Source organism: Echiichthys vipera (genome assembly GCF_963691815.1).
Source record: "Echiichthys vipera genome assembly, chromosome: 7".
Classification (NCBI taxonomy): domain Eukaryota; kingdom Metazoa; phylum Chordata; class Actinopteri; order Perciformes; family Trachinidae; genus Echiichthys; species Echiichthys vipera.
The window spans coordinates 30,959,552-31,031,640 of record NC_139832.1 but is presented as its reverse complement, the minus strand read 5'-3'; the positions used below and the strand labels follow the sequence as shown (position 1 = coordinate 31,031,640).

Sequence of the window (72,089 nt, the reverse complement as noted above, 5' to 3'; positions counted from 1 at the left end):
TAAAAAGAATAAAAACTGAGGGAATAAAAACAGTCAAAACTGTAAAATAAGATTAAAACATAAAAACTGAGGGAATAAAAACAGTCAAAACAGTAAAATAAGATTAAAACATAAAAACTGAGGGAATGAAAACAGTCAAAACAGTAAAATAAAAGTAAAAGAATAAAAACTGAGGGAGTCAAAACAGTAAAATAAGATAAAAAGAATAAAAACCGAGGGAATAAAAACAGTCAAAACAGTAAAATAAGATAAAAAAGAATAATAACTGAGGGAGTCAAAACAGTCAAAACAGTAAAATAAGATAAAAAGGATAAAAACTGAGGGAATAAAAAAAGTCAAAACAGTAAAATAAGATAAAACGAATAAAATCTGAGGGAATAAAAAGAGTCAAAACTTTCAAATAAGATTAAAACATAAAAACTGAGGGAGTCAAAACAGTCAAAACAGTAAAATAAGATTAAAACATAAAAACTGAGGGAATGAAAACAGTCAAAATAGTTAAATAAAATAAAAAGGATAAAAACTGAGGGAATAAAAACAGTCAAAACAGTAAAATAAGATAAAAAGAATAAAATCTGAGGTAGTAAAAACTGTCAAAACAGTAAAATAAAATAAAAGGATAAAAACTGAGGGAGTCAAAACAGTCAAAACAGTAAAATAAAATAAAAAGAATAAAAACTGAGGGAATAAAAACAGTCAAAACAGTAAAATAAGATAAAAAGAATAAAATCTGAGGGAATAAAAACAGTCAAAAACAGTAAAATAAGATTAAAACATAAAAACTGAGGGAATGAAAACAGTCAAAACAGTAAAATAAAATAAAAAGAATAAAAACTGAGGGAGTCAAAACAGTCAAAACAGTAAAATAAGATAAAAAGAATAAAAACTGAGGGAATAAAAACAGTCAAAACAGTAAAATAAGATTAAAACATAAAAACTGAGGGAATAAAAACAGTCAAAACCGTAAAATAAAATAAAAAGAATAAAAACTGAGGGAGTCAAAATAGTAAAATAAGATAAAAAGAATAAAAACCGAGGGAGTAAAAACAGTCAAAACAGTAAAATAAGATAAAAAGGATAAAAACTCTCCGGGAACCATCACCTTATCGTGGTGGAGAGGTTTGTGTGTCCCTGTGAACCTGAGGGCTGTGTTGTCTGGAGCTTAATGCTCCTGGTAGGGTCTCCCATGGCAAAGTGGTCTCAGGCGAGGGGCCGGACTAAGAATGGTTCACAAAGACTCAATGGACAAACAACAAAGAGGAAGAGAGACCCTGCCCGGAGGAAGCCCGGGGCCCCCGTCAGGAGCCAGGCCCAGACGGAGGGCTCGCCGGCGAGCGCCTGGTGGCCGGGTTTGCCACGGAGCCCGGCCGGGCACAGCCCGAAAAAGTGACGTGGCACCTCCCTCCTCTCCATCCTGTGGGCCCACCACTCGCAGGAGGAACCATTTGGGTCGGGTGCGCTGCTGCACGGGTGGCAGTGAAGGTGAGGGGCCTCGACGGACCAGACACGGGCAGCAGGAACTGGCTCTTGGGACGTGGAATGGCACCTCTCTGTCGGGGAAGGAGCTGGAGCTTGTGCGGGAGGTGGAGCGCTACCAGTTAGATCTGGTGGGGCTTACCTCCACACACAGTCTCGATTCTGGAACCGTTCTCCTGGATAGGGGTTGGACACTATTCTTCTCTGGAGTTGCCCAGGGTGAGAGGCGCCGGGCGGGTGTGGGGATACTCACAAACCCCCGGCTGAGCGCCGCGGTGTTGGAGTTCACCCCGGTTGACGAGAGGGTCGCCTCCTTACGCCTGCGGGTGGTAGGGGGGAAAACTCTGACTGTTGTTTGTGCATATGCACCAAACAGCAGTTCAGAGTATTCGGCCTTCTTGGAGACCCTGAATGGAGTCCTGCATGGGGCTTCAGTAGGGGACTCCATAGTTCTGCTGGGAGACTTCAACGCCCACGTGGGCAATGATGGAGACACCTGGAGAGGCGTGATTGGGAGGAACGGCCTCCCTGATCTAAATCCGAGTGGTCGTCAGTTATTAGACTTCTGTGCTAGTCACGGATTATCTATAACTAACACCATGTTCGAACATAAGGATGCTCATAAGTGTACGTGGTACCAGAGCACCCTAGGCCAAAGGTCGATGATCGATTTTGTATCATTTGATCTGAGGCCGCATGTTTTGGACACTCGGGTGAAGAGAGGGGCAGAGCTGTCAACTGATCACCATCTGGTGATGAGTTGGATCAGAGGATGGGGGAAGATTCTGGACAGACCAGGTAAACCCAAACGAGTAGTGCGGGTGAACTGGGAACGTCTGGAGGAGGCCCCTGTCCGAGAGATCTTCAACTCACACCTCCGGCGGAGCTTTTCTGGCATCCCTGTGGAGGTTGGGGGCATTGAACCGGAGTGGGCAATGTTCAAAGCTTCCATTGCTGAAGCTGCAGCGGTGAGCTGTGGCCTCAAGGTCTTAGGTGCCTCAAGGGGCGGTAACCCTCGAACACCGTGGTGGACACCGGTGGTCAGGGAAGCTGTCCGACTGAAGAAGGAGGCCTTCCGGGATATGCTATCCCAGAAGACTCCGGAGGCAGTTGCAAGGTACCGACAGGCCAGAAGGGCTGCAGCCTCTGCTGTGTCAGAGGCAAAGCAGCGGGTGTGGGAGGAGTTCGGAGAAGCCATGGAGAAGGACTTTCGGGCGGCACCAAGGTGCTTCTGGAAAACCATTCGACATCTCAGGAGGGGGAAACGGGGAACCGTCCAAGCTGTTTACAGTAAAGACGGGACGCTGGTGACCTCAGCCGATGAGGTAATCGGGCGGTGGAAGGAACACTTTGAGGAACTCCTTAATCCGACTAATACGCCCCCTTTTGTAGAGGCAGAGCTGGAGGCTGATGGGGAATCATTGTCAATATCCCTGGCGGAAGTCACTGAGGTAGTCAAGCAACTCCACAGTGGCAAAGCCCCAGGGGTTGATGAGATTCATCCAGAAATGCTGAAAACTCTGGGTTGGGAGGGGCTGTCTTGGTTGACACGCCTCTTCAACATTGCGTGGAAGTCTGGGACAGTGCCAAGGGAGTGGCAGACCGGGGTGGTGGTTCCTCTTTTTAAAAAGGGGGACCAGAGGGTGTGTGCCAATTACAGGGGTATCACACTACTCAGCCTCCCTGGTAAAGTCTACTCCAAGGTGCTGGAAAGGAGGGTTCGTCCTATAGTCGAACCTCAGATTGAAGAGGAACAATGTGGATTCCGTCCTGGACGTGGAACAACGGACCAGCTCTTCATTCTCGCAAGGATCCTGGAGGGGGCCTGGGAGTATGCTCATCCAGTCTACATGTGTTTTGTGGATCTGGAGAAGGCATATGACCGGGTTCCTAGGGAGATACTGTGGGAGGTGCTGCGGGAGTATGGGGTGAGGGGGTCACTTCTGTGGGCCATCCAATCTCTGTACACCCAAAGTGAGAGCTGTGTCCGGATCCTCGGGAGTAAGTCGGATTCGTTTCCGGTGGGGGTTGGCCTCCGCCAGGGGTGCGCTTTGTCACCAATCCTGTTGGTGATTTTCATGGACAGGATTTCAAGGCGTAGTCGTGGTGGGGAGGGGTTGCAGTTCGGTGGGCTGAGGATCTCGTCTCTGCTTTACGCAGATGATGTGGTCCTGATGGCATCGTCGGTCAGTGACCTTCAGCACTCACTGGATCGGTTTGCAGCCGAGTGTGAAATGGCTGGGATGAGGATCAGCATCTCTAAATCTGAGGCCATGGCTCTTAGCAGGAAACCGGTGGATTGCTTACTCCAGGTAGGGAATGAGTCCTTACCCCAAGTGAAGGAGTTCAAGTACCTCTGGATCATGTTCACGAGTGAGGGGACGATGGAGCGTGAGTTTGGCCGGAGAATCGGAGCAGCGGGGGCGGTGTTGCAGTCGCTCTACCGCACCGTTGTGACGAAAGGAGAGCTGAGCCGGAAGGCAAAGCTCTCGATCTACCGGTCAATCTTTGTTCCTACCCTCACCTATGGTCATGAAAGTTGGGTCATGACCGAAAGAACGAGGTCGCGAGTACAAGCGGCCGAAATGGGTTTTCTCAGGAGGGTGGCTGGAGTCTCCCTTAGAGAGAGGGGGAGAAGTTCAGCCATCCGTGAGGAACTCGGAGTAGAGCCGCTGCTCCTTAGCGTTGAAAGGAGCCAGTTGAGGTGGTTCGGGCATCTAGTAAGGATGCCCCCTGGGCGCCTCCCTAGGGTGCCTCGGGGAAGACCCAGGACTAGGTGGAGAGATTATATCTCCACACTGGCCTGGGAACGCCTCGGGATCCCCCAGTTAGAGCTGGTTAATGTGGCCCGGGAAAGGGAAGTTTGGGGTCCCCTGCTAAAGCTGCTGCCCCCGCGACCCGACCCCGGATAAGCGGATGAAGATGATGGATAAAAACTGAGGGAGTCAAAATAGTAAAATAAGTTAAAAATAATAAAAACTGAGGGAGTCAAAACAGTGAAATAAAATAAAAAGAATAAAAACTGAGGGAATAAAAACAGTCAAAACTGTAAAATAAGATTAAAACATAAAAACTGAGGGAATAAAAACAGTCAAAACAGTAAAATAAGATTAAAACATAAAAACTGAGGGAATGAAAACAGTCAAAACAGTAAAATAAAAGTAAAAGAATAAAAACTGAGGGAGTCAAAACAGTAAAATAAGATAAAAAGAATAAAAACCGAGGGAATAAAAACAGTCAAAACAGTAAAATAAGATAAAAAAGAATAATAACTGAGGGAGTCAAAACAGTCAAAACAGTAAAATAAGATAAAAAGGATAAAAACTGAGGGAATAAAAAAAGTCAAAACAGTAAAATAAGATAAAACGAATAAAATCTGAGGGAATAAAAAGAGTCAAAACTTTCAAATAAGATTAAAACATAAAAACTGAGGGAGTCAAAACAGTCAAAACAGTAAAATAAGATTAAAACATAAAAACTGAGGGAATGAAAACAGTCAAAATAGTTAAATAAAATAAAAAGAATAAAAACTGAGGGAATAAAAAGAGTCAAAACTTTAAAATAAGATTAAAACATAAAAACTGAGGGAGTCAAAACAGTCAAAACAGTAAAATAAGATTAAAACATAAAAACTGAGGGAATGAAAACAGTCAAAATAGTTAAATAAAATAAAAAGAATACAAACTGAGGGAGTCAAAACAGTAAAATAAGATAAAAAGAATAAAAACCGAGGGAATAAAAACAGTCAAAACAGTAAAATAAGATAAAACGAATAAAATCTGAGGGAATAAAAAGAGTCAAAACTTTAAAATAAGATTAAAACATAAAAACTGAGCGAATAAAAACAGTCAAAACAGTAAAATAAGATAAAAAGAATAAAATCTGAGGTAGTAAAAACAGTCAAAACAGTAAAATAAGATTAAAACATAAAAACTGAGGGAATAAAAACAGTCAAAACAGTAAAATAAGATTAAAACATAAAAACTGAGGGAATGAAAACAGTCAAAACAGTAAAATAAAAGTAAAAGAATAAAAACTGAGGGAGTCAAAACAGTAAAATAAGATAAAAAGAATAAAAACCGAGGGAATAAAAACAGTCAAAACAGTAAAATAAGATAAAACGAATAAAATCTGAGGGAATAAAAAGAGTCAAAACTTTAAAATAAGATTAAAACATAAAAACTGAGGGAATAAAAACAGTCAAAACAGTAAAATAAGATTAAAACATAAAAACTGAGGGAATGAAAACAGTCAAAATAGTTAAATAAAATAAAAAGAATACAAACTGAGGGAGTCAAAACAGTAAAATAAGATAAAAAGAATAAAAACCGAGGGCATAAAAACAGTCAAAACAGTAAAATAAGATAAAACGAATAAAATCTGAGGGAATAAAAAGAGTCAAAACTTTAAAATAAGATTAAAACATAAAAACTAAGCGAATAAAAACAGTCAAAACAGTAAAATAAGATAAAAAGAATAAAATCTGAGGTAGTAAAAACAGTCAAAACAGTAAAATAAAATAAAAAGAATAAAAACTGAGGGAATAAAAACAGTCAAAACTGTAAAATAAGATTAAAACATAAAAACTGAGGGAATAAAAACAGTCAAAACAGTAAAATAAGATTAAAACATAAAAACTGAGGGATTGAAAACAGTCAAAACAGTAAAATAAAAGTAAAAGAATAAAAACTGAGGGAGTCAAAACAGTAAAATAAGATAAAAAGAATAAAAACCGAGGGAATAAAAACAGTCAAAACAGTAAAATAAGATAAAAAAGAATAAAAACTGAGAGAGTCAAAACAGTCAAAACAGTAAAATGAGATAAAAAGGATAAAAACTGAGGGAATAAAAAAAGTCAAAACAGTAAAATAAGATAAAACGAATAAAATCTGAGGGAATAAAAAGAGTCAAAACTTTAAAATGAGATTAAAACAAAAAAAATGAGGGAATAAAAACAGTCAAAACAGTAAAATAAGATTAAAACATAAAAACTGAGGGAATGAAAACAGTCAAAATAGTTAAATAAAATAAAAAGAATAAAAACTGAGGGAGTCAAAACAGTAAAATAAGATAAAAAGAATAAAAACCGAGGGAATAAAAACAGTCAAAACAGTAAAATAAGATAAAACGAATAAAATCTGAGGGAATAAAAAGAGTCAAAACTTTAAAATAAGATTAAAACATAAAAACTGAGCGAATAAAAACAGTCAAAACAGTAAAATAAGATAAAAAGAATAAAATCTGAGGTAGTAAAAACAGTCAAAACAGTAAAATAAAATAAAAAGAATAAAAACTGAGGGAGTCAAAACAGTCAAAACAGTAAAATAAGATAAAAAGAATAAAAACTGAGGGAGTCAAAACAGTCAAAACAGTAAAATAAGATTAAAACATAAAAACTGAGGGAATAAAAACAGGCAAAATAGTAAAATAAGATTAAAAGAATAAAAACTGAGGGAGTCAAAACAGTCAAAACAGTAAAATAAGATACAAAGTATAAAATCTGAGGGAATAAAAACAGTCAAAACTTTAAAATAAGATAAAAAGAATAAAAACTGAGGGAATAAAAACAGTCAAAACAGTAAAATAAGATAAAAAGAATAAAAACCAAGGAGTGAAAACAGTCAAAACAGTAAAATGAGATTAAAACATAAAAACTGAGGGAATAAAAACAGGCAAAATAGTAAAATAAGATAAAAAGAATAAAAACTGAGGGAGTCAAAACAGCCAAAACAGTAAAATATGATAAAAAGAATAAAATCTGAGGGAATAAAAACAGTCAAAACTTTAAAATAAGATTAAAACATAAAAACTGAGGGAATAAAAACAGTCAAAACAGTAAAATAAGATAAAAAGAATAAAAACCAAGGAGTGAAAACAGTCAAAACAGTAAAATGAGATTAAAACATAAAAACTGAGGGAATAAAAACAGGCAAAATAGTAAAATAAGATAAAAAGAATAAAAACTGAGGGAGTCAAAACAGCCAAAACAGTAAAATATGATAAAAAGAATAAAATCTGAGGGAATAAAAACGGTCAAAACTTTAAAATAAGATTAAAACATAAAAACTGAGGGAATAAAAACAGTCAAAACAGTAAAATAAGATAAAAAGAATAAAAACTGAGGGAGTCAAAACAGTAAAATAAAATAAAAAGAATAAAAACTGAGGGAATAAAAACAGTCAAAACTGTAAAATAAGATTAAAACATAAAAACTGAGGGAATAAAAACAGTCAAAACAGTAAAATAAGATAAAAAGAATAAAATCTGAGGGAATAAAAAAAGTAAAATAACATAAAAAGAATAAAATCTGAGGTAGTAAAAACAGTCAAAACAGGAAATAAGATTAAAACATAAAATCTGAGGGAATAAAAACAGTCAAAACTTTAAAATAAGATTAAAACATAAAAACTGAGGGAATAAAAACAGTCAAAACAGTAAAATAAAATAAGAAGAATAAAAACTGAGTGAGTCAAAACAGTAAATTAAAATAAAAAGAATAAAAACTGAGGGAATAAAAACAGTCAAAACTGTAAAATAAGATAAAAAGAATAAAAACCAAGGAGTGAAAACAGTCAAAACAGTAAAATGCGATAAAAAGAATAAAAACTGAGGGAGTCAAAACAGTCAAAACAGTATAATAAGATTAAAACATAAAAACTGAGGGAATAAAAACAGGCAAAATAGTAAAATAAGATAAAAAGAATAAAAACTGAGGGAGTCAAAACAGTCAAAAAAGTAAAATATGATAAAAAGAATAAAATCTGAGGGAATAAAAACTGTCAAAACTGTAAAATAAGATTAAAACATAAAAACTGAGGGAATAAAAACAGTCAAAACAGTAAAATAAGATAAAAAGAATAAAATCTGAGGGAATAAAAAAAGTAAAATAACATAAAAAGAATAAAATCTGAGGGAGTCAAAACAGTCAAAACTTTAAAATAAGATTAAAACATAAAAACTGAGGGAATAAAAACAGTCAAAACAGTAAAATAAGATAAAAAGAATAAAAACTGAGTGAGTCAAAACAGTAAATTAAAATAAAAAGAATAAAAACTGAGGGAATAAAAACAGTCAAAACTGTAAAATAAGATTAAAACATAAAAACTGATGTAGTAAAAACAGTCAAAACAGGAAATAAGATAAAAAGAATAAAAATTGAGGGAGTCAAAACAGTAAAATAAAATAAAAGGATAAAAACTGAGGGAATAAAAACAGTCAAAACTGTAAAATAAGATTAAAACATAAAAACTGAGGGAATAAAAACAGTCAAAACAGTAAAATAAGATAAAAAGAATAAAAACTGAGGGAATCAAAACAGTCAAAACAGTAAAATAAGATAAAAAAGAATAAAAACAGAGGGAATAACAACAGTCAAAACAGTAAAGTAAGATTAAAAAAAAGAATAAAAACTGAGGGAATAAAAACAGTCAAAACAGTAAAATAAGATAAAAAAGAATAAAAACAGTAAAATAAGATAAAAAGAATAAAAACTGAGGGAATGAAAAAATTCAAAACAGTAAATAAGATAAAAAAGAATATTAACTGAGGGAATAAAAACAGTCAAAATAGTAAAATAAGATAAAAAGAATAAAAACCGAGGGAATCAAAACAGTCAAAACAGTAAAATAAGATAAAAAGAATAAAAACTGAGGGAATAAAAACAGTCAAAACTTTAAAATAAGATTAAAACATAAAAACTGAGGGAATAAAAACAGTCAAAACAGTAAAATAAAATAAAAAGAATAAAAACTGAGGGAATAAAAACAGTCAAAACTGTAAAATAAGATAAAAAGAATAAAATCTGAGGGAATAAAAAAAGTAAAATAACATAAAAAGAATAAAATCTGAGGGAATAAAAACAGTCAAAACAGGAAAAAAGATAAAAAGAATAAAAACTGAGGGAGTCAAAAAAGTCAAAACAGTAAAATAAAATAAAAAGAATAATAACTGAGGGAATAAAAACAGTCAAAACAGTAAAATAAGATAAAAAGAATAAAAACAGAGGGAGTAAAAAAAGTCAAAACGGTAAAATAAGATAAAAGGATAAAAACTGAGGGAATAAAAACAGTCAAAACAGTAAAATAAGATTAAAACATAAAAACTGAGGGAATAAAAACAGTCAAAAAAGTAAAATAAGATAAAAAGAATAAAAACTGAGGGAGTCAAAAAAGTCAAAACAGTAAAATAAAATAAAAAGAATAATAACTGAGGGAGTAAAAACAGTCAAAACTGTAAAATAAGATAAAACGAATAAAATCTGAGTGAATAAAAACAGTCAAAACTGTAAAATAAGATTAAAACATGAAAACTGATGGAATAAAAACAGTCAAAAAAGTAAAATAAGATAAAAAGAATAAAAACTGAGGGAGTCAAAAAAGTCAAAACAGTAAAAAAGAATAAAAACTGAGGGAGTCAAAACAGTAAAATAAGATAAAAAGAATAAAAACCGAGGGAATAAAAACAGTCAAAACAGTAAAATAAGATTAAAACATAAAAACTGAGGGAGTCAAAACAGTCAAAACAGTAAAATAAGATAAAAAGAATGAAATCTGAGGGAATAAAAAATGTAAAATAACATAAAAAGAATAAAATCTGAGGGAACAAAAACAGTCAAAACTGTAAAATCAGATTAAAACATAAAAACTGAGGGAATAAAAACAGTCAAAACAGTAAAATAAAATAAAAAGAATAATAACTGAGGGAATAAAAACAGTCAAAACTGTAAAATAAGATAAAACGAATAAAATCTGAGGGAATAAAAACAGTCAAAACCGTAAAATAAGATAAAAAGAATAAAAACTGAGGGAATAAAAACAGTCAAAACAGTAAAATAAAATAAAAGGATAAAAACTGAGGGAGTCAAAACAGTAAAATAAGATAAAAAGAATAAAAACCGAGGGAATAAAAACAGTCAAAACAGTAAAATAAGATTAAAAGAATAAAAACTGAGGGAGTCAAAACAGTCAAAACAGTAAAATAAGATAAAAAGAATAAAATCTGAGGGAATAAAAAAAGTAAAATAACATAAAAAGAATAAAATCTGAGGGAATAAAAACAGTCAAAACAGTAAAATAAGATAAAAAGAATAAAAACCGAGGGAATAAAAACAGTCAAAACAGTAAAATAAGATTAAAAGAATAAAAACTGAGGGAGTCAAAACAGTCAAAACTGTAAAATAAGATAAAAAGAATAAAATCTGAGGGAATAAAAACAGTAAAATAAGATAAAAAGAATAAAAACTGAGGGAATGAAAACAGTCAAAACAGTAAAATAAGATAAAAAGAATAAAAACTGAGGGAATAAAAACAGTCAAAACAGTAAAATAAGATAAAAAAAATAAAATCTGAGGGAATAAAAACAGTCAAAACAGTAAAATAAAATAAAAGGATAAAAACTGAGGGAGTCAAAACAGTCAAAACAGTAAAATAAAATAAAAAGAATAAAAACTGAGGGAATAAAAACAGTCAAAACAGTAAAATAAGATAAAAAGAATAAAATCTGAGGGAATAAAAACAGTCAAAAACAGTAAAATAAGATTAAAACATAAAAACTGAGGGAATGAAAACAGTCAAAACAGTAAAATAAGATAAAAAGAATAAAATCTGAGGGAGTAAAAACAGTCGAAACAGTAAAATAAGATAAAAAGAATAAAAACAGAGGGAGTAAAAACAGTCAAAACAGTAAAATAAGATAAAAAGAATAAAAACTGAGGGAATGAAAACAGTCAAAACAGTAAAATAAGATTAAAGAATAAAAACCGAGGGAGTAAAAACAGTCAAAACAGTAAAATAAGATAAAAAGAATAAAAACTGAGGGAATGAAAACAGTCAAAATAGTAAAATAAGATAAAAAGAATAAAAACTGAGGGAATAAAAACTGTCAAAAACAGTAAAATAAAATAAAAAGAATAAAATCTGAGGGAATAAAAACAGTCAAAACTTTAAAATAAGATTAAAACATAAAAACTGAGAGAATAAAAACAGTCAAAACAGTAAAATAAAATAAAAAGAATAATAACTGAGGGAGTCAAAACAGTAAAATAAAATAAAAAGAATAAAATCTGAGGGAATAAAAACAGTCAAAACAGTAAAATAAGATAAAAAAAATAAAATCTGAGGGAATAAAAACGGTAAAATAAGATAAAAAGGATAAAAACTGAGGGAATAAAAAAAAGTCAAAACAGTAAATTAAAATAAAAAGAATAAAAACTGAGGGAGTCAAAACAGTAAAATAAGATAAAAAGAATAAAAACCGAGGGAGTAAAAACAGTCAAAACTGTAAAATAAGATAAAAAGAATAAAAACTGAGGGAATAAAAACAGTCAAAATAGTAAAATAAGTTAAAAATAATAAAAACTGAGGGAGTCAAAACAGTGAAATAAAATAAAAAGAATAAAAACTGAGGGAATAAAAACAGTCAAAACTGTAAAATAAGATTAAAACATAAAAACTGAGGGAATAAAAACAGTCAAAATAGTAAAATAAGATTAAAACATAAAAACTGAGGGAATAAAAACAGTCAAAACAGTAAAATAAGATTAAAACATAAAAACTGAGGGAATGAAAACAGTCAAAACAGTAAAATAAAATAAAAAGAATAAAAACTGAGGGAGTCAAAACAGTAAAATAAGATAAAACGAATAAAATCTGAGGGAATAAAAACAGTCAAAACTGTAAAATAAGATTAAAACATAAAAACTGAGGGAATAAAAACAGTCAAAACAGTAAAATAAAATAAAAAGAATAAAAACTGAGGGAGTCAAAACAGTAAAATGAGATAAAAAGAATAAAAACTGAGGGAATGAAAACAGTCAAAACAGTAAAATAAAATAAAAGGATAAAAACTGAGGGAGTCAAAACAGTCAAAACAGTAAAATAAAATAAAAAGAATATAATCTGAGGGAATAAAAACAGTCAAAAACAGTAAAATAAGATTAAAACATAAAAACTGAGGGAGTCAAAACAGTCAAAACAGTAAAATAAGATAAAAAAAATAAAAACTGAGGGAATAAAAACAGTCAAAACAGTAAAATAAGATAAAAAGAATAAAAACTGAGGGAATCAAAACAGTCAAAACAGTAAAATAAGATAAAAAAAGAATAAAAACAGAGGGAATAAAAACAGTCAAAACAGTAAATAAGATAAAAAAAATAATAACTGAGGGAATAAAAACAGTAAAATAAGATAAAAAGAATAAAAATTGAGGGAATAAAAACAGTCAAAACAGTAAAATAAGATAAAAAGAATAAAAACTGAGGGAATCAAAACAGTAAAATAAGATAAAAAAAGAATAAAAACAGAGGGAATAAAAACAGTCAAAACCGTAAAATAAGAGAAAAAGAATAAAAACTGAGGGAATAAAAACAGTCAAAACTGTAAAATAAGATAAAAAGAATAAAAACTGAGGGAGTCAAAACAGTCAAAACAGTAAAATAAGATAAAAAGAATAAAAACTGAGGGAATGAAAACAGTCAAAACAGTAAAATAAGATAAAAAGAATAAAAACTGAGGGAATAAAAACAGTCAAAACAGTAAAATAAGATTAAAACATAAAAACTGAGGGAATAAAAACAGTCAAAATAGTAAAATAAGATAAAAAGAATAAAAACTGAGGGAGTCAAAACAGTAAAATAAAATAAAAAGAATAAAAACTGAGGGAATAAAAACAGTCAAAACAGTAAAATAAGATAAAACGAATAAAATCTGAGGGAATAAAAACAGTCAAAACTGTAAAATAAGATTAAAACATAAAAACTGAGGGAATAAAAACAGTCAAAACAGTAAAATAAAATAAAAAGAATAAAAACTGAGGGAGTCAAAACAGTAAAATAAGATAAAAAGAATAAAAACCGAGGGAATAAAAACAGTCAAAACAGTAAAATAAGATAAAAAAGAATAAAATCTGAGGGAATAAAAAAAGTAAAATAAGATAAAAAGAATAACATCTGAGGGAGTAAAAACATCAAAACAGCAAAATAAGATAAAAAGAATAAAAATTGAGGGAGTTAAAACAGTCAAAACAGTAAAATGAAATAAAAAGAATAAAAACTGAGGGAATAAAAACAGTCAAAACAGTAAAATAAGATAAAAAGAATAAAAACTGAGGGAATCAAAACAGTAAAATAAGATAAAAAGAATAACATCTGAGGGAGTAAAAACAGTCAAAACAGTAAAATAAGATAAAAAGAACAAAAATTGAGGGAATAAAAACAGTCAAAACAGTAAAATAAGATAAAAAGAATAAAAACTGAGGGAATCAAAACAGTAAAATAAGATAAAAAAGAATAAAAACAGAGGGAATAAAAACAGTCAAAACAGTAAAATAAGATAAAAAGAATAAAAACTGAGGGAGTCAAAACAGTAAAATAAGATAAAAAGAATAAAAACAGAGGGAATAAAAACAGTCAAAACAGTAAAATAAGATAAAAAGAATAAAAACTGAGGGAATAAAAACAGTCAAAACTGTAAAATAAGATAAAAAGAATAAAAACTGAGGGAGTCAAAACAGTAAAATAAGATAAAAAGAATAAAAACTGAGGGAATAAAAACAGTCAAAAGAGTAAAATAAAATAAAAAGAATAAAAACTGAGGGAATGAAAACAGTCAAAACAGTAAAATAAGATAAAAAGAAAAAAAACTGAGGAAGTCAAAACAGTCAAAACAGTAAAATAAGATAAAAAGTTATTAGAGGTTAACCCCCAAGAGTCTGTTAACCCTGAAATGAGGGAAACTCTGAGTTTTCCATTTCACAAAGGGAGGTAACTCAAACCAGAGAAAGAGGGGTAACTCTAGCCTGTTTCACAAAGAGAGGTAACTTAACCTCTCGGTCAGTTACCATGGTAACATGCTCTCTGAACCTAACCTGGTCGGGACCAGGGGCCTGTTTCACAAAGCAGGTTTAGTGAAAACTCTGAGTCTGTTAACCCTGAAATGAGGGAAACTCTGAGTTTTCCGTTTCACGAAGGGAGGTAACTCAAACCAGAGAGAGAGGGGTAACTCTAGCCTGTTTCACAAAGAGAGGTAACTCAGTTACCATGGTAACATGCTCTCTGAAACTAACCTGGTCCCGACCAGGCTTTTCTTAGAAAACCTTGAGTTTCTCTCTGTCTCCGCCCTCTTTCAGCCACACACGGTGTTTGATTTCCTCATTAATTCAGTCAGCACGCGAGTTTTGGCGTGGTATAGTTCTGTCTGTTTTTTCAGAAAATCACTGCAATCATCAGACATTTGAAGTTATATTAGGTGGCGACTATTTCACTACCATGGCGTGTCCTTTTGATAATGATCCCGTGGATGAAAGTGCAGAATTACTGCACAGAGAATTAAATATTTGTCGGGAGATGATTATCAGACTATTGATTATAGATGTTCATGCATTTCCAGGCAATTCTCTTTTTGAGTGGTACCGTTTCATATCACAGCAGATATTGTGTGTTGCGCTGCGTTTTTTTGCAAATGGGAGTTTTTTTTGCAACATATAAAACAGCCACTCACAGTAATATTTACTTTACAATGTAAAACATGCTCAAAATGAGGCGTCACCATGAGACAGTGCTGAGGTTTTACCTGTTTGAACTATGTTTTTATGTTTCATCTTAAGCTGCTGCCAAGTGAGCTTCTCCCCCGTGTGAATGCACCTAAATGAAATAAACTAATTGGCTCCCACTCAAGCAGTTCCCCCTGTGATATTACTGTGATTGCAAAGGACTACATTTAAACTTACGCACTGACCCGAGCCGCAATGTTCTCCCGCACCGTCTCCCTCTCTTTTGCTGCTGCAGCTGTGTAAACCTGCTCAAACTCACCGTATGAGCGCATTAATATCCATCCAATTCCAGTTGTAGCGTAGCGCTCCGCTTCCCCGTTGCCATGGTGACTCGTTGAATCAGGGCTCCATTGATGCTGTTCTTTTTTTACTTGTGGTGCATGCGCTTAACTCCAGGTCAAACTACTCTGAGTTGATCAACCTAACGCAAATCTGCTGTTCTGGAACTGAAAACTCAGAGTTTCCTATCTCAGAGTAGATCAACTCAGAGTTCAGGGTTAGACTCAGAGTTTGTTGAACCTGCTTTGTGAAACGGACCCCAGGAACTGAAAACTCAGAGTTTCCTAACTCAGAGTTCAGGGTTTGACTCAGAGTTTGTTGAACCTGCTTTGTGAAACGGACCTCTGGTGCTGGTTTACTGTTGGTTCAACTTGGGAACCTTCTCAGAACCTGTGCCCAGAGCCACATCATTACGTCATTGTATATGTCTGAGGTTTCCCCAGAAATGCTAACACCCACTTCAAGCACAACAACAACAACAACAACAACAACAACAACAACAAGAATGGTGGACTACGACACACTTGTATATACATGTTTATGTTTGCTTTCTGAGTGGTTTATAGTTCTTTGATTTTCTGAAAGGTACTGTGTATAATTATTGTGTTTAACTGTGAATAAACATTTTTAAAAAACTTAACTTATCTGTTAATTCAAGTCAATTCAATTTTCAATTCAGTTTTATTTAAAGTGCCAAATCATAACAAAAGTTATCTCAGGACACTTTACAGAGTAGGTAAAGACCACACTCTATGACTTATTTATGATTTACAGAGACCCAACAATTCCAGGGTCCTGCTCTGTGGAGGACGGACATCTGTCTGCACCGGAGGGAGGAAGAAAAGGAAAGAGAAAAGACGGACAGATGGACAGAGAGAGACAAAGACAGACACAAAGACAGAGACAGACAAACTTCCAGTAACTATAATAATATCTATAGTAATGTGAATATGACTAATATGTTATTTTAGTTAATACAGCAGAACAAGCACAGCTAAGGTGATAGAATATGACAATGATAATAATTATGGTGGTAAACATGGAGTTGAATTATTAACATGCATTAATGAGACATGAATGATACAAACAGAGAGGAGAGAAGCTCAGAGTATCTGGAAAAGCATTATCCCCCGGCAGACTAGGCCTATAGCAGCATCATTAAGCAGAACAAAATCAGCCAACCTTTAGTTTGCTTATATGGGACGGGGTGTTACGGCTGTAAGGTTTTTTTTATTTTTTTTTATTGTTGTTCTCTTTGTGCTCCCCGGCTGTAGGTCCCGCCTTTTCCCCACCTGACATCTATTCCGGCCAATCAGCGTGACCTTAAAAGGAGGAGGGGATCTGCTCTCTCTCTTTCTCTGAGCCTCTCAGCCTCACCGTTCCCTGAGCAGCGGCTTCGGTGGCAGAAGCTGTGTGTTCCTCTGGCAGCCGTTGGGGCTGTGTGTGTGTGTGTGTGTGTGTGTTTCTACCGCTCTGTGAAGCTGTGTGTCATTTGTTATTATTTAATACACCAAAGGTGAATAAAAACCTAATTTAAACAACTGGACCTCGACCAGTTATAGGACCCCGGGTGATTATTATTTTTGATGTAATCTTATTTTGTGTTTGCCCCTGTTCCCCTAGACACTAATCAGGACGTAACATATCTGTGATCTGTTGATTAAACATACTGAAGAAGACATATCTCTTTAGAAAAGTAGCCGATTTTGAACAAAAAAACAACAATAATAAAATACACAAATTCTAAAATCAAAACATTTTTTAAAGCAAGAATGACTTTGTGGTGCTGGTTGAAGAGCAGTTTTCCTGGCTGGAGTGGTTCTTTGGCTCTGGAAACAGGAAGACTGCATGGCACTTCTTGCTGCTATTATCACTACTAGTCTTATAAATTATAAAATTTGTAGCCATAAATAACACCATCAGTGGTATGTCTCTCTATATCGTAGCTGCTATTGCCGCTACTCATCATTGATCATGTTTGTCATAATTATGATCATTGTCATATTCTATCACCTCAGCTGTGGTTGTTTCCTACTGTTCTGCTGTATTAACTGCCATAACATATAAGTCACATTACTATAGATATTATTATAGTTACTGTTACTTTTGTGGTTGCTTGCATCTCTGGGTCTGTGTCTTTGTGTCTGTCTTTTATCTCTCTCTGTCCATCTGTCCGTCTTTTCTCTCTTTCTCTCTCCTTCTCTTCCTCCCCAACCGGTGCAGACAGGTGGCCGTCCTCCACAGAGCTGGGTCTGTCTGACTTTCCTGTTAAAGGGAAGGTTTTCGTCGCCACTGTGTGTATAAGATTGCTGGATAAACTATAATAATTATAACAATTTTCATTAAAGATAATGGGGGAATTGTTGGGTCTATGTAAATAATAAATAAGTCATAGTGTGTCCTGAGATAACTTTTGTTATGATTTGGCACTGTAAATAAAAGTGAATTGAATTGAAGATCCATCCATCCATCTTCAACCTCTTGTCCCTATCAGGGTCGCAGAGCTGGAGCCGATCCTAGCTGACATTGGGCGTGTGGCGGGGTACATAGAGACAAACAGAGACAGACAACCATTCACACCTACGGGCAATTTAGAGTCATCAATGAACCGAACACCTGCATGTCTTTGGACTGTGGGAGGAAACCGGAGAACCCAGAGAGAACCCACGCAGACACGGGGAGAACATGCAAACTCCATACAGAAGGGCCCCCGCCAGGATTTGAACCAGGAACCCTCTTGCTGTGAGGTCACAGTGTTAACCACCACCACTGTGCCGCCCTGCACTTGAAGATAATAATGTTAAAGTCCTCTAATGAAAATCAAGTGTTTTTCATATCTGTATGGTTTTTCTTATATGCTACAAAAAGTATCATAATTGAAATGAAGCAGTCAGCATAACTGCGGAGCCTTGCCTTGAAACCTCAGTAAGCCAGTTGCAGTTGTCTCTAAATTCCAGATGCAGCAGCCAGGGTCTCTCACATCACAACCTTCATTCGATGAGTCAATCCCATCGAAGGAAGGTTCTAGCTGCCACGGTGTGCACAACATTACTGGATTAATACTGTATAAAATAATAATTATTATTAGAATTTAAGATAGTGTGACTTGCTGTTGCTCATGGGGGAATTGTTGGGTCTTTGTGAATAAGTCAGAGTGTGGTCTTGAGATAACTTTTGAGATAACTTTTGTTCTGATTTGATACTATAAAGTTGCATTGAACTGACTTGACGTCTGGGCAATCCATATTGTAACTATTGTTGAAGCCAGATACATCATTTTTCAACGAGACAGAAGAGAAGTTTTCAGAGTGTTTTACATTTTATTTTATTTTTAGTGGGAGAACCATTTAAAATAAAAAATAACTTATAGCAGAGTATTTTAACACATTTTATAACATGTCTGTAGGAACTTTATCAGCATTGGTAAGCATTTCTCTAACTAGCCGATTGAAGGCTTTATATTGCTGGTTACACTTAATTTTATTTATTTTACAATAGTCTTGATGTATTCAGTCTGAGCATTTTGCCACTTTAGGGGCTCCGTAAGAGTTACACCATGGGCTGGAACTGTCTGACAGTCCCATGTACATTTAAATCTATAGGCTGGTGTATTGTAATAAAGGCTATATGATAGTAATGATAAGACTGTGACCTTTCATTTGATCTCCGTATCTACAGGCTGTCATCTTTTTAAGCTCCTTTACAGGCATAGTTTTTCAATTAGATTTATTGCATGACACATCTTTTGTGAGCAGTGTTAATAGAGTGTGGGTTATATCAAAACACACTGTTTATATTCTGTTTCAGTCAGTGTGCTGAGAATAGAGGAGAATCTTTACAAGGCCAAAGCCTGCTGAGGGAGTTATCGTGGTGTGTTTAAAGTTACGCATTCTCTTGTGTGTGTTTTTGTACGGTATAGGGATGATCCCTTCAGTCTGGCAAACAGCAGTTTGGACTTAAACTGTGGTTATCATTATTTAAGCATGGCCCTTAAAACTATTTTTGTCCCAAACCCAAACTAATGTCCTGATTGGGGTCCTGGAGACTCTGGGCCTCCTCCACCTGTTAAAGAAGCATACTTAATGTTATTTGTATCACATTGATACTTCATGACTTGTATATGAACTGATTTTGAAGTGGTATGTGATGGTGTTTTCAAAAGTCAGCGGTAAGAAACAAGAAACCCCAGCTGTAAAACATGGTTCAATTCACTGGAATTTAATAGACTCTATGTCCTATGCTTTGTGGTGACATCACAACCTAAATATTTCGATAAAACAACTTAGTATAACTTTTAATAAAGTAAAGTAATATAACGTTAGTGGCAGCCTCTCTCCCACAAAATATGTTGAGCTTGCTAGCAATTACATAAGGTAGACCAGATACATTATATTGTCCACGCTATGTGCTGCTTTACATCTGCAAATACATTCATCACATAAGCCATCGAGAATTTTTTTTCCTTCTATTAGCGGAGAAATCCCGGAGAGTCGCTAATAGTCCCTAACAGCCGGATCTGGCTAACAGTGATTAGCTCGGGGCAGTACAGTGCAGACATTCAAACGTCTTTTTTAACCACTAATACTGCTGAAAATAACACCAAACCTCTGCAGCAGCATGAGAAGAGTCACTACACATAAAACAAAGCACCAATGGGCTCCTTCCTTTGGGATTGACTTTGGTAATCCACTCGAATGGACTTTACTATGAGAGGTGCTGGTACAGGGGCCAGTAGGTAAGTCTTTAAAACACTCTTTCAATAAACTCTGGGTTCCCTAACTACGCTGTTGCTGCTTTGTTTTCTGTGTAGGGACTCTTCTCATGCTGCTGCAGAGGTTTGGTTTCATTTTGAGCAATACTAGTGGTTAAAAAAGAGGTTTGAATGCCTTCGCCGTACTGCCCCAAGCTAATCAGTGTTAGCCACATTCAGCTGTTAGTGGCTGTTAGCAACTCTCTGGGATTTCCGATAATAGTTGTTACACAAAAAATTGTCTCGATGGCTTATTTTATGAGTGTATTTGCTGAAAAAGACCCTGGGATTATTAACATGTTGTTTACCTTGGTGTTACTGGTTGAGGTTGTGTATCTGAGCTGATAATAAACCTACAGTGGCATGGATTTTCATCGGCAATAAAAACTACAACTCCCATTATCCCGCTATTGTAAAACAGGGAAAAACGCAGCTGATATGGTCAAATGGTGGTTAACTTTGTGAACCATTTACTATTTAAAACTTTGAACTAATTCAGTAGGCTACCATACCAATAATGGCCTGTTAAAGGTTGTAGACACAACAGATGCCAAAAGGAATTCAATCCTGGCGAACAGAAACTTAGTATTGTACTTCCTGATACTGGATATGAAGGGATTTAAAGGAGGGGCCCTGTAGGTGTATCCTACACACGTATACCTTCATGCAAATGTGTGTGGTCTGTGTTGTGTATGGATCGCACAAGCCTCTGCCTTCGCTGATTTAAGTCAGCATTTTGTCAGGGTTAGGGTAGGGGGTAGTGTTAGGGTAGGGGGTATGTTAGGGTCTACATAGGCATATTTGCCTGGGAATTCGGCACTATTTGTGGAAAAAATAACATACCAGGGGACATAGGACCTTTTCTGTGAAAAGCGGGGAACATCAGACCTTTTTTCAAAATAAGGGTCCAAGATCATAGGTACACTCCCCTGTGTTTCAGGCAGATCACAGGGTCTATAGTTACTAAAACAACATGAATCATCTGCTTTACACCAAAGTATAACTTTGGCAAATTTGAATTCCTCAGGCACAATGCCAGTTTTCAAAGACAGAGAAAATATGTAAACAAGTGGTTGTAAAATTGACTCTTACACCTGTTTGACAAGGGATACAGAAATATTGTCATGACCAGCTGAGGATGATTTTAATTCCTCAATTATGTCACTTATTTCTTGGATATCAGGAGGCTTGAAATGTGAGATAACAGTCCAAAGTAGGACAGGCAGGTATTTTGTTAGACAATTCATAACCAATATTAACAAAACAATAATTACATTTTTGAGCTATATCACGAGTTGTTAAGAGAGTTTCCATCATCCAAAAAGACTGAAGGAAACTTGGGGATAGTCTTTTCTCTTTGCAGCAATGTATTTATTACTTTCCAAGTTGTTTTAATATCCTTGGGACATCTCAGGAATATTTCTTTTTTGCAGATCTGATGGAATGTGTATATTTATGTGTAAGATTTATAAACACTATGGGTAAGAGGAGAAGGATTTGAGACATATTTTCTATACAATTTATTCTTTTTCCTCAGCAGCTTCAGTAAATCCAGTGTAAACCGAGGCTGATTGAAGTCTTGACTGTTTTCTTTGGAAGAACCGCCAACTGGAAAACATTCACTGAAACTAGAATTGATAACTTTCATAAACTTGTGATATGCAGAATTGACATTCTTTTCTTTAGATAAATCATCCCATGAAATACTAAATTTGCAAATATTTGTCTCTAATATTACATTCATATTTCTTTTAAGCATTATTTCCTTGGAATGTTTTACTTTAATTAAAGAATAGTGGAATATAGGAAAACGATCTGACAAATCCGAGAACAACACCGCAGATTTTATTCCTTCGGTCAAAGAACTTGTTAAAATGTTATCAATTAAAGTTGCTCAAATTTCATTAACTCGTGTAGACTTATAAATGAGAGGGGGAAAAAAACTTGAATAAAGAATATTGAGAAAATCCCCTTAAAATAAATGTGATTTATATTGAAATCTCCTAAAATATAACAAAGCTTTTCCTCCTTATTGATCAAGTCAAGAGAACTGGACAGACCGTCCATAGGTGACTTTGCTGGAAACCGGAGGGTTGACGGTTTGAGTCCCTGTGTGGACCATGAATGGAGCGTGGACTGGTGGCTAGAGAGGTGCCAGTTCATCTCCTGGGCACTACTGAGGTGCTGTTGAGCAAGGCGCCAAACCCCCAACTGCTCGGGTCGCTGGTCACTGGCAGCCCCCTCGCTCTAACATCTCTCCATTAATTGCAAGTATATAGGTCCTGTCTGTGCATGTGTGTGTATTTCGGGCCTGTGTGTGTGTAACATGAATAAGAGAGAAAACAATCAAATTTCCCTGTTGCGATAAATAACAGGGCGATAAAAAACACCAACAGTAACATTCCTTCCACCAGAGACACCAGAGAGCTCAACAAACCTTTTCAGACCCCAGAGAAAGATCAGTCATACTTTTACATTCATAATCATCATGAATAAACAGACACACTCCATCTCCGCTTCTATTCTCTCTGACAGCATTGTATTTGGGTAATTTAAAGATTTCACTAGAGGCCTGTGTAAGCCATGTTTTTTATAAAGCAGTAACAGAAATGTAATGTTTGAGTGAGGCTGAATAATGAATGAAATCATTATTGTTTCTTGAAAGACTCCTTATATTCAGGTGGAATGTTTAAAATTAATTAGGAGGCAAAGAAATCCCTAAATCATTAAACTGAGTTTCATTATAATAGCAACAGGGGTCAGAGGTGTCAAGTGATGAAAAGAAATGCTGGTCTGGGTCAACATCTAAATTGTAGGAGTCAGTTTATCCTTAAAAATCCGATGTGTTGTTAGCCATGGTGTGTGTAAGTGATAATGTGCTGTAGATGGGAGATAACGTAGTCAAGGTACATACTGTACATGCTTAGTGATGGAGACTAATGAGCCACATTCTGAGCATTGGCCTTCCTCTGATGTGGTGGGTTTTGGGAAGGAGGATGGACAATAAGTCTGTCATATTTTAAATATATGAGCGAGCTGCTTTCATTGCAGGGAGTAGTTCTTTCCTTATTTGCCGAACAGCTTCAGGAAAATCTTCATTAATGTTGATGCCTGTGCCCTTCAATTTTTTGCTTATCCAAAACAGCAAGTTTGTCCTTCATCCGTAGAAATCTGACCATGATGGGTCCCAGTCCTATGAACCTACTCCAACATATGGTCCAGTTGTAAATAGACTTGGACTTGTAAATGGACTTGTATACAGCCCCTTTCTAGTCTTCTGACTACTCAAGGCGCTTTCACAGTGTTTGTCACATTCACCCATTCACACAGACATTCACACTGATGGCAGTGGACATCTACAGACCATCTAATCTAATCTAACCATACAAACCACATTCACACACCCATGCGCAGCACAGGGAACAATTCGGGGTTCAGTTCGACACTTCGATATGTGAACGGGGGAAGCTGGGGATCGAACCACCGATCTCTCAAAAGGAGGACGACCCACTCCTTCACTGAGCCACAGCCACCCACTTGTAGTTTTCCACTGAATACGTTTCTCACTTTTTCTTCAGATTCTGACAACTTTTCTCTCTCAGATTCTTCGATGCCATCTACAACAATATTGTGTCGTCTTGACTGGCCCTCAAGATGTTCCGTCTTGTCAGAGATTGAGATCAAGCTTTTGCAAAACTGTGTCCAAATCTGTTCTTGTGTCACTACAGTGTCATCAAATTCCTTTTGATGCGTTTCAAGACTCACCTTGAAATCATAAACTTGCTTTGAAAGATCATCAATCCTCCTGTTTGAAGAGTCAACAATGATTTGCACACAAGTTTTGAAGCTTTTTTCCTGTTGCTCTAGCAACGTTTTGTAGAAATCCTTTTGTTAGTCCAACAATTCACGTACTTGAGCCATGGAGGCATATTCCTCTGCGGTGTTGTTCTAAGCTTTAGGAGGCATTGTTTGGTCCTCAAGGCCTAGTAGGACCGGAATTTAGTAGAACGATGCCTAAAAACCTCTAAAGATACTAGTGGTATCCACAATTTTTCAGAAAAAAGTTGGCAATAATCTTCTAGATGTGATTTTTAAGTTTCAGGTAGGATTCTTAAGATTTTTGTTGGATCAGGCCACAGGTGCAGAGAAAACCGTAACCCTTCAACAGTGCAGCTCTGCCAGTTTGCTACTGCTACTTCATGTTCTCACCACAAGTCCAGTGAAAGCTGCTTTCCATCTGTCTGCTCGGAATACAAGAATAACACAAGTGGTTATGTCTGCATTTTGTCATTCATCTAATGTGCAAGCAGTTAGTGGCAAAGGGAAGAGTTCCCTTAACACTTCAATATTTTAAACATCTTGGGTTTGAAGGTCAGAAGAAAACATGTTTGAAGGACTTTCCCTACATCAGCAAACTTGCAGCTGAGGCCAGTGCCTAACCTGACAGGATAACTGAGGTAGGATCTGGAAAGCTGACATGTGGAGCACACGGCCACAGTACGAGGTCTTAACAGTAAAAAAACACAAAGGTATCTTAGCGATTAAAACCGAACAGGAGAGGTTATTGTGAGTCCCCATGGCATTAGCTTTTATTGTGAACTGTGGTCCCAAATGTATCCATATGGCTCATTTCCACAAGTTTAGCCCCAGAGAATAAAACGCTCAAAGCTGACAGCAGAGGGATGTGGTTGAAATATCAGCCACTCGATCTCCATCATTCATTGCTACTTCCTCCATATTTTAAAACAGCCGCTCTGGACGTTATCACTCCAATGGCTGTAGTCAATGGTTATCAGCCTCATAGATATGGGTTAGAAGGTACCTGCTATACCTACCAGTAGGCTGAATCATCTATTCACATAACAGTTGCCATTAGGACCCCTTAGCATCACTTTTTAAACGGTCTGGGAGTCGTGTTGTGAATTTAAACAAAACAGACAACAACAAAGGCATTAAAAAACTACATGGTTAGGTTAAGACAATAAAACTACATGGTTAGGTTTAGAAAATAAAACTACATGGTTAGGATTAAATGTTAAAACTACATGGTTAGGGTTAGTCAATAAAACAACATGGTTAGGTTTAGTCAATAAAACTACATGGTTAGGGTTAGTCAATAAAACTACATTGTTAGGGTTAGTCAATAAAACTACATGGTTATGATTAGTCAATAAAACTACATGGTTAGGGTTAGTCAATAAAACTACATGGTTAGGTTTAGTCAATAAAACTACATGGTTATGATTAGTCAATAAAACTACATGGCTAGGGTTAGTCAATAAAACTACATGATCATGTTAGGTCAATAAAACTACATGGTTAGGTTAAGACAATAAAACTACATGGTTAGGGTTAGTCAATAAAACTACATGGTTAGGTTTAGTCAATAAAACTACATGGTTAGGGTTAGTCAATAAAACTACATGGTTAGGTTAAGACAATAAAACTACAAGGTTAGGTTTAGTCAATAAAACTACATGGTTATGTTAAGACAATAAAACTACATGGTTAGGTTTAGTCAATAAAACTACATGGTTATGTTAAGACAATAAAACTACATGGTTAGGTTTAGTCAATAAAACTACATGGTTCTGATTAGTCAATAAAACTATTTGGTTAGGTTTAGGAAAATATCCTGGTTTGGGTTAAAATACTGAAGAATGAAATGTAAGAAGGTTAACCTAAAAATCAACTGTTGCATATGTGACCCAAACTCATGTCTCCTGTGTGAGAGTCCCGTGTGCGTCTGGCACATCCACCACCCCAGCCTTGCTCCTTACGTAGAATGTTCGGCCTTTTGTCACACATCATCATACATCGCCTTGGTTATGCATTTTAGAGCAATGCTGATGGATGAGTCAGCTTGCCATTAAAATAGATGATAATAGCCCACTAAGGCAACTGGGATGTATATTAGGGCCATATTGCCTCATATCTACGGTAGTGAAAAGCAACTTATAACGCCCATTCAATCATCTGACAATGGTCAAAACAGCTGCTTTAGAAAGGACTGAAGCACTGTTACATAGTTTCACTTTTTTCCCCCAGGATTATACCTTTTTTGTCAGGACTGTGTGGGTGTGCCATCAACAACTCCCTGACTCTCCTGTTTGGTTTGTTTCACCTGTCAGGGCAGGACAACCTTTAGCTCAGAGAAACTCTCTTGAACCAGAGCAGAGGTCTAATGAGCCGGAAAAAGTGAACACATCTGTCTGGTTGTGAAGGGCTTGACAGATGCCAAAAGGAATTCAATCCTGGCAAACAGAAACATAGTATTGTACTTCCTGATACTGGATATGAAGGGGTATTAAAGGAGGGGCCCTGTAGGTGTAGGGATCCTACACACATGTATGTTAAATGGTTATACAAGGAGCGCTATGCCTTCATGCAAATGTGTGTGGTCTATGTTTCAGGGAGATCACATTCATCCTGATCCTGCTAAGTAGATACATGGACGTGTAGGTCAAACTGTTGTGTTATCTTGTATTTCTACAACAACACTCTCATTATAAAGTAATGAGTATGATTGATTTGTCCAGGGAAAACTGATTTCATACATTAACCCATCCTTAAACAACCAACATATTTCTGAGATTGTCACCGGCATGAATGACTAAAAGTCCCATTGTCCCACAAGCTCTACTTCAGGACGGCATCATGTTTTTTTTTGTTATTTACAGATTATTTTTTGGCAGTTTTCAAGGCTTTTATTATACAGGACAGCCAGGAAATGGGGTGAGAGAGAGAGGGGCAGACATGCAGCAAAGGGCCGCAGGTCAGAGTTGAACCTGCGGTCGCTGCGTCAAGGACCTTCAGCCTCTTTACATGGGGCAACTGCTCTAACCACTGTGTCATCAGCCGCCCCAAGATCATGTCTTGAATTAGAGACCCCCAGCAGTGGTTTTCCATCGTGGGTCCTGGTGCAGGAGATGGGTCCCAGGGGAGGAGGGGGCCCAAGCCTGGAGCTCTGCAGCAGGACACTATTGTGTTTGCATTGCTGCTGTTGGAGTTTTAATAATAATAATAATAATTATAATATCAATAACAACAATAATAATAATAAACTTTATTTAGAGAGCATTTTTCATAACATAAAATGCAGCTCAAAGTTTTTTAACAAAAAAGACAGGTATTAAAACTCATAGGTCAAATTGTTGTGTTATTTTGTTTTTCTTTCAACCATTTTTTTTACGAACCTCTTAGTTTGACATTTACACAATCATACTATCCCTTATTATATCTGTTTATAATTACTTTTCAGAGACATGTACACTCATGTACCAACACATACCAGAAGCAGCATTAGCCTATAAGCAACATGCTTCTCACAAACCTGGCTCTCATTATGCAAATGCATGTGACTTGTGTTTCAGGCAATGTGACAATGTGCCAACACTAACCATGTGTGCGTCCAGAGATTATTCCTCCATTTTTTTTGCATTGGGAAAAAAAAAGGAGTCGTGCCAATCATATGCAGGACTGCTTCAGCCAAAAAATTGAATCTGGGATTCCTTGTAGGCCAGGCAGTTGAGGCCTTTGCATGCAAAGCGTACAGCTACTGCACAACGAGTTTGGCAGTAACTATATTTGACTCTGGGTGACAGGAAGAGCAGACAAATATTTTTGTCTTCCTGTGAATTTTTAACATTGAACACTATATTGCATTTCTAAAACAAGTGATTTCACATTTAATCGTTTAAGATCTATATCTTGGCACACGTATGACACCCCTAAACAGTTCATCATACAGGATTCATAATAGATGACAAGGAACGCTCATTCCAAATCACCTATTTTTTTAAATCCTTTTTTATGAGCATTATAATGTTATTTCAAATAAACAGGTTTCAATAGGTTTATTAAAAAGATCAAAACACTAATAGCAGAAATCATACACACAAATGGTTACTTGGCCTGGCGTATATTTACATTAGCATTGATGACTCATGTGATGCCTTTTCCTCGATTTTATCTCCAAACAATCTGTCAGATGTGCTATATCAAAAATAGAAGTCTTCGAGGCCTGTGGGCACAGGATATGAATGTGCCTTCTTCCACTTCTGAACAGAAAATGGGGAAATACTGCTGCCAATTATAGTCTTGTGGTTTTTACACACTTAATGAGGCCGCTCAGATCCAAAACCCTGTCTGTGCCACTGTTTCCCTGTTTTTCTGAGTCAGACTCTGTTCTTAATCGTCTTTCTTGTTCTGAGTCATACAACCCTGTAGTTATGGTTAAAAAGACATAGACAATGCTGTTTGTGCTGCACTCGTGCTTTGATCACTGCTCATAGACCATCATTTAATAACCGGATTCCCTAATCACATAATTACATTAATCCACAGTAAAGGCTAGGACTTGAGGCTGGCTACAGCAGGCTTGTAAGTGGAAATACATGATGTTATGTACTGTGACACAGAGTTTGTTAAAGCTTTCTGAGCCAAAGAAACAACCTCCTTTTGCGTGTCATAATGAGTGTCATCTCTTCTCTGTCATGCCACTCATTTTGGCCTTTGGCACATGCTGTCGTTTAAGACCAGGCTCAACTGTCACAGGCAAAGTGTAAGAGGTGTAAAATCAACAAAATGGGATTTTTATTTTATTTAACTGCTTAAGAAGGTAGCCACTGCATCTGGTCAAGTGAAAGTTTTTGTACAGATTTTTTTAGATATAACATGTTACCTGGTGACATTTAGAGGTGCTTGGCTGCCTTTGGTAAGAGCCAGGCTAACTGGTCCCCCCTTCTTTCCAATCTTTATGCCATGCCAGGCTTACCAGATACTTGTAGTATCTGTGCATTGAGCAGGGTGTCCACACCCAAAAAATGACTTTATAGGTCTGTGCAAGCAGCCTATAGAGTGGTACACGGATGACGTATTTCTGTAGGCCGGCTTCAAAGTTAGCATGGTTCCCTCAATGAAAGCCAATGGGATTTTTCTATTGGATTTTAGATTATTGCAAAAAATAAGCTCTGCTGCAAACAAACATTTATGATAATCATAGATTTTGTTCAGCGAGATAATCTTAACAAATGAACACCATTTTTATGATTCTGGAAGCATAAATGCAATCTCCAGAAGTAAAAAGCTAATCATTAATCATCACTATCATAAGTTAATCGTTATGTCCTTGACATCATTAAGTTTACCTAATTTCAAGCAAATTTGAGATCTTTTTCTAACCCTGACCAAGTTTTTTGTTGCCTAAATCTAACCACATAGTTTTGTTGCCTAAACGTGAGTAGTTCTGATTCACAAAATTATTGAATGGAACATCATGTGATCACAGTGGCCATGAGTTTCAAACTGCCATGTGCAACCGTTGGAGTCATTGGTAATCGCCATATTCTGCCCTCACATTCTGTATACTGGGTCCATAAACAGTCTTGAATGTCATAAGCTGGGGGTGCACATACTTCAAAATCAGAATCAGAATCAGAATCAGCTTTATTCACCATGTATGATCAAAAATTCAAGGAATTTGAGGACTTTTTCACTCCTCTGTGTAAAATACACAAAAATACATAAAAAGCACAGAAAAATACAAAATAAAAAGTAAAGTATTTACCATAGAAGACAAGATGAAAGATATAAATACAGTATATGTACATGTTTAGTGCTAATGGGCATGCAATGGCAGGGGGATTATGGGGGGATCAGGGAGATGCCCTGGGGAAAGAAACACTTTTTGTGTCTGGTGGTCTTGGCATACAGAGCTCTGTAACGGCCACCAGAGGGAAGAAGTTCAGACAGTTTGTGTGCAGTGATCCTTCCTGCCTGTTTCTTCACTCTGGACTGGTATCGGTCTTGAATGGAGGGCAGGATCGGCCTTGATGATTTTTTCTGCAGACCTGATTGTCCGTTGCAGTCTTTTCCTGTCCTGTTAGGTGTCCGATCCAAACCAAACAGTTATTGATGTGCAAAGGACAGACTGGATGATGGAGGTGTAAAAGATGATGAGCAGCTCCTGAGGCAGGTTGAACTTCTTCAGCTGTCGCAGGAAGTACAACCTCTGCTGGGCCTATTTCCTGACTGAGTTGATGTGGGACTTCCACTTGAGATCCCGGGCGATTGTGGTTCCCAGGATCTTAAAGGAGTCCACAGTAGACACAGTGCTATGGACTCCTTTACTCCATGACACCCCTGCATAAGTCAGTGCCCCACTTGGGCCACCCCAGTCAAAAAAGTCTGGATACGCCACTGGCTACAATAGGAACATTTAAATGACTAACATATAACAATATTGGATAATATATACATTTTCAGACAAACAATACAGTATTCTGAGACAAGTGCTCTTCCATAGTGGCACATCAGCAGCAGCAGCATCAAAATAGCAATGTTTCAAATACCATGAACATTCCCAATCCATCCAGCTGCCTGCCCTGAATCTGCTATTTACAAAGTTTGACCTCCCCTTTTGCAGTCAGCCAACTTGAGCTATAGAGTTTAAAGTACAGGGGTTCAAAACCAGTTCGGTCAGGGTTTTCCACAAGCATCTCAACAGTAAACAAGTCCTCAGTGAAGAGCCAGAGAAATCCACAGCCAACTATTTGCATTGGTTTCAGGATAAGCACACTGCCAAACAGCATTGTGTCTGGAATCTGCTGTCGATCAGTTCTTCCTCCCCCTCACTCTCTTCTTTCTTTTAACTTGTCTTTCCACTCCACCATCCGTCTCTCCACCTCTCCCCTCTTCGTTGCATCCATCATCCCTGTCTCCTCACTTCCTTCCTCCCTTTCTGTCAAACTCTCTTCCCAGCCTCCCCTCTCCTCTTCAAACTATCTCCCTTTACTTTACCTCTACCTTCCATACTTTCCCTTTTCTCAAACCTCTTTCAGTGTCTTTTCCTTTTCACTTGGATAAGTAAATATAAAACTATATATATGTTGTAATGCTCAACCAGAAATTCAAATTGAAACGGCATACCAGCAAAGCTTAACATTATCTTGGTTTGGATCTCCCCACTTCCTCTCCGTTCTTTCCCCAAACCCCTGTCCCACATACTCCTTGCTGCTCTCTGCATGTTCATTCCCTCTTTGTTAGCCCACCCTATAGTCCTTTCATCATCACAAGAAAGTGATATATCATAACTCCCTTCGACACATCCACAGGGATATCCATTAAGTTTCCCTCATTCAGTTTTACATGTCTGGTCTGTGAAGATCCAGTCAGCAAAGACATGTAATTTTCTCCTTAAAAGAATTTATGGAATTATTTATTGTAAGAAAAGGTTTTTTCTCTAGCCTTGGATGTATTTCTAGGTTCCAGAGTTTACAGTTTTGTGTGAATTTAATTTGATGCTTATGTTTACTGTTGTACATTATGTTTGTTATTTTTATCTTCTCTTTGTGAATTTGGTATGTAGGAGGTATGTACTGTATACTGTGATTATGACTTGGGGGTTGAATTTCATGTGTTAAAGGAAGAAAAGTGGACGACTAAGGGCTATATCTTCCACTGCAGCGCACAGCCCAGCATACAACAGATACTACTAGTTTCATACCGATGCAACTATCACTTTCACGTCCACAATGAGTAAATAACCATCTTCCTGGATGATGTAATGTCAGTGATTAAGTCTATGAGTGTGTCTGCATGCTGTGAAGGCAACTGAGCAATATAAGATGTTATTAAGCTGTGGATTTCTGAACAGTCTGCTCAAAAGATGCAAACCGCCGCTGTTTGGCATGCTTTTGGCGTTAGGCTTCATCCTCTGGCGACCACCAATGTCTGCACAAAATATTATGGCAATCCATCTGAAGACTCTTACAGGTATTGCTAAACTGAAAATACTGAGACATTACCCGGAGGAGCTGTGTAAGCGGTTGTCAACGGGAACTCCATTTCACCCAGTGCCAGCCCACAGTAGCTGCACCCAACAACAGACAACCCTGGCAATGCCCAACGCTATTGTCTGCTACAATGGAAACAGGACGGGACAGGAAATCATTGTCAAACCCGTCATAAAAAAATTAAAATATTAATTCAGACTAAATATATATTTTTATGGAATGCCTGTGGGTGTATTATTTTATTTTTTTAAATATAGCTTGTAATAAAGATTCTACATATTGAACCTTTAAATAGCATACCAGAAACAGAGGTGGTGATAGACGTGGTCTACTTCGTACTGTACTGTGTGTTCAGAGAGAAGTGGTAGGCCTACTCAGTATATTTAGACACTTCTTACTGTATATTTACAGTAAGAAGTTTGCTTACAGTGCCTAAACCATTGTTGAGGACAGGACAATGGGATTTTTTTGGACAAAAATCGGATCGTTCTCTCACTTCTCTCGCTGTCTGAGTGGCTCTCGTCCTCCCATGGCTCGGGCTGCTGCCCGCTGGGACGATTACATAAGCAGTCCTTCTCTGTAATCCCGGCCCGTGTGGCCCCTCCCACGCTCCTCTCTGTCTCCCCCCCCCCTGATGCAGCTGCTCATGGCGGGGGGACTCCCTTATATCCAGATTACAACGGAGGAAGCGACATGACCTCTTAATCTTAATCTCACCCGGCTACAGTGTCAAGACTGAATCACATGGATTTATTCTCAACCGAGCCACTGTTTTATTTGTTTGGACGCGTGATAGTTTCAGCCCGTGGCCCCATTTGCTGTTAAAGATAAATCATGCAATGGGACATTTAGGGAACTCATGATTTAAATCTCCCACTTTTAGAACATTTTCTATGCACACGAGTAAATGGGGTGGGTGATTTTTATTAATATATAGCATAAGTCATGCATTTATACATATATTTACTTTGAAATTATTCGTTTTGAATTTGGTCCAATCTGCCCTACGATATGCGATTCGTGCAAAGCGCGCTCCCGCGACAAACTTCAACAACTGTGCGCGCTCTGGAGCGGCTGGTACTTAACGCCTGGCGTCTCGTCTCTGTTACAGGAGCAGTGAATGTGTACACCGAATGAACGACGATAAAGAGGGATCCCGTGTCTATCGCCTCGCTATACGGTCAATAGTGTATCTGCCGTGAACGGAAGGATATTTCGTCCGAGGTAAGCGGGTGTGCCGTGGCGAGTGAGACGTCGTATTTTCGAGTGAAGTGTGTGTGTGTATGTGTGTGTTGGAGAAAACAACAGCCCCGCTGTAGCAGACGTTAGCTTCCTTCATTAGCGCGGTGCTAATGTTGGCTCGTTGCTAGCTGTGCTTCGCAAAAAAGCTGGCTAGCTGTGTCGGTAGCGTGTTTGTTGTCTTGCCCTTTAAAATGCACGCTTGTCTGCGGTGTGCAGTCGATTAGCATACCCGGTGAGCAAAGTTGAACGTTAAAGTCCACTGAACTGTGCGTGAAAAACGTTAATGTATCGGTTTCTTGCCCTGTCCACACACTTGCTAAGCTAACAAGCCACCGATTCAGCTATTAGCTAGTATGCTATGTGGTACTGCTTTACGGCAAGACAAGGCCTAGTGTGTCTCTAACAGTTACAGCTAGGCTACTCCGTTGTCTACCTTGCCAGACAAGGCCTTTTTGCTTTCAAAGCAGGTTAGTTGAGGTCAACAGAAACCCACCATGGCTTTGTTTTGTGTAGCAACGTTACTGGCATAACCTGGTTTAGTGACGGCTGTAGAGGAAGTGATGACTAATGTTTACTCAAAGAAACGACTACGGCGGCTGTCAATGTGTGTCCTGTCTCAATGGAGAGGGCGAGTGAATGTCAGTTTTTAAGTATTGTTGCTGGGATAGCTCTGCTTTATTACACGTTCATCGGTGTGTGCATTGAGAGTGCAGCCTGTCGCATTATTCTTGTTAACGTGGACACCTGTAGATGTGTTATAAACTGTGCTGTCAGACACCAAAGTAATGGTATCCCAGTATGACCTATAAGCTATTTCAGTCAAGTAAGGGAGCTTCATTAATGATCACGTTTGTTTGTTGTTATTCTGGTTATTAAGCTCTCTTCTCAGGTTGATATGGGCTGGATCTGTGCTGTAAAATTGGCAGAGAGATCACCAAATTTAATGAACTGATCAATGCAGAAGCTCCAGGTGTAAAGATGCTGCAACATGAAAGGCACACGCTGGGGCTATAGGTGTACACGTTTGTAAATGCTTGCCATTGGCCTACGTTGACGAGAGATGATTTTTTCAGTTTAGAATGAAAATTATTTTTGAAATGGTGTCAAAGGTTTTCAGTCATATACATGCTGGTGAGCCACTTTGGTTGATGTTTAGAATCACCAGAAATGACTGTATATGGGGAAAGATAGTAATGTATTAAGGGCAAGAGAGATGTAGTATGGCCTTCACTACAGCACAAGTACAGCCACATTATAGTCTTGAATCAATCCGACTGTTAAGTCTGACGTGACGCCCTTTCAAAATAAGACTTCCAGATCCAAACGCTCTGTTGAAACAAAACAGACAACAACGGCCTAACGTGAACAATTACAATCACCTCTTTCGACAGTTAAACACCTTTTTCATCCATAAGAAAGAGGTAAAATGACAATTGCGTTGCTTTTTTAAAAACTCAGATCTGTTCAAACAAGGGGGAACACGGCACTGCGTTGTGGAAGAAATACAGGGCTTCGACCTGCTTGGACCCGGAAATCATATTTTGAAAGGGCGTTGCGTCATGACTTAACAGCCGGATAGACCGCTATAGACCTTTTTAAATGGAATTCTATTGCTAGGCAACTGTCTTAGTCCTTGTTAACTTCCTGTCAGCTGATGTCATTCACATACACTGCAACAGGAAATGAACTAGGAGACATTCAGAATGTTTATGTATACATCTTCAAAAAGGTCTATAGAGCTAAGACTACTAAAGAGTTGGTGGACTCCTGGGTAGAATCCTTGTTCCATATACATTAAATATTTCACTATTGTCAAACTGTAGGTGAAGAACCTTGTTGACTTGATGTGGGTCCCATTGCAACTACTAATGGCATACACACTTTGCCTTTTTGTAAATTGATAATTACTTACAGCATACTAGACAGCCTGTTGAAATGGGGCAAAAATATTAAGGCATCTATTTTAAATGGACGTAAAAAGTCCTTAGGCCATTAAGGGCGCACTCGCACTGTCCATTCATACCGTGCCCCGTGCTTTAGGGTGATTGTCCCCGGATAGATTTGGTTTTCCTTCATATAAGCTCAAGACATGCTCAAGAGCTGCATCAAATTTATAAAGAGTGAGGTGGTCCCATTTGTTGTTAATAAAGACTGGATTTGAAACACGTCAGCCCACAGCTTGTAATAACTTTTACATGCACTGTAACTTGTCTAGTAATGCCAGGTGGTTGTTTCAATCCATTTCATTAATCCCAGTTGGAAATTGGATGATTGATTGGATGACTTGAATGAAAACCAGGGATGCAAGCGGTACAGAGGATTGAAAGTCTAGAGTTCAGCATATTACCTTAAGAAACTTGTTAACACATCACACCAGTTTTGTGATTTTGCCACATTGAAATTGGACTAAAGGCACTTTACACATGTGCAACCAACTCCAAGATGTGATTTGGGGAATAAATCCAGGACCCAAATGGAAACCTGTCCAAACCCTCTCTACAAAATCCTAGTGGGACCTTCTGTTTAAAGGTCTTTGGCACTAAATTTTTTTTTCCACACATAAAATTGATCAGGAATTGATAGGGGAATGGATAAAGAATCAGACTGATGAGCAGAATCCATACCAACATTGGTATCAATATAACTTTTACTTTATAACTTTATTTCCTATCTTACATTACACCCCCTGAACATCACAGTTTGATATAGAGGCCGCAGTTTTGCAGTTGTTGTTGTTGTGGTGTGCTTTGTACAAAGTCTACAGCCTCATCTTTGTTAGTTACTTTGCCATCTATGGGCGCTTTCACACCAGCCTTATTTAGTTCGGTTGAATGGAACTTTAGTGTGTTCCCTTATTTGCTACAGTTCGTTTGGGCAAGGGGAATGCAGTGATCATACTCGGGTGTTCACCAGAAGTGGACCAAATAAGCAGACTGAGACCGGGTTGAAGAGGTGGTCTTGGTCCACTTCCAAACAAACTGGTGCGGTTTGTCTGTGGTGAGAATGTGATCGGACCTGGGTCACTTACTGCAGAAAGCTCTGCACGTGATGATTAAGTACCTCCCCTGTCACAAGGACAACAACACATGAGTGACCAAAGACAAACCTGGAGTAGTAATGTAATAACCGAGGGCCAACGCCAAAATCAACCCCGCAGTTTTCTCTCCATTGTGACGTCACTTGTGGTGGATGCTTGTCTGTTCGTCACTCTGTTTACATCAGCATTTGGCAATTCTGACCAATATGAGAGCAGTTCAGGATCTACGTTATTGTGCCCTCCCCAGACACATCTGACCAATGAGTGAAGTGCCTTTTCCCTTCTTTTTTTTGTCCGGAACCTTTATTGAGCCGAGGTGCCAAATCATCTACTGATTTAGACCAGATCAAATGAATAGTAGTGAAAGCGAACCAGACCAGCTGGACATAAAAAACCCTATTCCTTTTCACATCTGGTGCACCTCAGTGTTGCACGGTATACCGATACTAGAAAGGTACCGTGGTACCCAGCCGTTAAAACCAATACTTTTAACGTTTTAACAGTATCGATACTTTATGAACTTTGTGCGACAGCGGGGAAGCGTGTCTGTGTCTCTGCTTCATCACTGCCTGTAGCCAGAGCGGGCATGGTTTCTTGGTAACATGTCAATCATAGTGAGATAGTCATGGCTGACAGTGGCTCGTTTAATTTTGCCAGTCGTCCTATTTGTTGAAAAAGCAAACACACAGAGCAAAATATTGAAGTATTTTGCTTACGTTGCCGACCGTAAGGGCAGGCCCACAAAGCCCGTCCGACCAACGACCAGCTCTGTAAAACATGGAGCTGACAGACAGGAGGACTTGTTCAAAGAGTTCTGAGAGCTGCAGGTTAGAGATAGATAACAGCTTACACTGGAGACATGAACGGAACTAGAATATGAGCAGGTATTTACAAGTCTGCTGATCAACAACACCAAGAACCTTAAATTGGCCAAAGAATCGTCCAGATAATAACAAATCTGTTCTTGTTTTCATATGTCCCTGTTCTGTGACAAATCAGCTGCATAATCATTTCATTTTTTGTTTTATGACAAGTGAAGATGTAAAGCTCAGCAGCTTTAACAAATATAGATATTTTTATTTTTACTTTAAGTTTAAGTGTTTTGATAAATAAATCATTTTAAGTTCCACATTCTGTCATTTAATACTTTTTCCATTACTTTTGATGGTGTCAATTATAGTCATCATTTTGGTATTGTGAAAACACGACATCAGGGAAGTGGACTAGAAACGGAATCTGAAAATACCTCCACGCACTTCTTCACAGAGGCTTTGGGGATGTGATTGTCTGCTCCGGACAGCTTTGCTCGCTAGTGTCGCTAACACAGTTAATGATAAGTCAACTGGTATGATTAGGTCAAGCTGATGCTGAATATTTAGAGCACAAGGCAAACTAGGCAAGAAAACGAATGGAACAGACAAACAGACAAGTCAGGGATATTAATCAGGCAGTCTGCACATGCTGTCTTTAGATTAGGTCTGATGAGCTAAAAGAGCCAAAAGCACACGCAAATACAACTCTGAGGAAAAGAATGCCTTCTTGTTGTTTTGCTGTGTGTTCTATACAGTGTTGGTTGTCTGTAATGCTGCATCAGAGATGAACTTGTCTTGACCAGATGGTTCTCCGTAGCTTTTAGTGAGGCTTAGTCGTTTGGGAATGTAGCCACTGGGGTGGTTTTCATATGTGGATGCATGTTGACAGATGCAAAGAGGATGAAGATTTATGTCATGGATAGGAAAGAGTCATCCTCATTAAATCCTCATGCTCAGTGAAATGCAAGAAAATAGGCCTTTGCTTTTATTTATCGATAGATAGATAGATAGATAGATAGATAGATAGATACTGTAGCTTCTACCGTGGTTATGACAAAATCAGTCAATCCCAACATCCCTGACACTGATTGAACTTTTTCAGTCCCGATGGCTTTGGGTATCGGCTGATATTGAGTGCAGGTCCAATACCCGTGGTTGATTTTAATAAACTGTATACCTCAGTGTATGGAAGTGACTGTGATCATTCTTTTACATGTAAGACAACATCAGACTAAAACACCACTTTCCTAACTTTGTAAAACATAATGTAACAACAAATCACGCTCCAGCAACTTGTAAACCTTTTAAAGGCAGCACCAAATTGATCCAAATGAAACCAGGAATTAATACTCCAGTATATTAACAATTTGAACTGAATAGAAGGGCCCCATTGTCACTGATACCCAATCCAGCTATTTGTGTCACTATCAGCCTGATATCAGTATAAAAGAAGGAGCTAAACAATTAGTCAATTATCAAAATAGTTTGAAGTTTCACCTTCTGTCCGCTGACCAATCAACTGTGTGTTGCAGCTCTAATTAATCACTCACTCAAACATATGCAATAATAAAAAAAAAATGTCAGTGAAATTACACAACTGCACACATGGCCCAACAAATGCCGATAACTATGTGTTTATTACATCTTATTATTACATCATGAGCTTGTCAGGCTGTTTGTGGTATGCATTTAATATCATTTTTTTGTCATACAGTATATCCAATGCAGTATTTGTTGACAGCGGCGTACCATTTACACACGAATTCTGACCCATTTTCATGCTGTTGTTTCTTCTGTGAATTGTTAGAGGTTAGAAACTATTTCCACACTGTGTTTTGGTTTTCTCTTATCTGTGGCCCAATCCTTGTTGGTGCCCAGTCTGAAAGTCCCTGAAGTTTGACAAATCAAAAATCCGAAGATTTTACCTAATGCCTCTGTGGATAATGATCCTACTGTCAGATAGTCTAATGACCTTTTAGGATTATGTTATGGCCATCCATTTTAATGGTTTTAATTTTTGTGTCTGAAAAATCATGCTTTGTCTGTCATTTTGTCCCGGCGGACAGGTCTAAATACTACAATACCTATGATGAGCCTCGGCCGCCGTTGGCATGGCAAAGACACCAGCCGGGCACAAATCAGAGGAATGGAGGGAGAAAGAAAATAGAGTGAGAGACTGTGCTGGAGCTTGTTCAGTGTTTCCCCTAGGATAGAGTTGTAGCAGTGGAGGTGAAGTGCATGTGTGAGGGAAAAAAGAATGTGAGCCTGCAAAGCCCGTCCTGTCGGAAGGGCTCTTCGGCCCTAAGTACATACAGTAGTTTTGTGCACACTAATGGGAAAATGTCTAGTATACTACTTGTCCAAATATGTGTCTGTTTGCTCCCCTTTCAAAAAATTGTTGCCAGACAGCACAGCCCCACCGCCCCCCCTAACTTTACCTAACCTAACGTGTCCTAACCTCAGTCTCACCACGGTCATCACTTCCCTTTCTTATAATCAACCAGTCGTTTGAGTGACCAGTAACACTCTGTGTTCATTTTGACAGCCATTTCAAGTGAATTCCTAGTCGTTTAGATGAAATGCAAATGACAAGTCATTTGACACACCACACAGAGATGAAAGCGGTATCACTCCCTCAAAGCCCACTCCAGTACTCGTTTTTCCAAATATATTTTTTAGAACGCAGCGCTTCTTCCTGCAGGAATAATAATGCACAACCTAATAATCCTTATTCTTAGTCAAAACAGTCACAGTTACCAACAGCTGACTTTGCTACGAGTTGATTGGCTGCTGAATCCGGTGACTTGCCTTACAGTCTCAAACCATCTGCTGGAGACGTGATGTGCTGTGTCGCAGGTAACCCCATCAGCTAGTTTGAGTCGAGATAAAAACGGTCAGTTCACACCGCTGTGGTGAACCTGCAACAAACTAAATGGGAGGCCTTACGTTTTGTCTGATCTAGTCTGAATGCCTGCTTTGAGTCATAGTTAACATACCACACGTTTTAATGTAGCATACACAAGCTCGCACCTCTGGACTTTTTAGAGCCCCAGCACGAAAGTGCCAAAGGCAGAGAGGGTACCCTATTGGGAATGATATCGGAATGCTATTGTTTATTATTATAAAATTTCAAATGTTAAAGGGGTTGGCGTGGCAAGCAGGCTCCGTAGCGCCCCCAAACGCACGCCATGGTTGGGATAATGTTCCTTTGATGTTCATGAAATTTGGTGGGATCATTGCTTTCATCTTAAAGAGCACATGTACATTTTGCACAAAATCTCACATAATGATTGGCCCTTCTTCAAACTAGTAATTACTTCTGTTTGTCACAGTTGAGCTTGGGGCTGGGATTAGTACAAGCTGGACTGTCAAAGAAAGTAACAGCATATGGAAATGTGAGCTTGTGTTCGACTCTATTCTAAAATGTTTTACAACTTCCCCACCAGTATGTGCTTTTTACATCTCCTCCTCATTTTGTCTTATCTTGCTCCCTTTATCACCCTTTAGTTATGCTTTATTGGCATGATACATTTCATATACTTTGATCAAAAAAAGTGTGTTTTTAAGATGTAACTAGTCCCTCTCTAACCTCCCTCCTACTCTCCTCCCCTTTGTGAACCTCTCGCTGTAGGTGATGAACTGCTGTCTGGTCCAGATGGCTCATTGTATCTGCTGCCCTGCCCCTTAATAACTGTGTGTGTGTGTGTGCGTGCGTGCTGGCTTTCGTACTGCATTATGTTTTATATTGTCTGGTGATATTGTGAACAGCTGTAGTTTAACGATGGTGAAGAGTATACAACAGAAAGGGTGCGACAGTGTGCGTCCTTTCTTCTTATTAAGCTAAGGTGTAAAGGAGCTTTCACACTGGTAATTTATCCAGGAGCTGTCCCCCTAAAAGACTGTTTGTATGGGGTTGGATGCAAATGTCATTTGTCAACAATTTCCTGATCCATAGTTTTTTAGGGTGGTAGCACAGAAGGACTTTATTCTAGGGATGCCATGGTAAGAACATTTCCCCACTGGTTAGCACCCTTGTGACAACACCATAGTTACCGATTACACCACAAACGCACCACAGCTGTCTGGCCCGGTTGAGCTTTTGCTGCATTTACGTGATGAGTGAAATCTAACTCCTGCTACTTTGTGCTGCGACAGCAAGTATACTTCTGCTGTACGGAGCAGAGCACACATTCTGGCATGGCCGCTGAAATAAAATTAACTGAATATGTTTTTTTTGTTTTTTGAAAGCAAAGCAAAGCAACGATGGGAGCAGTGGGCAAGAGATGTCATCAGTGTATACCCAAACACAGTATTACACCACTAAGACTGTCGCAGCAAGCTAATATTAACACTACTTTTCAGATTCTAAGATGTGGCCCTGGAGACATCTACTGTAACGGAAACTACCACAGAAGCAGTCTGTCAGTGGGGAGATTTTGTCACAGTGATGGCATTGCAACTGGGCAAGATACAGTCACAAAACGTTACAGGTGTGTAGTTTAGATTAAAATGAAGGTCTAATTCAGAGATTGGTATGGATCGAGCAAGTGCGTTGGAAGTAGGGAGAAGACCATTGCCCGGCCAATTTACGCCTGGCCTGAATTAGTTCATGGCTGATGTGATCCTATCACAAGATGGTCTCTAGTTTTTGTATATCATTTTAGTGATATGTGTGAACAGGGTTAGTCTCTTTCTGTATGCACTCATTTTTGAAAGTAACAAGTAGGGGTGGGCGATATGACGATATTAGATGGTGAAGGATCCGAACGTGTTGATGATCTGCCAAAGCCGAGATATAGTAGTATTTTCTGTAGGACACATTCTATCTATTACTGTTCTATTCTCTGCACAGACTCATCAGGGTTTTTGTCCCTCAGCCAAATCGCACTGTTGGCTAGTCCGCCTCATGCAGCGCCCTAAACACACACCGATTAACCAATCATTGTGAACTACAGGCAGTGACGAGGATGTGACCCTCATTAAGTTTGATTCAGAGAGTAGCAGGAAGTCATGGCTGAAAATGTTAACAGAACAGAGGAGTTACATCTCGTCCGAACAGCACACGAGCGCCAGACTGTTGCGTCACATCGAATGTATTCATAGAATGTGTGGAACAAGCTTTAAATTAGGACTCTTAGGGCGCACTCACACTGTCGTTCTGTACCGGGCCAAAAACGTTTTTTCAGCTAAAGCCTAGTACCTTTAAGCAGTGAGTGCACCCTTTCCGCGGCCCGCTTGAAAGAGGTGGGCTTTAGCGGAGCCGTTTGCACATGTACAAGCATGAGCCCTACGGCGGTAGCGTTATGTGCGCCTGTTCGGACATAGTAAATAGAACGACGGACCATGCGCGGACATTTAACAACAACAACAATGGCGGTGAAAGGTTCACGTTGGTGTGATGCGGAGGTGGAGTGTTTACTGCAGATTTGGTCGGATGATGATATTCAAAAACAGTCGACAAGACACACTAAAACTCCGAGGTCTGTGGAAAGATTTGTAAACAAAGCCACACACACGCGATCAATGCGTGTGACGTGTTATGGCGTGATGGCGTATGGACAGCAAGAAGTATTGGCCGAGGCCCAGGCAGTGTGAGTACAAACGGGGCTGGGGCGCGGGGGGAGAGGAAGGGGGGACAAGTACCCTAAAGCCCGGGTCGCGGTGCGGAAGGACAGTGTGAGTGCGCCCTTAAAACTGATGACAGTAAATGTAAAAAAAATGTGAATAAAATCATGATTGTGACCTTTCTGTAAAAAAAAATCTTGATGAGCCACATCATCAACTCTAACATATAAATCATATTGTGTTGGTCTGCAAATTGTGTTTTTTGGGCAAACTACCAAGTTTTAATGGCCTTCATTTTCAAGTGTAGCAGAGTGAAGTTAATTGAATGTGATCCTTAAACCTATTACATTGTGGCAAACTGAGAGGGGAAGCCTACAGAAGGATAGAATGAAAAGAAAAAGCCGGTGAGAAAGTGAGGTATGGTGTCAATGAGGGCAGCTGGTGGTGCTGCCTCCAGCCAGACAAGGCTGAAATCTGAGACTTCTACAACTACAGAGCCAGGCAGAGGGAGTGGGGGCAGAGAGAAAGGAACACAAATGGGAGAAAGAGACGGAATGTCCATCAAGGAGAAAGAAGGCAAAATATGCAGGCTACAAGGCAGAGCTTGCATTCAAGAAAGTGTGGGGCAAAGCGAGGAAAACTGTGAGATACTGATAAAAGAGGAAGTGTAGCCGGGCAAATACATATTGGAATCATTTGGAAGTCTGTGTGAAAGAGAAACGATGTGTCGTGGAGAAGAAGGGCTTGTGTGTTTGGTTAGGGATCTGCCAAGAGAGAAAGGGGAAGGGTGTGAGCGAGCATGCTCCGTTTGGACTGACATTGGATGCCCGTTTAACTCTCTGTCTTGCACAGAAACACACCCAACAGCAGTGACACCTACCACACTTCAGGGGACAGAGAGAACATGGCTTGAATAAAAGAACACAGAACAGAAAAAGTTGAGAGGGGAGAGTTTTTTTGTTCGGGACTTTCCCTCCTTTTCCTCTCCTGCGAGCTACAGCCCTCTCTTCCACCGGGAAAGCAAGAGAGAGCAGGGCTTTGTTTTCCAATCAGCAAAGGAGTATTTTTCCAGCAACTCTTTGGCGTTATACAAGCTTTGTTTTTCATGGAAACAAGCCCGTTTTAGCCATGGGAATTATGCTTCTTCTCCTGCAAACCTGCAAGTTCAAAAAAATGGTTTTGTAGGATATACCTTTTTTTTTTTTTTTTAAATCAGTGCCTGGAAACCTGGCACCAAGAAAAACAAAGGAAAAGGAATAGTATCCAGTACTGGAGCCAATCTACAGGGACATGGCAAAACGATCTCATGTTGCCTTTAGTTCCTAGTGGCTGATTGGGAGGAGCCAGGGAGTGGCAGCTTGACCACACACCGACAAGGCTGTCGACTACATTTGAAATGCTTTCAGTGTAATGGGAAGTAAATCAGTGAGTTTGTCCATTTCTCTGTGCTACAGCAAAAGCACCATTCTGCTATGGGTTCATTCTTTTTTTTGCATTCAGTTTGGCCTGATAGGCAGCTCTAAATGATGCCTGTTTTACTTAATGTTTCAATGACTGGGGGACTTTGGAGTAGACTTGTAATATTTTGTAGTTTTTGAAAAAAAAAATATTATTCCATGGACATAGGCACTCTGTTATCTGTCACTCAAACCCACTTGTAGGCTGTTATTTTTTCTGGGCATTAAGCATCAGTTTGCCCTTGTCTGGAGTGGACATATCTCTCCTCCTTTCATTACAGCTTTCCCTGGACCCTCATGAGCTTATGCTTCCTAAACGGTGGACCCGGAGAAGAAATGTGATCCTCTGTTTTGTGGTGTGTTTTGCGCAGCAGCAACAGTGTGTTTTCCATGGAAAAGGCCAGAGAAAAATGGTGATGAGGGACTGCATGAATGCTCTACCCCTATGTCTCTGGTCCAAGTGAAATCAAAGCAAGCTAACGTAACACTGCAAGCTCGGCTCTGGAGTTCCTTGTTCAGACTTTTCTCATGTGTAGCCAGACGGAGCGAGCACAGAACTAAAGGTGAATGAGATAACGACGACACACATAAGAGTGCATTTACTTGTGGAAACATTTCCACCCTTTTCTCCTCATCAGCTTAATGTGTTATGTGCAGCTTTTCTTGTAGCTGCAGCCAAGGTGCTGTAAAATGGTGTAAATTCCTTTGCTGTAGCTCTCTGTACCAGGTTGATGAACTGATACTTTGTGTTCTGCGTACTGTATGTTGTGACGGAATGCAGTGTTTCCCCTAGGTTTACAGCGCTGGGTGGGGAAAAAAAATCACCAGACGGAAGGATCACAATTTAACAAGCAATAATTAGACCCACAACGCAAACTCAGTTTAAATCAGTGTATTGCACAATGAGCTACACTCGACATCAGAAAATGGCTTTTAAATAATTGTCCAAAAGTTCCAAATAATGTTATCCAACAGACACAGAACAAAGTTAAATCAAAAATCAACAAAATAAAGAAAGAATTTCAGTTTGGTTAATTCTGTTTTAGTTGTTTTTTTGTAGGAGTGAATCATCTTCTCAAACTAAATAATAAAGGATCTCTGATAAGTTTCAGTTTCCTTTTTACCGTTAGGAGTGGAGCCTCTCTCAAACCACTTAGCAAACGATCTTTGAACAAGTGAATCTCCATTGCTGTCAGAGTTTTCAGAGGATTGTAAACACGCGACCATGTAGAGACAGAATTTACATGCTGTCGTATAAATAAGATAAACAACATAAGTCTGTTTAGTTTGTTTACCAAAAGGACGAGAGCCGTTCTATAGGAAAGGATCCTAAAGGCGCACTTACACTGTCCGTCCGTACCGTGCCCCGGGCTTTAGGGTACTTGTCCCCCATCCCTCTCCCCCCGCGGGCCAGGCACGTTTGTACTCACACTGCTGGGGCCTCGCGCGAAGACTACTACTGTCTATACGTCATCACGCTGTAACACGTCACACGCATTGATTGACATCATCGCGATGCGTCGCTTTCATTACAAATCTTTCCATAGACCTCAGAGTTTTTGTGTGTCTTGTCCAACTGTTTTTGAACATTTTCATCTGACCAAATCTGCAGTAAACACTCTCCGCATCACACCAACGTGAACCTTTTGACGCCATTGTTTTAAATGTCCACGCATGGTCCCTCCTTTTTTTTCTATGTCCGAACAGGCGCACATAAAATGACGTCAGAACCGCCGCAGGCCTCGTGCTCGTGCTCGTACATGTGCAACCGTGTTTTACAAAAGCCCACCTCTCCCTAACGGTCAGTGGCCAGCAAGAGGGCCGCAGCTAGGCGCAGTGCGGTTGCACTCACACTGGTCAAACGAACTAGGCTTCACGGTACGGATTGACAGTGTGAGTGTGACCTTAAATGACTTCTGTTGGGATCTGACGCTATTCACAATCTGACGCTAATATAATGATAGGGGAAACACTGGAATATTTATTTTAATAGCTTGTGTGGGTACAGTAGAGGGTACAGAAGTACGTGTGTGTGTGTGTGTGTGTGTGTGTGTGTGAGAGAGAAAAGAGTGGGCTATGAGTTGAGAACAAAGAGTAGCATGTTTGTGTTGAAGCACAGCTTGTTTTCTGGCTCTGCTCGTCTGTCTCCCATCCATTTCTCTTCCATATCCTCTTTTCTGTAGCTGTATCTTTCCCCCAGCAGTTTTTCTACATTTCCTTCCTTGCTACTTGTTTCTTTCCTGCTGCATCTCTCTTTTTTTTTTAGTTTTACTCTCACTCCTCTTTAACCTGACTCCACCAGATGGATTGTTTCGCATAATTTGCTCTGCATATCCATCTGGGACCAGTCAGATCAACTAACCGTATGACGTACTAACAGAGCGTCGAGGCAAAGTTAACAACATGTAGGTAAAGGATATTTGCTGTTTTTAGTAATGTGACTCTAGGATCAAAGGCCCAAGTTCACGTACCAGTCTATATTCCAACAAAAGGATCCAAGAGGTAAAAGCGTTAGCGAGTGGCTTGCTCCATAGCTGTGCTCATCTCATTTGCAGAAGCCACCTTTGTTTACACTGAACAGTCTCTTCTCGTTGTGTTACACTTCGAGCCGCCTCAAAACCAGCGCTGATTGCTTCGATCACTTGGGCAACCTTCTCCAAATGTTCTCTGCTGCAGGTTACCAGACTGATCTGAGAGTAAAATACAACGAAGCTCAGAGTTCCGGGTGGGCTCACAAGGCTAACTCCTCTTGGCTTCAGTGTAGAATCAGCGGTCTCAGAATCTCTTTTTTATCCATTTTTTTATGTTTCTCTCATGCTGAAGGCATCTGTACGTGCAATCCTTTGTAGTGTGTGAATGTATTAGGGGTGGAACGGTTCACAAAATCCATTGTTCGGTTCATATCACGTTTTTTTTTGGTTCGGTTGTTTTTTCTATTTCTTTTAGATTCTAAAAATACCATGTATCAGAATTATAGCCTAATAATTAGATTATTTTATTAATCAGATATTCTTAAGGACATATCATGCAAAAACTGAAATAATGAGGCAGCTTGCTTAGGGATTACTGTAACAATCTTAAATGAAAGTGAAGTGAGATTTGGAAACAGTAGGAGAAACATTGCTGCATTTACGCGTTTATATATTTATTTGGCAAAAAGGTAAACACTTGTTTGCCTTCTAGGTAAGAATATAAACACTTTTACATTATCAAATCTTAGAAAAAAATGAAGAAAATAGGTTTTCTTTCACTAAAATACGCACAAACAGCAATCACTGAACTGACTGAATAAAGGCTACATCCGGGTTATTTAATTAATTATGAATTGAGGCCGGTTGACCAAAGTGATCCAAAATGAGGGGCCGTAAAAATCTGAGCATCACATTAATGGATATTGTAAAACAATGCAGAGACATAGGAGTGCATACAGTATATTGTCTTTATTGTATCAATGTAAATAGTAGTCATGACCTCAGTGCAACAAGCTTGTCAAAAAACAATCCTTGTTAAATGAACAAACCTGTGAACCAGAGGTTTACACTCAAGTAAAGGAGAAGAGCCTCAAACTTTACTTTAGTCCAATAATTGAGTATTTTATTTGCATGCTACTTTATACTTCTACTCCTCTACAAATCAGTGGAAATACTCTACTTTTTACTGCACTACATTTATCTGATTACTTCAGTTACTCGTTACTTTACCAGGCTTACAAGCACATATGAAACATTAGTTTATTAATAAAAAACTGTAAAGACACAAACGTAACATAAATGCAGAGTAGCATGATTTTTCTGAAAATGCCTTCTCAACTTCTCCTCTTTCCACTCCGATATGGCTGCAGAGTAAACACAGGCTTCACAGTGACAGAAACTAAAACTTCTCTGTCTAATCTCTGGTGAACTGGTGGTTTTCTGTGTCGACGTAGCGCGGGAGCGAGCGTAGCGTTGTGGCCGCGTGCGTAGCGTTGTGGCCGCGTGCCTAGCGTTGTGGCCGCGTGCCTACAGGTCTCTCAGCGCGCTGAGACGTAGCGCTGAGATACAAGAGAAGACAGCGGTCATGACGGCTTACGCTACGTTGCACCTCATAAACCGAACGGTACACATGTGTACCGAACCGTGACAAGCGTACCGAACGGGACTGATTTTTTTTAATAAACAGTTCCACCCCTAGAATGTATGGGTTTGTGTTTTTTGTCTAAGGCAAGTTGGCGCTTGCTGCAGGTTAACTTAGACATAGATGAACCGATCCAGTTTTTTATCAGTTACCGATACGTGGGCTGAGCGTATCGGCCGATTCCACTCCGATCCTGCTGTTGAATGATTGAACCGTATACATGCCATGTGAGTGAAGACATCAGGCTTAAGATGGAAACATTTAGCCTTGTTAAAAATAAAGGTAACAAATTAACACAGATATAAATGAACTTAATATTATTTTTTTAACAAATGACGAAGTGCACATCAGCAGAAAAAAGAAACATATAACACTTCTATGTAAAGTGCACTGCAAACATAGTTTAAAATGTATTATAAAATAGAGAAGCTGCCTCAAACCCAACCATCAATGGCTTAATTAACTTGCTGTGTATAATATTAATAAAAAAGAAATGACTGGATCAGAATGCTGGATCGGCCTCATTCATCCCATATCAGATCCAGCTAATTAGTCCATATGGGAGCAGATATCCGATCTGGGTATCGGATAGGTACATCTTTACTTAGACATTACATTACATCTTTAATGTGTGCTGCTGCATTATCCTCGGTGGCATGAATTCAATAATCCGATTCTCCAGTTGCAATGTTTACCTAACCATTACTAACAGTTAACATATTATGTCTGGGGTAAGCCCATTTGGTGTGGTAACCTAACACAGGCGTGGATGTGTGTGTTTGTACGTGTGCATGTGGGAGAGTAAGAGAGACGAGATGTGTGTGTGGTGTAGGCAGTACTCGCAATTTTCCATGAATAAGTTACTATTTAAACAATTCAAAGTGGTGCATAAAATTCTACGTGACACTTGTTTACTTAAACAGGTTCCAAAGACAAATCCCTTCCTGTTTACTGTAACAACAATCAACGTACAAACCACTGACAGATGGGGGGTGGGGGTGATACAGCAAAAATATCATATCATGATTGTTTTACAGGAAAATCGTGATCACAAATGAATTGCATTTTTTCCATTCATTTTTAACTATTTTGCAAGTCACTGAACAGTGCAAACAAAGCATTTCCCTATGTTAAAACACAGAGGCCAAATAAGCTTTCTGAACAGATTTGAATCAGGGTGCCATGTACAATGGACATTTAACAAAGAGCTCCCTAAAGCTCCTGTTTCCTCTGCTGCTGTGGTGTGGCTGGACTCCTCACTGTTTCACTCTCAGCAGACTGTATAGGATGCTGTCTCTAGTTTAGGTGGTTGAAAAGGTTAATTGTGTTACCATCCGATGTGCGCACCTTGTGTGACTGTGTATTTGGCAGTCCGCACTTGCACAGACCATATACCTGTTATTTTATGTGGATCTTTTACAGCTTGTTCCACACATTATGTGAATAAGTGAGGACAAACAACGTGGATGCGACGCAATAGTATGATGCTCATGTGCTGTTCGGACACGGTAGTTTTCATTTTCTTCTTGCTACTCTCAGAATCAAAGACAGTGGGGGGTGAGAGATCCTTGTCACTGCCTGTAGTTGGCAATGATTGGTTGATCGGTGTGTGTTTAGGGCGGTACATGAGGCGGACTAGCCAACAGTGTGATTTGGCTGAGGGACAAAAAACCCTGATGTGTCTGTGCAGAGAATAGAACAGTAATAGATAGAATGTGTCCTACAGACGATACAACGAACTCTCTACTTTGGCAGATTACAATGATGATCGGAAAATATATATTTTACTTTCTACATTTTTATGGGCCAGTGGGTTGCCAGATTAACCTTCCCAACGTGCATGCCCCGGGCCATTGGGCAATCCTTATTGCCGTACCCTGACTTGGGTAAGGCCAGTGGTAGCCTATACAGTGCCTATAGAAAGTTAGGATACCCTTTTAAAATAGTCTTTTTTTTTTTGTTTTAGAGCCGGAAATGATGATACATAAAAAAAGATTTTTGTTCCAGAGTGATTTACACATTTAGCCTTACAACATTCCAGTGAATTTAAAAAAAAAAATTGAATTCTGAAAATTAATGAAAAGTGAAAAACTAGAAAAGCAGGGTTGGAAAAGTGAGGAGTTCCCAGATGTAATACTTTGTGGAGGCACCTTTTTCTTTAATTACAGCATCAGTCTGTCTGGATCTGCCTCTACCAGCTTTGTGCACCTAGCCTGGGAAATATTTCCCCATTCTTCCTGCAGAACTGTTCCAGTTCAGTCAGATTCTGTGGTGAGCGGTGATGGACTGCACTCTTCAAGTCCATCCACAGATGTTCTGTAGGATTCAGGTCAGAGCTGTGACGGGGCCACTCTAGGACATTCACCTTCCTGTCCTTTAGCCACTGTGTTGTTTTTATGGAGGTGTGTTTTGGGTCGTTGTCATGCTGAAGGTGAACCACCTGTCCATTTTCAAGTGTCTAACAGAGGACTGAAGGTTTTCCTCAAGAATTTGGGTGGACTTGGCGGCATCCATGTTCTCTTCAGTCCTGACCAACTGCCGGGTCCCTGCTGAAGAGAAACAAGCCCACAACATAATGCTGCCACCACCAGGCTTCACTGTAAGGATGCTGTGTTTTGGGTGGTGTGCTGTGTTTGGTTTCTGCCACACATAGCGCTTGTAGTTCAGCCCAAAAAGTTCAGTTTTGGTCTCATCTGAACATATAATCTTTATCCACATGGCATCAGAATCTTCAGTATATGTTTTTTTTTTTTTTACGTGTGACATTTTTTCAGAAGAGGCTTCTTTCTTGCCACCCTGCCAAACATGTAGAACTTGTGAAATTGTTGTCACATGCACAGATCAACCAACCTCTGCCATTAAGACTTTAACTCCTTCAAGGTCACCATGGGCCTCTTGGTAGCTTCCCCTCCAGTTTGGAGGGGAGGCCCGAGGCGAGGTCTGCGGGGAGCCATATGCCTTCCACTCCTGGACAATACCCTGAACGGTCCTCAGAGGGATAGTTAAAGCCTTTGAAATCTTTTTAGATCCTTCTCCTAACTTGTGCCTATCCACAACTTTATCCCGGAGCTCTTTTGGAAACATCTTTCCAACCATGGTGAATTCTTTGTGTTACCATGCACTACTAGGAGTGGAATCCTCAAGGAACAGCTGATTTTATTCTGAAGTCAAATCAAAAACACCACAGTTGATTTCAGGTGGAGGCAAATTAACTTGGTGTGATCCGGAAGGTGATTGGTTATACCTGAGAATTTTTATAATGGTTATGCTAAAGGAACTCATCACTTTTACGACACTGCTTTTCTAGTTTTTCATTTTTTATTAATTGTCAGAAATTTTGAAAAAAAGAAATCACTTGAATGTTGTATGGCAAAATGTGTAAATCAAGCTGGAAAAATATATTGTATTTCAGTCTGTGAAACAAAAAAAGTGACTATTTCAAAAGGACTTAACTTTCTATAGGCATTGTATGCGGTCAAACGTGACAGTTCTGAAAAAGCTTATCAACCGTGTTAGTGCACAGCGTTCAGCCGGCCGTTCAGTCACTTCCGGAAATGATGCCTCAGCATACTATGATCCTGACATTAATTTGGAGCAACCAACTTTAATTTATGGATGGAGCTTCATCTGCTTTATGAAATATGAATTAACAATGCTGGGAAACCAATGTGAAGCCAATAGACAGCACAGTAGCAATCAATGATTTTAGAAGTCTAGTTTAATGTACATTGCATTAGCAGCACAGTAAGTAGCTTAAATGCCTTCAATGGGCAATGCTTAATCCATGGAAGTGCACGAGACAGACTGCACCTTTCATGGTCTCTTATAGCCAGTTGGCTGAGAGGGTAACCTTAAACATTAGACTGTCATCAGGCTTCAAATGAGCTGACTTGAACATGTGTTATACTCACTGACAGAGCCAGGCCTAATAGGGTTTTTCCAGTTGTACCATGCTGAGCCAAACCAAGCTGCGCCACTTTGCATTTCCATTACCAGTTTTGGCACGCTTAGCCATGCCTGAGATAGACCATGTCCGGAGTAGGGCCACATCGCTCCCCACCCCCCTCATGCAACGGTGCCACCTTGCAGGCCATGGCCAACCCATGACCAACCTGTGACCACCCCCCTTCACCCCCCTTAAATGTTGTGAGACTCAACTAATTTTATGTGCTGGAGACCAGAGAGAAAGATATTTTTAAAAGTTTAGTTTCTCTCCTGCATCCCTGTTTGGATATCTGCTCAGATATCTGATGTATCCCAATATTTTGGTGGTGTCTTAAAAAGTAGCATTAAAGTCTTTAACCCTAATATGGGGTGGGCAAAAAAAATCAATTCAGGTAAAAATTGAGATTCTTTTCTTCTAAGATTCCAAATCCAAAACTTCCAAATATCGATTTTTACAAACTCTTTTTTCCATCTCACTGTGCGCACCACAACACAGTTGCAGCAAGCAGTCGGCTAGCCAGTCACTACTGATTTTTAATCGGGAATTGATTTGAATCAAAAATCGATGAGACACCGAAAGATTGGTATGCTTTCGGTTAGAAGGCAATGTGTTTTAACCATTTAGGAACATCAGAAATAACAGTGAGACGTTACTGCTCTGTGTCAGAAGACGATAAGTGTCGCGTTGATGGCCTCATTTCCACTCCCAAATGTAGTTTTGAATGGCTGCAGAAGCGACCTGTTATTCTCTTTTGAGGTTCATACGTGTATGTTATGTTTCTACTCGGACATGTTTACATGCTTTAATGTTCAAAAACACTTTATTTTTCTCATCCTGCTCATGGCTGCTGCACCTGTATTCACCCTCTGTCTGATAAACCCAGTCTGCTCTGATTGGTCCGGCACTTCCTGGTCTCCTCCCTTGCTGTTCCATATTACTCCTGCTAGCATGTTGCTTAGTTTTTAACAGTATACTGGGGCAATAAAGCAGTGTTTTCTACTGTCAGAAATCACAAATAACACTTTATAAACCAAACACCACACAACAATGTTGTGGCAGGCATCAAATATTACAGCTTTTGTTGCCATTAGCATTCATCTACATGTAGTAAACAGCAACACGGTCCTTTAGGAGCTGTGCATAGCTGTACTTCGTGGGTATGCCCAGTGTGTCGTGCCAGAATCAGATGACCTTATTTGAAAATCTTTCTGGCTCTCTTGATGCCAGACTGCAGAGAAAAAAAACTGCCCGAACAAAAGGCACCGACGGCAGCATAAAAAGACCCATTAAACATCCTTACAGGCAAATTCCATGGGTTTCATACACGGTATGACACAGCTGTCCCAGGATGTCCACAGCAGAGTGCATCCATCATTTCCAATACAAGTAGCTACAAAGTCTGTGTAGCAGGTAAAAAACCTGCTGGGCCCTGTCTTTGTACACCGCTTGCCCGTTCCCCATGTAGTTTGGCTGTTAGGTTTGTTCCCACTCCGTCTATCTGAATTATGTTGCGCTGTTCCAACGGTCCAAGAGATTTAACCAGTTCGAACTAAAATTGGCGATGAGGTCTTAAAATGATCTTGAAAAAGGTCTTTAAAGGTATTAAGGTTAAGGATCCCTGCCTATCATCATCATGTTGAATAGGAGTTGTGTTAAGTAACTGCTGATGAAAACCCACCTTTTCTTGATTTTGCTGGTTCACAATAAATGCTTTTAAATGACAAAATAACAAACTAGAAAAAAAAAAAAGTCTGCCACCACCAGGCAACAGCAGCTCACAGAGCTTCAAAGAGTTGGGAATAATGCAGGACGGTGGGCGGCTGTCAGATCTGTACAGAATAACATCCAAAACACAAGATTCACTCTGAGTGGTTTCTGTGACATGAGCAATGCTACAAAAACAGCCAAAAGAGCTTTAATAAAGCCATAGCCCACAAAAGCCACTCCACACACCTTCAGGCTGGTAGCCCTGTTGCAATGGAAATGTAAACCCCTGCTATGCTGGGCTGACATGTCAAGTAACCCCCACCCCCCGAAATAACATGTTCGTACACTCACTGACTGTTACTTCATGGTTATTGCAGATGTACTGTTGTGCTATGATCAGTTGGTATTCCCACAAAATATTTTCTAGCTGTTTGTTTAAGCTCTGTTTTCTCTCTCTCTCTCTTTTCAGAGGTCCCCACATTTCAAGAGCAGACGAAAGCCTTATTTGGAAATCTTATGGACGAAGGTTGGTATTTGTTTCTGTTTTTTCCACCCTCTTCATCAGTCTTCTTGTACAATTTCAGTTGTATTTGTTGACAATGGTTCCAGCAACCTTTTTCTTTTGAAAAGTTTCCCAGTTTGCTCTATTTAAGCAACATGTTTGCATGGATCCAGACCTTCTAATCGACCTTCATGAAGATGCCCCAATCTCACTCGCTAAAAACGCCCCTAATTTGCACATGACTCGCTCAAGCGGCCGTTTGACCGACTGTTTGTTTACCCTGTCGCAGAACAGGACCTATTTTCTCCCCTGAGAGAAGCCTGGTTGCTGATTAGATGTAGCTCTCAGCGGGATGTGACATGTGGTAGTACAGACGCCACTTCAACACGGCGAAGTAGAGTCACTAGTCAGTTAATGTTGGCATACTTTGAAGTCAGCCTACACACAACATGACCATGTAGAGACAGAAATGACAGGCCACCGTGTGAATAAGGTAAATATAGGGGTGCACCGATTTTCTCGGTCAATCCCGATTTCGTAGAGAGTCTAACCTGCAGATACCGATTTTTGCTGATTCAAATTTTTTTCCCCTTACAGGTAACATAACATGTATAAAACAAAGTAGTATAAATATTGGTAAAACTTACTGTGGTGAGGTAGTCTAAAGCGAATAACAGATTAACAATACAGAACTGAAGGCACCTTTCAAAAAATAAAATAAATAAGCTCAAATAAAAAATGCAGCAGATAATGGGACCTTTAAAATATAATATATGTAAAAATGAATGTTACTCTTATCGTCCCACCCCTATTCACCAGCTGACTGACAGAAATTTACTGAACCAAACATGAAACCAAAATAGTTTTCATGTCAGCACCATGGGAAGAAATCAAGTGTTCAAATGATTCATTGACTTTATTTCCCCCGCCCGGTGCAGCGTGAGATGAAGTCTGTGGAGACACAGACACAGACTGAGCAGATCGGTCAACGGAGATACGGTTAATATTTTCAAAACACACGGGTGGGGGTGGATATATTTCATAATATGGAAATGTATCTGTACCTGTAAAGAAAGTTCTGAAAATCTTGTCTCGTTCTCGTGAGCCCAGTACGGTGTTTCGTATATTGTCTCGTCTTGTGAGCTGAGTTTGTAGTCATACTCCTACTCTTTACCGCTTTGTTGCTCCTTCCCAACACAAGGCTGTTTTTCCAGTCACTGTTGGTGTCTGCTCTTCTTTGTGCCCTCCTTTTTTCCTCCACCTCCTTGACACAGCAGTTTGTGCTCATCATCTCTCCATAAGGTTAGCGGACTCACTCTGTCTCCCCAGCCCCTCTGAGCTCATGTTTTTACCCCCTTCTGTCACACTCTTTGTTGTACCCTTTTGTTGAAGGTCTAATTAAGTTATAAATCTGGAGAAGTATCATCACTAATAAGCCACTGGTTCTAGTCACTGTCCACGTTGTAAAAACTCAAATCCAGAATAATATAAAATCCTTTTCCAGCCACCTGCTGATAACTACAAGGTGCCGGGCCTTGCTTGTCTGTACTTTAGTCTGTACTTTTTCATCTTGGCAGTGTCAATACTTGGGCCCCTCTGCCAACTGAACAAGTGCTACTATATTTATCCCACTACTGTCTCTCTTTAGCTGGGCTTGTTGCTACTTGTTGTAGCCTTCAGTGTTGCCAGCAGCTATTGTAGCAATGCCCTTCTTAACATAGCTGCAACTTGTTTTCAATGTTCTTAAAGCCATTATAGTATCACCAGTTCTGCTGTTGGTGCTGTTTAGTGTATAACGTGTACAACTGCTTATGTTAGCTAGCTAGCAGACGATGCTAATCTGCTTACCAGTTACTACTAGAGTCAAGACGATAAGATGAAAGTGATGGAATATCTAAACGTAACAATACCAGAGGGTGTGTTAACATGTCTGAATGTGTGGGATGTTTCCTAGCTTTCTAGCTTAAACTGGCATCGTTGGCCACTAAAAGCTTTCTGCCCAGAGACTCACATGCATCGTTGTTGTTGCCGAGAATGGCGGTGGTGATTCTGTAGTTAACATTACTGGCCTAAAGTTACCTCAGGCTATGTGGGTCGTACTGGGGGGCTGAGCTCTGCGCTGGGTGCACTCAGACTGCCCCTCTTTTGGCTTCAGCCAGCGTAGCACAGTAAGAGCAGAGAGTAACACAGTACGTTGACAGTTGCGCATCGTCGTCTCAGCTTGAGCGGAAGCAGTGCGAGAGCAGCGTGTGCAACAAAAACAATGCAAACTGAACGAAGCTCAGTCCTTTTTCCATTTATTCCACCGACGCAAACCCGTTTTGGTTTGCATAAAGTGTTGAAAACTTAAACAGAAAATCTAAGTCAGTGCCCACAGAACTCTTTGTCTCGAGGTCGACCCGAGAGAGAATATTGATCGTTCCGGTGACAATTAATTACATCACTGGGGCATCGTTGATCTTAATCCATGCCGCAAAGTCATTTATAATCATCGCCTTGGCAACTACCTTGGAGTGGAGACGTAACTGCACTGTCTCTCCCAGCACCATGTGTCCGAGCACTCATTTGTGAGCTCATTCCTCTAGGTGTGGCCATTTAGCTTTTAGCCCATGATTAGTTTTTTGTTTTCTTCATTGCAGCAGGTATCCTCTGCTTTTCTCCAGTCCCTCACAAGTTTCTTGCTCAATCCAAACTCTTTCTAGTCTACATCTCTCTCTCTCTCTCTGTCTGTCTGTCTGTGTGTCTGTGTGTGCGTGTGTGCGTGTGTGCGTGTGTGCGTGCGTGTGCGTGCGTGTGCGTGCGTGTGCGTGCGTGTGCGTGCGCGTGCGTGCGCGTGTGCGTGTGTGCGCGTGCGCGTGTGTGTGTGTGTGTGTGTCCCTTGAGCGTAATGATCAACTGATCAGTTGTGCACAAAATGTTCAGGTAATTCAATTTTATTTACAGTGCCAAATCATAACAAAAGTTATCTCAGGACACTTTACAGAGTAGGTAAAGACCATTCTCTATGACTTATTTATGATTTACATAGACCCAACAATTCCCCCATTGAGTTCGGTGGCAACCAAATCCTTACCTTTAACAGGCAGGAACGTGGGACAGACCCCGTCTCTGTGGAGGACGGACATCTGTCTGCACCGGTTGGGGAGGAAGAAAAGGAGAGAAAAGACAGACAGATGGACAGAGAAAGACAAAGACAGACTCAAAGACAGACAAAGACACTTCCAGAGATGCAAGCAACCACAAATCAGTAACAGTAACTATAATAAAAGCTATAGTCATGTGAATATGACTTACAAGTTATGGCACTTAGGGCGCGCTCACACTATCCTCCCGGACCGAGACCCGGACTTTAGGGTACTTGTCCCCCCTCCCTCTCCCCCCCGCGCCCCAGCCCCGTTTGTACTCACACTACCAGGGCCTCGGCCAATACTTCTTGCTGTCCATACGCCTTCAAGCCGTAACACGTCACACGCATTGATCGCGTGTGTGTGGCTTTGTTTACAAATCTTTCCACAGACCTCGGAGTTTTTGTGCGTCTTGTCGACTGTTTTTGAATATTTTCATCCGACCAAATCTGCAGTAAACACACCACCTCCGCATCACACCAACGTGAACCTTTCACCACCATTGTTGTTGTTGTTAAATGTCCGCGCATGGTCCGTCCTTCTATTTACATGTCCGAACAGGCGGACATAACGCTACTGCCGTAGGGCTCGTGCTCGTGCTCGTACACGTGCGCACGCTCATGCTCGTACATGTGCAAACGGCTCCGCTAAAGCCCACCTATTTCAAGCGGGCCGTGGCGGCCCAGCTGGCCCCAGTTGAGCGCGGAGCGGGTGCGCTCACACTACTTAAAGGTACTAGACTTTAGCTGAAAAACCGGTTTTGGCCGCGGCCAAAAGGATAGTGTGATCACGCTCTTAATACAGCAGAACAGCAAGAAACAGGCACAGCTAGAGTGACAGAACGTGACAATGATAATAATAGTGGTGGCAAACATGACGTTTTTTTGTATAGCTCCTCTTCTGTTAATCTTTGATAATAAATTAGATAATTAATTTAGTAGACCATAAGGCACACAGCATTTGTATAGGATACTAAGCTGCAAAGTGCTCCACAGGGAGCACGGAGAGGTGTGTAAGACTGCGACTCTGCTTCCTGTGCATCTGTGGGAAGGGCAGCGCAGAGAGGTAATGTTGACGGTACAGTGAGAAGAGTTTGTGCTTAGACAAATGGAGTAATTTGGTTACTGAGCTTGCTGTGAAAAAAAACAAGCTTCCAACTTCACAACCAAAACACATTATAAACCTATTTTTATATGAATGCATAGCATTTCCAGATAATCAGGATTTGTACATGTCTAAGCTACCCATCTACAGTTGTCTCTTTGCCACCAATTCTGATCAGAGCATTCTCTTTGAATTGTATTCGCCTGCCTGTACAGATCTACTCTGTTAGTTATTTCACCCTTGAATGCTAGCTGACTGTGACCCTGGCCTTGGCCTAGCAGAATGTCCTGAGCTAATTTGGTCCCACTTCTCTTAGCACTGCTGCTAGCATGCTAGCCAGCTAAGAAGTTCTAATAATAACTGCTAAGGCAGATATGCTTACAAGCCGGCAGACACAGTTACAGCTAACTAATGCTGTTCTTTAGGTCCATTCTAACCCCTGCAGTTGGCATGTGTATGAGAGAGGCTTTACTCTTAACAGATGCACAGAAGTCCTTGCCTGCTCGAGTAATGCAAGAAGTGATGACTAAGATAAAAGCATCACAGTTGGTAATCATGATTAATTTTAAATTCCTAGTATACTAGATATTTCTTCCGTGACAACTTTTCACGGTCACAAATAATTTATTGCTTTTAAACTTATATGACAAAACACTGAAATTAAAAAAAAAAAAAACTGGAACAAAGTACTTCCTTACATCTGACCAAACTGTGTTTTTTGAAGATTTAAAAAAAAAAAAAGGTTAACTTGTAATAAAGTTGTCATTGAATTATCAAAAAAGGGTCAAAAGTACAAAAGCAGCACTTTAACCACAAAGATTATGATACACATGCAAAGACCATGACACATTTACAAAGCACATTCAAATGATAAAGACGAGTCTGCCCACTTGATAATGCTCCTATGAAACGTATATTTATTAGATCACCACCAAGGTGACATTTCAAGCATCCTGCTCTTCTTTAGACCATGCAAACACCACCCGTGATGTTCTGATAACAGCAGAATTTTCTATTAACGCCTCATTATTTGACCTATTTTAAAACCAGAACATATCTTATCTCATCATTGGCTTACACTTGATGCTGGTCCATTCTGACTCAGTTTCTTCCACAGTTCACTAACTGGAGTGGGTTTCTTAGACATTACTTTGTTGCCAAGAATTTTCCAGAGATTCTCTATGGGGTTTAGATTTGGACGTCCTCCTCCAAATTTAACTGACTTCTTTACACACTTGGGGCTCAGTCTTTCCCCAACCCTTGGCGAACATAATGTTTCCCATCAGAAACAAATAAATTGAACTGAGATGTTTTCTGCAGCAGGAGTTGGGCCTCTTGTACAGTAACAACTACGCAGATGTGCTGAAGTCCTTCAAAGCTGTGGCCTCTACACTTCCTATTCATTTTTGAACCCTATAGAAGAAAACATTGTGGAAATCTTCTCTTCTAACACAATGGTAACTGTTACTCTCGTTTTTTATCCCCAGTGTATAGCTGCATAGTATCTTAGTCTTGTGTGTTGATCAGAGTTGTGCTTGAAGGTTGGGCGAGACAAGATTTTCAGAGTTCAAATCAGACCTCCAGCATTATGTCATTAAGTTAAGACCTAGAAATGTTATTTATTTAAATGAGGACACATCACACATTAATAAACATTACTGTAACTGTGCATGTGGTAACCAGCTGACTAATTTTCAATTTTAGTCCTTCTGTGCAACCATGCAGAGCAACGATGAGCAAAGAAACATAAATAGAATACAACAATCATGAGGGAGATCTTGATAAAATATTAAAAGATGCTAGGTTAGGCTTTGGCAGCATTTTGCTGGTGGGTGTAATTCCCCAGCTGTTGTGCCGTCTGTGTACATATTGCTGGGCTGTCTCAATACCTGACTCACTTCTTTTTGTCTTCACCTCCCACACATACTATCCTCTCTTTGCTCCACATTTTCTCCTCTCCTCTGTTCTGGGTCTCCCTGTGCTGCATCTGTCTGTGTGTAGGGCTACACAAAGGATGCTAGGTAGCAGAGTAGGCAGGGACACAGGCATGCACATTCATCCCACCAAATCCCTGTACTGCCCTGCCCTGTACTTTTTACATTTTCATTCCTTTTTACTCCCCCATCATCCTCTTCACCATCCCCATCTTTACATGTTCCACCTCTGATGTACCCGCCATGCATGATTCCTAAAGTTTTCTGTATCCTTCCTTTTGTATATCTCTAATATGGCCAGGGCTACTTTAATGTAACTCCAGTTCTATGAATATCTGCTGAGCCCTCTATTTTCAGTAGTAAGTAAGCTGACATGTTTTATGTGCAGGACCAAAATAATGCTTTTTTTTGTATTTTTCTTTCCAAAGCATCAGATAATAAATACCCTGATAAATAACCATGAAAACCATTGAATTTCTTCTGACAATAATCAAGATATCATAGTATCCTGACATCCCTACTTAATACATACCTATTCTTCCGGCCATCATTTTTACTCTCCTCCTCTCTGCCCTCTCCTTTACTCTGCTCCACAGGCCATCCCATACTTAACCACAGACCTGTTACCAAGGCAACTGCGCAGCACGATAGGAAACAGCAGCTCCACACACACCACATCTGAGTTCACTTTAGTGCTGGTTCTTTTTATACATATATATATACAGTGCTGTGAAAAAGTATCTTAAACAAGTCACTGTTATCGAACTTTGTTGTATCATAGACCCAATTAAAATTAAAGCTACAAGCAGTGTTGAACGGGTCCTTGGATTTAAACTGATTTTAGTATTTATTCTTTGGATCACTTTAGCTGTCCACTATGTGGTGCTTGAGAAAACACCCTCATATGCCTGTATCCTGTGTACCCCACACTATGTAAATTTCATGTAAATCAGATGTCAGTCACATAAGCTTTTACTTCCTGTTATCAGTAGGTGGTGCTGTGACTCTGACTCAATATGGGCATGTAGATGTCTTCATGTGTGGTCTCTTATCAAGAATGTGAATTCTGGGGCAGAATGGACAATGTAAAGTCAAGTTACAACAGTTTACTGTGTCATGACAAAACATGCAAATTGCCCACCTAGCAACTGCAACCCCGTTTCAGTAATATACAAAGCAATTTGGCATTGTGAACGTCTTTGAATTCTGCTGACCACATTTGAGATGGATCTGTTGAATTCTCTAGGAGGAATTACAAAAGTTCCATACCTGTAAAGTGCCTAAAAAGTTGTCACATGACTTATGACATCATCGTTCGAGGTATCGACTATTCCTTCAGAATTTAGAGTTGAATTAGCGAGAGGATTATACTTAAAGATCCGATAATCTTTCTAGGTGGAGTTTAAAAAAGTTTGCATAAAATACATGAAAACTGTACAAAATTCAAAATAGCCGAATTAGTGTTGGGCGGAGCTAATGAAAGCTAATGGGTAATATGTCTGAAATTATTATGCCATGTACGTACCTAATTTCATGAATATCAGAGCAACTTTGTTTCAACTAAGACCTTACAGGCGTTAGGGGATGCTATGGCTACTATGTCTAAGGGTTTTTATGTGTCTGCCAAGTTTTGTGCGCTTCGAGTATAACAAGGGCACTGAAAATGAGTTCAAATGTTCAAAGTAATTAGGGGGGCTATAGACTGGACTTGCCACACCTAAGACAAATTATAACATCAAATCGATAAAAATGACCAATTTGAACATGTGTCCACAGTGTTGTGTGTTTTTGTGCATCCTTGAGGCCTCAACAGGGGCACCGCCAGGGATTTTGGGCCCCATGAAAAGATGTCACACTGGGCCCCCCAACCAGGCACCAGCTACTCCAACCTAACGTGACGTCCATAACCCAACCGACCCATTTAAGCTTGAAATACCTTTAAATAAATAACTGCTCATAGTGTAACATCACTATATTTTTTCGTGATTCATTCATGATTAGCACATTTGCGTCACACTGTGTTTGCTAAATTACTCTAGGGTTCAAGAGTTAAAATATTGCCCAAGAAAAGGTGAGAGTTTCAAGTAAACCTTTACTACAGGTAGCAAACAGAAACTGTTAGCAACATAAGAGATTTTCTGTTTCACAATAAAGCTTTGTATTTGTGAAGCTCTTTGTTTCGAGACCTTTTCTTTTTGAAAACACTTATATCTATAATAACAAGCCCTGTTTGCACTTTCTTCCTACTCTCCCTCCTTCTGTGTCTCGCGCTAATACAAACTGTTTCGTGGGTCGCGCTAGGTAGAGAAGAGGACCAAACCATTACTTCTAAATACAGAGGTTTGAAAGTGTTACTTTTGGTCAGAAAACAGTGAAATTAACCGTTAGTTTTTATGTCATTTACATCAGAATATAGTCCGGCCCTTAATTCTCACAGAGATCCATTCATATGCAGAGAGGTTTTAGTGTTTTGTAAGATGCTTCAAATGAAATCCAAATGCCTGGACTTACAAGTTGCCAGTAGTCAGATTGGTTTGAAGCACTGTGGTTACAAATATTACGTACTCTACAGCAGTCACAAAAAAGGGAGGTGGTGCAGCACTAGTCAGGAGTCTGAAGCAAGTGGTCCACCACACTGATTGCTTCTCTAAGACAGTAAAGCTGACTATACATTTAAAACACACACTGAATCTATGAAGAATGTAATAATATTGGCTTGGGATGCAAATTTGTTTTTTTTGTTTTTTTCCCTGATCAACCATTAACAGACAAGCACTTCCAGTTGGTCCCAGTTCACCCTTCCGGGAGACTCCGCTTACTTTCTGCATTCCGTGGACAGCTGCGGACTTGCAGTTGTGCAGCCACAATGTGGCGTGCAGAGGACACATGCAGCCACCTTCCTGGAACCTCTACAAGTCCGCATCCACCTGTCAGGTTGTCAGCTTTGTGTCTGCCTGACATACTCTGTGTGTAGGACTGCAGATTGAACCTGCCAGTCCCCACTGATATAGTGACATGTGTCTCATAGATTTTTCTGCTGCACTAGCAAGTTGCGTTTCAAACTCTTTTTTTCCTGTTAAATTGTCATGGCTCTCCCGGCCAACTGCTGGAGCGACGGAGCAACAGACAATATGCCAGGCAGACACAGATAACTAAAACACAATTTGCTATTGCTTCAGCTCTATAATGAGCTCCTCTAATAACTCCAATAGGTTGTATTATTAAAAAATGAATAATATATTTTTTAACTGTTTAGTTGACAATATTTATCCCCAAAGAAATTTCAGTCAAATGCAACTGGACTTGGTTATTTGTATAGGAAGACGTTTCACCTCTCATGTACATGAACGGATGAAGCCTCTTGGATGAGAGGTGAAACGTCTTCCTAGACAAATAACCAAGTCCAGTTGCGTTTGACTGAAATTTCTTTGGGGATAACGATGACCTGGGCAAATGAGAACATTCACAGGCTTGGCTGATTATATTAATTGGTTAAACTTTTATCGTCAGTTAAATGGTTAATTAACATCCCTAATACTTTCACAATCCACATATGATCACAAAGATTGCAACCGAATTGCTCCCTGTGCTGCGCATGGGTGTGTGAATGTGGTGTGAATGGTTAGATTAGATGGTCTGTAGATGTCCACTGCCATCAGTGTGAATGTTTGTGTGAATGGGTGAATGTGACAAGTAGTGTGAAAGCGCCTTGAGTAGTCAGAAGACTAGAAAGGCGCTATAGAAGTCCACGATTGGATACTTTATTGTGTGGTGATGAGTGTGTGTGGCATTGTTGATGGCTAAACATGCCGTATGTGGCCAACACAATGGAGTTGGGCTCTGCATCTATTGCTGCGAGAGCTTCAAAGCGTGTCACTGACAGGATCAGAATATGTTAGCTAAGCATGTATCTGCGTGTCATCATGTAAACTGAAGAGTGCAACTGGTGAACCATTTGAGGAGGGAAGTTAGATTTCCCGCAGACCAAGATTTGTTGAATCCAGGCCACGTTGAAACAGTGATCTCTCACATGATGATGATCTTAAGGTTCACCTGTTTATTTGAAGCAACTACAATGAGCTTGGACATTGTTACAATACATTATTTATTCACCAAGGTTAAGAAAGTATGAAAATATTTTAAGGCTGAAATGACATACTGTAAGATTTAATGTCATATCACACAGGCCACGTTGTCAGTGTCAGCCTGGCTTGGCTACCATCCTTCTCTTTTCCCCACATTTGTTTTAAGTGGATGTGCAGAAAGTAAAAGAAAGTTAAAGGAGAGGTCGAGAAAATTGCCCATTCTTCTCTCTGACACACAGACTAAGTTTCTGATACACTGCCATATAATGTGCTGAAAACCTCATCATGGCCCTCTCTCTTTATCAGAAATGAGTCGCCAGACTGCCACCGCGCTGCCCACAGGAACCTCCAAGTGCCCCCCCTCCCAGCGCGTGCCAACCCTGTCAGGCACCACCGCCTCCAACAGCGACCTGGCCAGCCTGTTTGAGTGCCCTGTCTGCTTCGACTATGTCCTACCCCCCATCCTGCAGTGCCAGTCTGGGCACCTGGTATGTACTGTCTCACTTGCATTACATTTTAATGTCTAAATTATTAATGGTATAGAATAATTTTAAATGTGTGGGTGTGTACACACTAGGGGTGACCCCGAATAGTCGACTATTCGTAGATTCGCTCCGAGGAGCCTGATTCGACCGCCGGTCTCAGTCGAATTGTCGCAAAATGTGGTTATGAAACAATGGAATTGTGGCTCTGGGGATGCTGAATGATTTTACATATAGATGCTTGGTTTCTCCCAATAAACCACGATAAATAGCCTATTTGGGTATAAATATAAGCCTTTTAATAAATACTGTTGCTACAAATGTGAAAATAACTCTCCTAAATTTGCAGGATTAACCCCCTCACCCCCTCAGACTAAGTTGTTCTATCCAGGATCCGGCACCGTCAGAGCGCATCTTGGCTGTGCTTTAAATCTATCTGGGCGTCAGAAAAACAACAGTCTGCTGCTGTTTAATCATCAGCATCATTTACTTTGAATATTTGCCCAATTCTTGTTTTTCATTAAAGACGTTCAATCCGTCACAGTCTGACACAGCTCCGTGAAAGTGAAACTCCAGTTCTAAATATATCGTCAGCCATTGTCAAAGAAAGATTCAAACAAAACACATTTATGTTATAACAACAAATACTTTTAATAAGATGCACCTATCAGAAATCAGAAAACACATCTCTCAGTAACCCTCTGTCTGACACTCGTGACCGCGCAGCGCTGTTATATCGGTTACTTTCGCAGCTGTATTTGACAACCCATGCAAAGGCGTACATTTCTGGCGTAAATTTTGCATATTGCCGCATCTAAATTTTCTGGCTCTCCCTTTTCATTCAGTTGAAGGCCGAAATGTTCCCAAACCAGCAACATTACTTTTGGCGTTGCGACTAAAGCAGCTGCCATTTTTCAGTCATACACGCTTTAAAGGCAGAAGTGCATCATGTGATGCAAATTGTGATTTGTGTGTGATGAATATTGTGGTTGCTTGTCATCAGTAGGATGGGCAACCAGCCTTTTATGTATTTATAACTCATCTTGACTCAGAGTTTAAGTCAAAGGAAAATGTTCCATGTTATAGGCTAAAATGTCATTAAAAATTGGTGATATTTCAGAATCCTCTCCCCCTCCTCGGAGAGAAGAGCATGTCCTGGAGGGAAGACCGCTAACTTGTTTTACATGTCCCTTTCAGGTATGCTCCAACTGCCGGCCCAAGCTCACCTGCTGCCCCACCTGCCGGGGCCCCCTGGGCTCCATCAGGAACCTAGCCATGGAGAAGGTGGCTAACTCTGTCCTCTTCCCCTGCAAGTACGCCTCATCAGGTTGTGAAGTCACGCTGCCTCACACCGACAAGACGGAGCACGAAGAGCTGTGCGAGTTTCGGCCGTACTCCTGCCCCTGCCCCGGCGCCTCATGCAAGTGGCAGGGCTCCCTGGATGCTGTCATGCCTCACCTGATGCACCAGCACAAGTCCATCACCACACTGCAGGTCAGACATTGACTCCTCTCCTCAGCTGTTTTTAAAAAAAAAATTTTTTACTGAATTTTGCAGAAAGTCAAAAAAGAACAGTTGTATAGTGCATCAGCGAGTCTGCCTAAAGGTGAAAAACAAACAAAAACCCCCAACATGAATCCCACTATCCCTCCCAACAACCCATGTCACACGTAGTCACAATAACCAACTAAGTAATTAAATAACATATAACATAAGTAGATAAGAAAGGTACAATGAAACAAAATAGAGTAAAAGCTATAGCTTATAGCAAAATAATTAGTGGAATGCTGTCAAAGATCCCTTCTGTGAAAACCTTAACCTCTCCAATCGGAGACACTGTAAAAAATATCATCTGTTGTAAGTTGGTGGAGAAGCATGTTTCCTTTTAAGGGGAATGGTACGTCTGGCGAGCAGGGTGGTAAAGGCCATGACACGTTGTGTAGTAATGGGCAGATTTTTAGATGGAGGGAGCCTATAAATAGCAGTCAGAGGATTTGGTTCCAAATTTGTGTTAAGAGCCTGTTTGAGGGTTTGAAATATATCGGACCAAAATTCTGCGAGCTTTGGAAACGGGGAAAGGCGAAAAGTGGCTATTAGGCGGGTTGTATTTGTCCGACATAGATGCAAAGGACGCATAAACACCTCCGTCACTCACAGGTCGTTTTGAGGCCCTTATCTGACATGTGGAACGCAGGGTCGGTACAGGAAGGGAAAAACGCATAGTTATTCAAAATTGGGGCTAGGACCGAACGAAGCCCTTTGCAATCTGTACTGCTTCCTGAACTAGATCCAAATTTTGATGGTATTGACAACAACCGGATTGGGAGAGACCTTGTGGGCAGTTATGGGGAGCTGTGAGCAAATCATAGAGTGCCAAGATTATTAATGAAGTTTATGATTAAGCAAATTATTAAGAATTTAATTAATGTTGCAGGCCCAGAAGTAGGGAGGGAATGCTAGTCCCTCTTTAGGTTTAGGGAGTTGGAGAATATGTATTTTGATACGGGCTGGTTTATTCTGCCAAATAAAAGCGTTAAGTTGTTGGTCTAGATTAGTTAAAAAACGATTTGTTAAGACAAATTGGGAGGTGTTAAAGATACAGAAACTTTGGTAAAATGACCATCTTAATAAGATTAACCCAGCCTGCAAGGGACAGGGGGAGGGCTGCCATCAGCTGCTTTTATGAACTACACACTAAAATAAAATATATTAATATATACAAATCAAAACAGTTTTACTAACACAACACAAATATTTTCCATTATTTTCTTTATTTACAGTATGTTTACTCCATCTAAAGCCACTGAAGCACAGACTCATGTTTTCTTCCGTAGTTCCTGGTTAATTATCTCTACTGTTCCTGTCTGTAGAGTTACAGGTTCACTTATTCATTTAATTCTCCATCTCTACTGTTCCTGTCTGTAGAGTTACAGGTTCACTTATTCATTTAATGATCCATCTCTACTGTTCCTGTCTGTAGAGTTACAGGTTCACTTATTCATTTAATGATCCATCTCTACTGTTCCTGTCTGTAGAGTTACAGGTTCACTTATTCATTTAACTATCCATCTCTACTGTTCCTGTCTGTAGAGTTACAGGTTCACACTTATTCATTTCACTCATTTAGCATTTAGCTTGTATAAAATGCTGTGTATGAAATATGTCTCTGTTTGGAGTTCATTTACTTATCTGAGCTACAAGACATATGTAAAAATGTCCAGTAATAACAACATAATGGCGTACAGAGTCAGAATTTAACATACGTGTTAAAAGTTGGATTTTAAAACCATTTATTTAAGCATCTAACAATTGGTATTGAGATGTTTAATATTGACCCAAAAAATCCTCAGATAAGTCTGGAAATTTGAGTTTGGAAAAGTCTTGAATGTAGAAATGGAAAATGTGTAGGCACCCTGATAAAGGTATAGATTGATGTCTGTCATAGAAAGAGCCTATTGAGACACAGGGAGAATGTCCATTTGTTTTAGGTGAATGAAGCTCCACTACCCCATGAAAGAATGAATCCTTCAAAGAAAAGCCTTAATGAATGTTGATTGACCGCGTCGACATGGTTAAAAACAGGACTGGCACATCTCTGCCCTCCCGTAATGGAACTTGCGTTCTGTTTGTAGCGGGTTATTACACCTTTGATTTTAAGGTTACAGTTGGATTCTGTTTTTTTATGCCTCCGCGCCGGCCATGGTCGTGGCTGGAGGCCTCATGTTTTCGGGTTGTCCATCCATCCCATTCTTGTGAACTATCTCAGGAGCACCTTGAGGGATTTCCTTTAAATGTGGTACAAATGTCCACTTGAACTCATTTTAAAAGGTCAACGGTCAAGGTCACTGTGACCTCACAGAATGTGTTTTTGTCCTTCCTTCTCTGATTCTAATTCTGACACATTTCACACAAATGTCTGACAGGATAAAATGATGAAGCGATGATATTTTCCATCCAAAAGGTCAAAGGTCAACTTCACTGTGACATCAGAATGTTTCATCACTCAGATACTGAACTGGAGACACTAATGTTGAAACTGTGCTGATTGTAGAGATCTGAAGATGAGAAGCATCAACGTTTCACTGAAAACTACAATAAATCCTTTTAATTGCCATCATTTTTGGATGTACCACATTTAGGCTTCATGGGGAAATTAAATCTTTTCATTTGGCCTGATCAAAGCTCTTATTGAAGCAGGGTTTCTTCTGGTCTAAGCATCTGGGAATTCACTAAAATGTGTTCTACAAGTGGTAAACTCCTTTCAGGAATTAGTGTGTGTGCTTGGGAGAAAGAGAGGGGGTGTGACGATGTGAACTGCAGCAGTGCAGTGTGTGGTCAGATTATTTGTCAGTGAACAAATGCTACAGCTCCTCAAGGCCCGAGCCACATTCTCCGGTCTTACTTGCCATCTGATGGTACATCATATTTCAGTGCATCTCAACTGCTTCGATTGTGACTTTTTTTTATTTTTAATGTTTCTCTTGTAAGTGCTTCATGGAAGTCCTTTAGGATATAGACTCGACTATTATATTAAAGCCTTAAGAAATGACGACTAAACCTGTTTGACCTGTGTTTGTCCGACCAGGGGGAGGACATCGTGTTCCTTGCAACGGACATTAACCTGCCGGGCGCGGTGGACTGGGTAATGATGCAGTCCTGCTTCGGCTTCCACTTCATGCTGGTGCTGGAGAAGCAGGAGAAGTACGACGGCCACCAGCAGTTCTTCGCCATCGTGCAGCTCATCGGTACTCGCAAGCAGGCAGAGAACTTCGCTTACCGGCTGGAGCTCAACGGGCACCGGCGCCGCCTGACCTGGGAGGCCACGCCGCGTTCCATCCACGAGGGCATCGCCACGGCCATCATGAACAGCGACTGCTTGGTGTTCGACACGTCCATCGCACAGCTGTTCGCCGAGAACGGCAACCTGGGCATCAACGTCACCATCTCCATGTGCTAGGAACTTTTCAAGAGCAGAGGGTGAAAAAAGTTACAGATTGTCGGGGGAGGGGGGGGCAGTTTTAGGGGGTCAGATCCGTTATGACCTCACAGCGCCCCCTCCCCCCCTCTTTGCCTCACCCCTTGAGACATGGAACTGGACTGTCTGATTGGGCAGCCGTGGAGGCCCAGGGGGTGGGATGGATGGCTGGATGAATGGATGGATGGATGGTTGGATGGATGGATGAGTGGAGGAATAAATGAACAAAAGGACATAACTGTGTAGTGATGGTAATAGACTTCCAAACACATAAACATATATATTTGTGAGACGCATACACGCACAGGCAGTCTCCCTCGCGGTCACAACACGCAGACACAAACTGAAAAGCTGTTCAGTCAAACTCGTCTTTTCAAGTGATTTCCCTCCGCTCTCTTCTTTTATCGTCTCGCTTTCTTCCATTCCCTCCATCATCCTCAGACGTCGCAGACACTACAGCTTTGCGACACACGCTGGAGGCCAGTAACCACCAAGCAACACCGTGTCCTGACAGCTACACACACACTGACCAACCCTCAAGCGATATTGCAACACGGACTCCTGGTTAGTGCCCCAAACCCCCCCACACCCCCCCAATTCCCCGCTGTTTGTCCTCCACCTCAGTCCCCCTCAGACCTCCTGGATCGAATAGTTCACGACCATGGCCGTGGCTGGGTTTCACCACAGTAGGTGTCTTCATGAGTTAGCCAGCTCAGACTGGTACCCAGAGACCATGAAGTTCCTTCTCTGGGTATTTATCGTCACCTGTGAGCGACGTGGCTACCGACGGCCGGCAGTGTTTTCGGCCCGTACAACATCTGCACATCTGCTCATCTGGTTTCCTTCCGGCCTACGTCGATCCACCCAAGGCTAAAGATTGTGCATCGGACGCTCTTTAAGTAGTAGACTGTTGTCGATAGTTATTAGAACAGACTATGCTCTCATACTGTATGGGTTTAGGAAGACCCTCGGCAGCCCTGGATTTATTTTTCTTTTGTTCATGGAGTGGACACAGCAGTGGAGTTCTCACACACACAAAACACACACCTGTTCCTTGCATTACAGGCCGTGTGTACAGGTGGAATAGTGGATGAGTTGAGTGTCAGAGCATTATTGACAGAGGATTATAGGTTGTTGTTTTTTTTTGTTTTTTTTTACCAAACGAGGAAACAAAAACACTGCATTACAGTTGAGTCTCTTTTTTTTAAGTCTTTTTCTTATTCATTATTTTAGTTGTCTTTTTTTTGTGTAAGAGGAGAGAAGAACTCCTGATGTGCGTCTGTGCGTGCGTGTGTGCAGGGGCAAGACGGCAAAAGGCCCGCTCTCTTTCTCCTCTCCTTTCCTCTCCTCCTCCATCTCGCTTTGTCTGCCATCGTCGGCCTCAACCACTGATTGACTGATCACCCAACCAGGAATGAGGGACAGTTTCTACCGTTACAATGTTGCTATTGTTATTATTAAATGGAGATTATCCTAATTATCATTTTTTGTAATGACTTTTAAAAAAAATTAAAAGGCAGTTGTAAAACTTGTGGCTAAACTTCAGTGTTTGTAGTTAAAAAGCAAGTTGTGTTGTTCTTCTGAAGGTTTGTGTCCCCCCCCCCCCCCCCAAAGTTGGATTGTTTTTTTCCTCATCTTTGTCTCCGTCCTCTCGTTTGTGTGGACAAGTCTTTTCTTTTTCTTTTTGTCTGTGAGGAGGGAGGGAGGTCAAGCCAATCATCTCTCCCTTTCTCTTCATGTGGAGTCTCAGTAATGTTGCTGCTCTCCCTCAACTCCCTTTTTTTTCTGTCTTAATTTGTCATTAAATAAATCTATCTTTTTCATACCTGGTGCCTTTTATTTTATTTTATTTCAGGCGGCTTCAATCCAGTACTGATGAGTTTCAATTCCTGTGTCTGTATACTTAAAGAAGCCCTATGATGCTAGTTGTTAGGGTCATATTTTTATTTTTTGGGTCAACTACAATAGGTTTACATGCTTTGATCTTTAAAACAACAAATTATACATTCAGTGGCCACTTAATTAGGTGCTTACCTGGTGCTTAATAACGTGTCAGTGTGGTCTTCTGCTGCTGTTCCCTCTCTGTAGAAAGTAGGTGGTGTTGTGTGTTCACAGATGTTGGAACCAGTGGATATTTGAGTTCCTGTTGCCTTTCTAT

The 72,089-nt window shown here is 39.7% G+C and overlaps 1 protein-coding gene across 3 annotated transcripts; it reads left to right on the top strand.

Moving 5' to 3' along the window:
• The first annotated feature begins 32,936 nt into the window (after window positions 1–32,936).
• On the top strand, window positions 32,937–70,509 carry siah1 (siah E3 ubiquitin protein ligase 1). Of its 3 annotated transcripts, none has more exons than XM_083916044.1 (5): window positions 32,937–33,069; window positions 54,194–54,250; window positions 64,781–64,962; window positions 66,154–66,450; window positions 69,542–70,509. In XM_083916044.1, exons 2-5 carry the CDS (start codon window positions 54,241–54,243, stop codon window positions 69,911–69,913), a joined length of 861 nt encoding a protein of 286 aa, XP_083772170.1. In that variant the 5' UTR covers window positions 32,937–33,069; window positions 54,194–54,240; the 3' UTR covers window positions 69,914–70,509. The 3 variants fall into 3 exon arrangements, with proteins under 3 accessions (XP_083772170.1, XP_083772169.1, XP_083772171.1); XM_083916043.1 differs by lacking the exon at window positions 32,937–33,069 and adding an exon at window positions 44,397–44,521; XM_083916045.1 differs by lacking the exons at window positions 32,937–33,069; window positions 54,194–54,250 and adding an exon at window positions 63,206–63,323.
• Window positions 70,510–72,089: the final 1,580 nt, after the last annotated feature.

Excerpts from the sequence above, each read along its gene's own strand:
- siah1 (XM_083916043.1), top strand. The coding sequence starts at position 44,404 with ATGTCTCTGGTCCAAGTGAAATCAAAGCAAGCTAACGTAACACTGCAA. Across the intron at positions 54,251-64,780 it reads TGGAAATCTTATGGACGAAG|AAATGAGTCGCCAGACTGCC; the intron begins GTTGGTATTTGT and ends TCTCTTTATCAG. Across the intron at positions 64,963-66,153 it reads AGTGCCAGTCTGGGCACCTG|GTATGCTCCAACTGCCGGCC; the intron begins GTATGTACTGTC and ends TGTCCCTTTCAG.